General features: G+C 34.0%; 2 protein-coding genes across 2 annotated transcripts; both read right to left on the bottom strand.

Moving 5' to 3' along the window:
- Positions 1-39,115: 39,115 nt before the first annotated feature.
- LOC145097607 (Ran-binding protein in the microtubule-organising centre protein) lies at positions 39,116-44,216 on the bottom strand. Its single transcript, XM_079035202.1, has 12 exons — positions 43,725-44,216; positions 43,524-43,625; positions 42,983-43,063; positions 42,759-42,868; positions 42,555-42,690; positions 42,369-42,467; positions 42,185-42,290; positions 41,784-42,088; positions 41,267-41,446; positions 40,981-41,178; positions 40,561-40,887; positions 39,116-39,310 (listed from the first exon to the last, which is right to left on the bottom strand). Exons 1-12 carry the CDS (start codon positions 44,019-44,021, stop codon positions 39,218-39,220), a joined length of 2,034 nt encoding a protein of 677 aa, XP_078891328.1. The 5' UTR covers positions 44,022-44,216; the 3' UTR covers positions 39,116-39,217.
- Positions 44,217-47,716: 3,500 nt separating this feature from the next.
- On the bottom strand, positions 47,717-51,163 carry LOC145097606 (methionine aminopeptidase 1D, chloroplastic/mitochondrial-like). The gene is made up of 10 exons (XM_079035201.1): positions 50,966-51,163; positions 50,363-50,426; positions 50,055-50,283; positions 49,103-49,264; positions 48,976-49,017; positions 48,635-48,706; positions 48,401-48,480; positions 48,194-48,291; positions 48,061-48,108; positions 47,717-47,973 (listed from the first exon to the last, which is right to left on the bottom strand). The coding sequence occupies exons 1-10, from the start codon at positions 51,081-51,083 to the stop codon at positions 47,828-47,830; spliced, it is 1,059 nt and encodes a 352-aa protein (XP_078891327.1). The 5' UTR covers positions 51,084-51,163; the 3' UTR covers positions 47,717-47,827.
- Between the last annotated feature and the right edge of the window lie 20,926 nt (positions 51,164-72,089).

Genomic DNA, 72,089 nt, shown 5'->3' with positions numbered 1-72,089 from the left:
ACATTACAAGTTTTGTACACTACCATTCCAATGATTCAATTCCATTACAATGATAGAATATATGTGTATATATATATATATATATATATATATATATATATATATATATATATATATATATATATATATATATATAACCTTTTTCATTGAAAACATCACAAAAGCATACATAATTTAGTCATACTACATCATAATACATAATTTAAAACAACATTTTGACATACAAGAGAAACAAGAAAATTAATGCAAGTCTATGGGTAAACAATTTCCAATTGACTTTGTCAAGCTCTTGTTTATTCATGTTCTTCTCTTCTTCAATCTTCATCCTACATATCCTGATTTCATTCTCCAAGGTACAAATTTTTAAGGTAAGATTGCAGCTTTCTTCTACTTTCGTCTTGTAATGCCCTCTTCCATCTTTCCTCCCTTCATCCTCATCCAACCATTGCCAAAATTTACAGCTTGGACTTTTTCCATTCTTCAAGAAATTTATAAAAACATGTTAAATTGAATGATGAAGAAGAAGTAAAAAAAAAATATGAATTACCAGTGGGTTTTGACAAACTCTGAATTTCCTTCCAGGATTTTCTGGGCTCTTGATGTCTTCACACGAGATGGCAAGTCGCAATCACATGGATGATCCGGTTGCAATTTGTCTTGTCATTTGGAAGAAAAGGATGAGGAAGAAGATGCCATCAATCAATCTAGGGTTTTAATTAATAAGCAGTCATATCTCACCCTTCTTATAATGTAAACACTTTTCAATGCCACGTAGGTGATAAGTATTGGAGCTTACAAGCCACGTAGATGCCACATCACCCAAAACCTACAATACTCGGTAAAGTTGGTTATTTGTGAACGGCTGAAACAAGTTAGTTGGGTAATGAGTACAAAAAAACAATATTACCCATATGTGAACATTTGAAATACTTAATTACCTTAATAAGTCAAATTCCCAATGGATTGTGTTGGAATTTGTGTCTCATAGGACATGCATTCATTTCCAGGATAACACCGGGTTAGAGCCTTGTTCTTGTTGGGAATTTTAGTGTTACGGGCTCATTTTATGTAATGAGATTTATACATGTTTCACGGGAATTATATTGTAATTTTAGTATAAGGTTTGAGGTGCGGAGTGCGCATTTGTATTAATCTAGATTGATCTCGATGCGGCCAAAAAAGTGGGGGTCAAGGTGTTCGGTCAAGGGGTTAGGAAAAATGTGAAATTAATAGATGGGCCTTATAAATAATAGAAAAGGTTCAAATGTAATTTTATGTGGTTATCAACTTATAATTTCCTTATCCAAATGCAACTGAGTTTTCGAATTCTGAGAGATATAAAAATGTAGTCTTTGAAACATAAAAAAATTATCACACACCAAATTCTCTTTAGTTCTAGATCGATTTTATGTGCCTAGAACTTCAATTGTTACTTTGATGATTGTCCTAGGATGAATTACTCATAACTCATGTATATGGGAGAAATATCGATTCGGAAAGTGAACCAACACGATCTTTGAAGAATCCAAGATTATCAAATATGTTTCTACCCTATTTTTCTAATAGTTCTTCAATCTAACTCCTTGGTGTAGTAACCTTTTGGTTGATGAGAGTCCAACTTGGTTCGAAATTCATGGAGTTCTAATAAGATCATTGTGTATTAGTGTGTTCAAAAAATTCTAGAAAGTGTGGAATGGTAGTTTTATATGGATGATCTCCAAGATGGTAATCTTGTAGTAGACAAGTAAGCATAGAGGCCGACATGCATGCATCTCATTTCCAATACTCTACTAGTATTAGTCGATGAGAGTACCTTTGTGGTACCGATAAGAGTGTGTGAAACTTGTAGATGGATTCTCGCGTCTAAAGAACAAGCTATGAAGGTATCCACAATACTTTTATAATTTTCTTGACGCACTTACAAGGTCCATCTTCCACCCCAAATCTAAGCTATTTATAATACGTTTCTTATTTTATATTTGAGAAAGTGGCTTGGAGAAAGTCATTTAGTTCCCCCTCACAAAAGTACGAATTGATAAGATAAAAGATTGATTGAATAGCCTGACTGATACATGGACCGAGAGATGTTGGATTTGGTTCATATCAAATGGAAGTATACTATAAAACCAATCTCACTTGGGAGCTAGAAGAAGAGATTAAGAAACGATACCATCATCCATGTGTAGCGCCAGTCATTCCAAGGATGAAATCATCCTAGCGAGGAGATAAATGTAAAACCCATATTTTGGGGATAAATTAATTTTTTAATTAAAATAAAAAATTTAATTAATTATAAAAAATTATTTGGAAGGTTAATATTGAACATTTAGAGTTTTATGTTAGAAGTTATCTTTTCACAAATTAGAGTTGAGGTATGTAACTTTGATTAATCTTATTAACTTGTCTAGGACCTTGAATGTAAAACTAATTAATACTTTGGTTCAAATAGAAGTATGGAACCTGAATGGTTAAGAAAATCCTATATATGGTATATTTTGTAAAAATATAAGATTTAGGAACTATGTAACACCTGTGTTCCAGATTGGTTAAGTTTACTTTTATCGGGGAACAAATATGAAGTTTTGGAGGAAATTATGTGCCATATTGGCACAATGATGCCCACGACATGGCAATTGTTTAGAGGATCACGTGTGTTTTGGGGTTGCCACGGCATGGCCAAAGATAGCCATGACATGGCAGCTGTTTTGGCTCAAGTCCATGATTCTTTTAGGGTTCCCTTTGTATTTAAACCCTTCTAATTCATTTTTAGGGTTCCTTATCAGTCTCCATCACCCTCAAGTTTCAGAAACCCTAACCCTAATTTCTCCTTGTGAGTTGTGAGTCCATTTTGGTGACTTTGGTTGCTTGTGAAGAAATAACAGTCATTCGAAAGGATTGTGGTGCTTCTTGGCTGAAGTGAATATCTCTTTGGGTCTCTATGGAACTTTGTAAGTGTCCAAGTTCCTTGCTTTATGGCTTGAAGTTGTTAAATCTAGAATATTGCCCATTGTTATTCATGTTTGAGCAGGTAGGAAGAAAGGAACTGTAAAAGTTGGCAACTTTATGACTCTCTTGAGTCCTATAAGTATCATATATTTTGCATCTAGACTTTGGTTGAAATTCTTATCTTTTTGCATGATTTTTGATCATTTTTAGCTCATTTTGACCTAAAACAGATTCTATACATGTTTTAGATATGCATTAGCCCTGTCGAAAATACCCGATACCCGAATTACCCGCCCGATTTTTTCAGGTATCGGGTAATACGGGTCGGGTAAATCGGGTAAATTTTTCCGGGTAATCGGGTTACCCGAAATTTTTTTGGGTCGGGTAAAGGGTATACTTTTTGGGTTTCGGGTATACCCGAATTACCCAAATTATTTAAATTTTTTTTTAGAGCTTGTACTATATAACAGGTATTTGATCACGCTTAAACTAACTATCATTATTGTAAAACATAAATATATTTATTATGACAATACGACACTAACAATATTAAAAGTAATTTTTATATATCATCACGTTCTTTAAAATTTAACTGTTTTTTTTATTATAGTTTTTATTACAACTAACAAACTCATTATCTTGACGAAACTTTAGAACATGGCAAAACTTATGACTACATTTATCTTAAACATTTTAAACTCTTAAATTAAGATCTTTAGGTATTTGTTTCTTTTAACATCTTATTAGATTAGATTAAGTCGTTAAAAAATTACTTGATATCTCATGTATTATTGAGTAGAAAATCTCAATGTTCAAAGCTTGAGTAACTTCGTTTATGTCTCGTTTGTTTATATAAACAAGACTAATAAAGCACGACTTATTTATTTCATTAAATTTATTTTTAGGTGAAATTCAAAAAAAAAATCATATATTTCGAGTAATACCCGAATTACCCAAACCCGACCCGATACCCGAATCACCCAAACCCGAATTACCCGAATTTAGTTTGGGTAGGGTAACGGGTAATTTTTCTAACATGAAAAACCCGAATTACCCGAAACCCAAAAAAATTACCCGTTCAACACCCCTAATATGCATGTCTATAAAGCTTCCACCTTGAAAGATCTAGTATTAAAAACCCTTCTATAGTGGTTGGGTTAAGGACTTTTTGGATTCAAGGATTAATGGTTAAGATATTGTGGTCTTTTTTTATCTAGCCTAGGGTTGGAGATCTTAATCACTTTGGGTTAATGGATAAATTTGGAAAGTAACCAAAAATTAGACTAGATCTAAGCTTTGCAGCTCTTGGAATCGAGGGAAGCGGCTTAATCCAGAAAACTGTTGAAACCCAGTGCCCATAGCGTATCCATAGATAATCTCATGTATGCTTGGATGTGTGAGGACCACGACGTGGCCAAGGAAGGTCACGACGTGGAGGTTGACTAAAATCAACTTGGGCCGTTGACCTTTGGCACGGGTTGACTTTTGATTAAATTTTTATTTTTAGAAGGTAAACTTAGGGTTTTTGATTGTATGACTAAGAAGAGGAATCGAAAATTGTTATAAATTGTTCAATCATAAGATGAGTCATACTTTGTACCCAATCAAAGTTTTAGAGACCTACTCTAGTAACTATGAATCATATCTTAAAACTCATTTCAAAAACTAATAAGGAGAACAACACCTCGTAATATGTGAAGTAATAATGTTTTCTTACTCTATCACATTTGGAATTGGAGTTGTGATGTTTTCATTGATCGAGAAACAAAAGATAAACTGAGACCTATTCTATGAAGTGTTTTTTTGTCTGAAATCCACATGAGCTTTTGAATATATGTTTTAGCTCGTCAATGAATGTTTCTTGATAGAAAAAATTATATGTCAAGAAGTCAACGAGATTTATATTGATCTTGAGAGTTTAAAGAGTCAACCGACAATCAGCCTTTTACTTATCACTACCACATGACCTAAGGTTGATAACCTGTTGTGTTTATTGACACATTCTGATTTCTATGCAATTACAGTTAAGTTGGAAATGCTTATGAGTTCTATGTTTTTCATTTAACTGCAAAAGGCTAAGCACATTGGTTAGTGAAAGTACACTGATCAATATGGGCAAGTTACTAACAACATGGAAGCACTGGTGGGCTTTTGAGCTACCACAAGGCAAGAAATTTAGATTAAGCAAGGTTTAGTCCACGAAGGAGAACTAAATATGATTTTGGTTTTTCCTAAACCTTGTTTTATGAATATAGGTTGAAAATTAACGTTCTACATGGATGGGAACATGTGCACCTTCGAATCTAGATGAAAAACAATTATCAAGAACGTTCTAAGGTTTTACCGAAGAATTGTTTTCTTGTAGAAAATTGGAAGTATGACATTATTTGGAAAGGACCATAGTGACACGTTTTGGATTGAGATGATTCTTGGTCAGAATTAATGATCATATGGGAATATAAAAATGTTTCCATAATGGGAGATGTTTTTAAAATCTACATGTGAGTTTGAAACAATAATGCAAAGAAGTGTTCAAGGAGTGTAACTTGAATTTGATACTTCATAACCATGGAATTGTTTTGAGTAACAAGTTCCAATGGAACATTCTATAATGTCGAAGGCTCGGTCTCTATGACTTAAGAACCTTGACATCACAAAAAGATAATGCATGTAAAGATGAAATTCCATTAAATCTTATATGGTGATAAGAATTTCGAATCGTGAATAAAGCATCGTTGGAAGTAATTTCCAGTCGATTTGTTCATAAAGGAAGGACCATCGAGAGCAATATTATGCATGTTCATGACATGGCATGACTGATGTTACCTAATTCAAGTGGTTAGTTGATTACTTAAAACATTATACATTGAATAAATTCATAATTTTTATGGTGATTAAATATTATGGATTTATTTATGATCAATGGGTATGATACCATAGTTAATTTATTTATTATTATGTTTCACTTTGCATGTTTTACTTCCCTGAATAATTTTGATATTATTCAAAATTCCACAGTCCTTCATACTTTTGGAAGTAAGTAGTGAATTAAGATTGTCATGAATTGATTGTAGATTGTCGATTGAGGTTAGTACATTGCAATTGGAATTGCTACAATATTCATGAGTACTTTGAAAATAGAGATTTTATGTATCGGATAAACCCACACTTAGAAATTACTTCATGGATTTAATCACAAGTAATCTAAGACGATAATATCTTTTATTCTTAAAGCAGAGATATATAGTTCATAGTTTACATATCAGTTGTACATTGGTTTGCTTAAACGAATCTCGTAATTAGATGTTATAAAGGGTTATTCCATGTGTGATTTGATATGTAAATTGTAAGACTATATAGTCAACGTAATTCATTCCTTTTTCCTGAATAAGGAAAAGTGATATCTATAGGCCCCTCAGTGATTTGAGTTGATCTATGAAAAACTGGCCGCCTAGTCCGGACTAAACAGATGTGTTCGATTTTGTAGTCTAAATTTATCACAAATCTACAAATCAGGAAACGGAAAAAATGAACATGATGGTAATCATTTAATCCATGACTCAATTCATACAGTGTCTTGTAAAACAAAGGAATATTTGATCACTTATCTTAGGGACAACGTTTGAATTTAATCAGAGTTCGACAGTGGATTTGGAAAGCACTCTTTGATGTTTAGTTCAAGGTCTGTACTTGCAATTGTAGTTACAGATTTATCCAAGTGGGAGACTGTTGGATTAAGATGTCTAAGCCAATAACTAAATTGGTGTATTCTTGAACTAGAAGCAAAATCCTTTTTGGGTTGCCCTCAAAACTAGTATTTGGTTAGAATGACTTTTGGAGGAAGAGGTTGATTTGTTAATTTATGATATGATCAATAAATTAATTAGAAATTGAAATAAATGATTTATTAATATATTATATGATTAATATATTAATTGGAAATAGTAATAATAAATTTGGAATTAATCAGGAATTAATTTCGAGATTAATTATAATTAACTGGAAGTATAGAGGCTGAGCTGTAATTGTTCAATAGTTGAACAAAATAGGATTTCTAGAACCTTCTAGATGGGGTAGATTTTTTTGCTTATATTTTTAAGGGTTTTAATCCTAATAGATAATGATAAGGGTACTAGATAATTATCTTAAATTTGAAATATTATTATTTAATTCAATATTAGGGTTTTTAGGGTTATCCTATAGCCTATAAATAGGGTCCATTGAGAGTCCTATTTCGTCCATAATATACACTCTCTGAAGAGCCAAAATTCTCCTTTATCCTCCTCTCTCCTCAAGTCTTCTTGCTACTAGGGTTATGGGTATAAGCCGTTAGAGGCATTCATTCCTTTGGTGCAAGCTTTCCAAGTTCTTGAAGAAGGAATTTGCTTTGATTATTTGTGATAGTAATCAAAAGGTATGTAACCCTAATTTGATGTGAATTTCGATTTCATAGCCTCTTTCCTAGGGTTTCTTGATACTCATCATTAGTTGCTATCAATAGAGAAACCATAGATCCTTTTTAGGTTGCATGTGAACTTTAGGGTTAAGTATTTTTCCGCTCTCATGTATTTTTATAATCTAGAAAACCCATCATTATACTCACTGAGCGGGGTCAATTATGTGATTTAGGGAGAGGCTCGTTATACTCATTAGGCAAGGTATGTTGCTTGTATGTTATTTAGTATTTTGGGGAACTCAGTAAGCTTTGTGCTTACAGTTTTATGGTTATGGTTTTAGGTAGTTCTGGTTCTAAAGGGAAGGGATTGGCATGACTGCACTGCATCCCCCAACGTTTTCTGCATTGGCTATTTATGATTATTACTTTGATGTTCAAATGATATAACTTCTCTAATTAGTTTTGGAAAAACTCATTTGTATGGTTTAAGTGTTTTTAAAATGAATATTTTACTATGAATTTATGGGACGTTGCAAGTTGGTATCAGATCCTTGATTTGAGGAATTCGAGCACACTCTTGGGTGTGTCTGAAATCAAACTAAGGAATTGGTAATCTTTTTAAAAGAAAATAAATATAAAAAAGATTTTTATAAAGAAGAAGAGGGTGTGATGCGTGCAATCAGTCGACCTCAAATAAGAGATTCCCAGAATACCCATATATAATGTTATGTTATATGTTATTAGAATTGAATGTTAGATTAGGGATAAGATTCAACTTAGGATTGCATGATATAATGCTAGGAGATATGTCTTTATATGCCTGTTGTGTGAGCTTTTAGAGCTGCATGATTGTATGGATATCTGACGATTGGATAGAATGGCTTGATTAGGTGATGCAATGGGTAGATTTTCTGATGCCTGAGTGTTGCTTGCTTTATGCTTTCTAAGACTCATATTAATGTGAGTTAATTATTTCATTAATATGATAAGTTACATGTAGTAAATTTTGTATAATCTCAGAGTGATTGACTTGGCCCTATTGTGCAACTCATGTTTGATTCTAACCATTGTAGGATTGAGTCTTTTAGTCAAAGGATTATTTAATCTTTGTTGATTGTAATTGTATTCATGAATTAGTTAGCTGACATTAGTAGGAGTTCTTCAACAGTTGACGGTAGGGTAGGGTGAGGAGCTTAGGAAGTGTTTAGTGGGTTTGGATGCGCTTTTGAGCGAGTATTTAGAGTACCAGTTTGAGAAGGTGACTTAGAGGATTTGGGATGATTCTTGAAGAAAGTATGGATATGTGTGTAAGGTAGTATTGGGCTTGTACTACTGAAATTACAGGATCCATACTCGAATAAAGGAAAGTCACGAAGAATCTAGGAAGCCTGTGGGAAGAGGATTCATTGGGTATGAACTGATCTTTTGCATGGTTACATTTTTGTTTGGTGATGAGCACATGTGGAGGAGGTTCCGGTTTTGGTTCAGTCTCAGGTGTTGGTATTGAGCTGATTGATGAGTAGATACAGGATTTTATCTCGTCGGATATTACCCGAGGTATTTTGGGGAAGACTCTTTTGATATTTGGTACAGTTAGGGAGGGGATTATAGAGATTTTGGATAAGTTTCAGTGATGGTTATACTTCATTATTTAAAGTTAGTGGGTCAAGAATTCATTTTTCATCAGGGTATGTGATCTCTGCTAAGATCAGGGCTTTGATAGCAGAAATGGAAGACAGTCGTCTGCAAAAGAGGACTTCTCAGTCCTGATTAGTATCCAGGAAGTTCTGGAAGGGTTTTTGGGTGTGGCTGAGTAAGTTGTAAGGAATGATTTAGAGGAAGAAATATGATTTTAAGTGGGGAAGAGTTGTAACACCTGTGTTCTAGATTGGTTAAACTTACTTTTATCAGGGACTAAAGATGAAGTTTTTGAGGAAATTATGTGCCACGACTTGGTGCAAGGATACCTACGGTGTGGCGATTGTTTAATGTATCGCGTGTGTTTTTGGGCCACCACGGTGTGGCAACTGTTCTGGCCCAAGCCTATGATTCTTTTAGAGTTCCCTTTGTATTTAAACCCATCTAAGTCATTTTTAGGATTCCTTATTAGCCTCCATCACCCTCAAGTTTCATAAAACCTAACCCTAATTCATCCTTGTGAATTGTGAGTTCATTTTGGTGACTTTGGTTGCTTGTGAAGAAAGAAGAGTCATTGGAAAGGATTGTGGTGCTTCTTAGGTGAAGTGAAGATCTCTTTGGGCCTCTCTAGATCTTTGTAAGTATCCAAGTTCCTTCCTTTATGTCTTAAAGTTGTTAGATCTAGAATATTGTCCCATGTTATTCATGTTTGAGCAAGTTGGAAGAAAGGAACTCATAAAGTTGTCAACTTTATGACTCTCCTGAGTCCCATGAGTATCATATGTTGTGTATCTAGAATTTGGTTGGATCTCTTATCTTTGTGTATGATTTTTTGTCAGTTTTAGCTTATTTTAACCTAAAATGGATTCTAGACATGTTTTGGATATGCATTTCTATGAAGCTTCCACCTTTATCAAAAATCTGGCATTAGAAATCCTTCTTGAGTGGTTGGGTTAAGGACTTTTTTTGGATTAAGGACTTAATGGTTAAGACATTGTCATATTTAGCTTTATTTGGACCTAGGGTTGGAGATCTTGATCTCTTTTGGTGTCTTAATGGATAAAGTTGGAAACTTTATCCATTTAGACCATAAAATGGACCAGATCTAAGCTTTAGAGCTCTTCAAATCGAGGGAAGCGGCTTAATCTAGTAAGCTACTGGAAACCCAGTACCCATGGCGTGACCATAGATCGCCACAATGTGGTGACTTGGAAATTACCGTATGTTTGGATGTATGAGGTCCACAACGTGGCCAAGTAAGGCTACAAAATGGCGGTTTACTAAGTCAACTTGGGTCATTGACTTTTTACATAGGTTGACTTTTGGTTAAATTTCTATTTTTAGAAGGTAGACTTAGGACTTTCCTTGTGTGGATTGATAGAAGGTGTTTAACACCCATCTTTTAGCGGTGAGATCTGTTTATTTTGGTTGGTGCGACATTTAGCTGGGTTTTAGTTGGATTTGTGATTCAAGTGAGTCTCTTCACTATACTCGTGGGTCGAAGGCACCAATACCGGCTCACTGGATTATGTTTGTAGGATTCTAGGGTTCTATGTGATACTTGCATGTTTGGTATGTTGGTTGGGGCCCATTATACACGTTAGGCGAGACTCGTTATACTCATTAGACGGGGCCCATCATACGAGTTAGGGCGAGGCTTGTTATACTCATTGGGCAGGGCTCGTTATGCGAGTTAGGGTGAGGCCTGTTATACTCATTGAGTGGGGCCCGTTACTTTTATGTTATGTGGTATTTTGAGGAACTCACTAAGCTTTGTGCTTACAATTTTATGGTTATGATTTTAGGTACTTCTGGTTCTAAAGAGAAAAGCCCGACGTGACTGCACTGCATCCCCCAACATTTTCCGCATTGGCTATTGATGATTATTACTCTGATATTTAAATAATATAATTTCTTTGATTGGTTTTGGAACAACTCATTTGTATGGTTTAAGTGGTATTAAAATGAAAATTTTACAATGAATTTCTGGGACGTTACAAACTAATTTTGTTAAATGAGAAAACTTTAGAATACTTAGCCTAAGTTTGTGTTTTCCCTTCCATTCAAGTTCTAACATTAATTTCAAGTATTGGAGCATTTTAGGTATCTCTTGCATCTATTTACATGCTTTGTTTTAGAGCTTTAAGTTCCTGGCAATTGTGGATCATCTCATGTATATATAATTGTTGATGAAATTCATAAATCTAATGTGTTTAGAGACAGATTCTAGTGTTCTATGTGTATTTAATTCAAGTTAATCCATTTACATGGTCCAATTTGAATTATAGAGCTTAGATGGGTGTTTTGAGCATGGAATTCCTCTTGATTTATCTTAGTCCAAATTTGACCATGGAAATAGTGATCTCATATGTTTTGGATATTGATTCAAGTGTTCTATATTCAATTCATCGAATGAAATCCAATATAATGTTCATTCATAGTGTTTTGAAGCTTGAATTGGTGAAGTGGCTGTTGATTTATCTAGTTGATGTAAAAATGTCGATTAATGATAATTATGATGTAGTTACTAGTTTATGTAAATTTATATATCATTTATAATCACCATAAGTCAATGGAATCTAAAACGGAAGTGTTATAGTTAAATTGAATTAGTTTTTGAATCAATTTTCAAAGTTTTTGCTTGTAATGGATTGAGTTGGGCAAACACATGACAATGTAAATTTTATTTGTTAATTAGCATTAGTCATGCAACAAGATGTCAAGTTTCACACAATTTTCATATCTTGAGCTTAAGGCATTTTGCGGTGATTTATTGCTTCCATTGCTTTCTTATTCGTATATATTAAGTATCTAAGAGTTAAAATAAGTCAATTAAGCTTAGGAAAAACTAATTAGAAAGTTTGGAGGCTAATTACTACTTGGATTAATTATGGTTATATGTGTATGTGTAACTCTTTGTCTAAATGAACTTATTGGTGAATGTCCTACATGTTTGAGGTGAGTAAATACCATATGAGCACATGTCCCATATGATGAAAATGTATGTATATATATATATATATATATATATATATATATATATATATATATATATATATATAAGGCTTAGGGAATATGTGGCTGTCATGTACCTAAGATTATATATAGAACCCTGCAAACAATGTAGTTTTGATCCATTTATATCCAAACTAATAATGATATCTCTTTTACTATTCTTCCTTAATCATGTGACTTGCTAAATCGATCAAATTTATGTTCTTTTTCTTTATTGTGTCTCAGAACTTAAAGCATTAAAAATCGTGACCATTTAACTAACCATACTAAATTCTAAATGAAAACTAATAGAATAAAAGATAAAAGAATAACATGTGCTAACTCAATCCAACTTTTCACAAAATCATTGGATATAGTTTTTCAATTGAAAGACAAAATGCTTGAGTTATATTCGTTAAAAAATATTTGTTTTTTATTTTCTTTATAAACTTCAATAATTATTTGCAATAAAAATATATGTAATCGATCTTTTTAATTCCATAATTGACCTTAATTCAATGGTATTTTATTAAAACAAAACTAAGAGAAAATGAAATTGGATTTGTTTTGTTTAAAACTACGTCGTTTAAAAGGTTCTATTCCTAAGCTTAAGTACATAAAAACCACATATTCACTTTTCCCATATATATATATATATATATATATATATATATATATATATATATATATATATATATATATATATATAGGGTTAAGTTATTTTGTTTTTAGTAACTATTGTATGCCAGAATGCACATATCTGGACCATTGGATGGAATATAATCAAAAGTCATGATCTGAGGGTCTATGATAGTAGAATAGGATAACATGTACCATATAATCACACAAATTTGAGCATAAGGGCATTCTAGTCAATTAACCTATATTAAAAAAGGAAATTTTTGGGTTTTTAGGGATAATTAATTCCTTTATTTTTAAAAATCTAAATATTTTAAATTAATTTAAAATTAAAAATCCGATTTTTATTCTGTCAGAATGATAAAATTTTAACCATAAAGTAGTAAACATATTTTTCGATTTTATTCTGTCAGAATGACAGAATGTCAACCATAAACTAGTAAATATATTCTGAAAGAATACACAAAATCGATTATTGAACTAATAATATACCAAATAATTACATTGTACGATTGTGATTCATTGAATTATAACAAACATTCTGAAAGAATAACAAATATAATTCTTAAAAAATAACAACATTCTGTCAGAATTGTATTGCATGAGAATGATTTTATACTAGGAGCCTTTCCCGTCAGGTCTTCAAGTCAAGCCATTTCTATCACAAATTTATTGTCAAATACTTTGTAGTGATACACTTGTAACAACTGTACATTAAACATATAATTAATTAACTACAAATTCTATTAGAATAAAGCAATACTATTCTTATATAATAAACTATTCTTTCAGAATGGAAATAATATAAAAAGGTAAACAAGGTCAAAGCTATGATCAGCCCATATGTCTGTTTGCTTCAACATCATAAACAGAATGATCGACATTAAGATGCATTAAAAAAACCTAACAATCTAAATAAAAAAACTATGAAATTGAAATAGCATGATACATAGAATGATCAACATATATACTTATTTGTTGGTTAAAAAACTAATGTTTGTGTTCCAAAATCAAAATCAAAAAGCAATTTGATTAAATTTCATAGATGAGGGTTCATTTTAATTAATAAAGTTTGCAAAGTAAATGAGTTACAAATGAGGGTATACCTCCTGTGTTTGGTTTCTAAGAGAATAAAAACTATAAAAAAATATTCATATTCCATTCCAAAAGAATAGGAATTCGTGATTCCATTCTGATAGAATTGGAATTCAAGATTCAGTTACCATATGCATTCTATTGGAAAAATATTCAAGTAAAAAATGCATAAATTAATAGAACAATGGAATCAAGCATCAGTTATAACTTCAAACCTAGAGTTCTACTTAATTCAATATTGACATATTTACCCTAATAGAAATGGCATCAAGCATCAGTTATAACTTCAAACTCCTGTGGCAATATTATGTTAAACAGAAGTTAGCAAACAAATCATGTTACAGTAAATTATATACTTATTCATGCAACAATATGAAAAGGGAGATCGGGAAGTTGATCTTGACATAAGATACATGTAAGATATGCGATAAAAAATAAAAAATTTAGTAAATCTTGCAAAATTTCATTTAGTAACTACTTGTAATCTATTTGGTAAACAACTAAAGAACATTAACTTACACCTAGTACTTAAAACCCTTATCAGACATTTGTAAGCAAATACCATTTTATATGAAAATTTCCAAAGGAAAACTATTAGGCACAATCCTATGACAAACAGAAATTTAAACGAAAAAAAAGCTAAGACACACTAACAGGACCATCATCCACAAGCATCCAAAACGAACAACAACAAACGCGACTTAAAGCTGTTCTTCCATATGCAAATATGGATTTCAATCAGATAAAAATGATGAAAGGGGATTTAAAAAAATCATTTTAACCAACAATAACAAAACATATTTCTAGAAAATCACAGCGTACCTTGGTGGGCTAGTCTTTCCCTCTCTCCTAATCGATCTATCATCCACAAACGGTGATGTGGTGACCATTAAATCGACATCACCTTCAAATCGTCTAGTATTGCAGGAATCAGAGAGAGGGTAGACACAACCATTGACTGAGTGGACACGCTCTAATTACCTGCTGCTTGAAGGAGGCATCTTCGTTGTTGCTGCTTCTCTTTTCCGTCTCTGGTCGAAATCAGCGACGTGGGGCGAGAGGGATAGAGAAAGGTGAAGATCAACAGGTAAATCAAAGGCAAATCGAACCTGCCCAAAAGGAACAATCGTGAAAAAATGAGAGGTGATAGGGGGAAACTACAAAAATCGATGGAAAAATGTGTGTGAACGGCAGCAATGGGATGGCCGGCAATTTGGTTAGGGTTATGAAGATGCAAAGGTAGAATTAGAGAAAGAGAGGGAGAAAAGATAATAAAGGGAAAAAATTGATGTCCACGTTTGTAAAAGAAATATACTAGGTATTTGTTTTGTTCCCTTAATTGTAGGGATTTATTTAAATGATCTCATTAATTGCTAGTGCAAAAAACCAGAAATACCCTTTTTTATTTAATTAATTATTTAATTATTTGCAATTTTCTGGTTGGTGCATTTAGGCACACAATAGTTGTTAAAATGTTTGAACCTAGCGCTCTCTCTCTCTCTCTCTCTCTCTCTCTCTCTCTCTCTCTCTCTCTCTCTATATATATATATATATATATATATATATATATATATATATATATATATATTCTTTGCCTACTATATATTTACATTGTGTTTTATTTATGAGATAAATTGTTTTGTTAATAATTCTGCAAGTTGGGGACATTATTTAAATGAACACTATTTTTTTTAAGATAGGCGTGAGTCCATACTTTTGGTGGGATTTGAGACTAGTGTAGTTTTGACACTTCAGATATTTTGATATCCAACATTTTGCAAGCTTAATTTGTGATTGCTCACATGTTCCCTAAATTATGATAATTGTGTCCTTTAAACATATTTTGTTCTTTATATTATTCTCATGGTTATGCTTCGTGTAACCATCTTTTCCCTCGGGCTCACCTTTATAACTCCCTTAGAGACGAGGGACTTGGTTTATTGGTCATTTGTTACATATCATGCATTCTTCTTATTATATTGTTTCTTTTTAATGAGTTTAAAAAGTACGAGTTTATGGTGATATCTATAGGATACCTTTCATGATTTCAATGATTTGTCCAAAGTTGCGTTCTAATACGTTTTTATGAGTTTTTTAGGAGGCTGTGACATTTTATATGAAATTGTGTGCTATTTTATAATATTCTTATTTTATAACTCTCATTTTACTCAATAAGCTCCCCAATCCAAACATATTATTTTAACGTGTGCTTTGGGCCTAAAGATTATTCTACAAAATAATTAATTTAATAGAAGTGAAAATGAAATTTGATGATGTTGACGAGCTGTCCAATATTGTCAAGTGTTAACCTGAAAATTTCCATTTACACACCTTGGATTACCGATTGTCAACAATATGTCAAGGATAGAAGGATTGAACCCAATTATTAGGACTCTTCATTATTTTGATAAAACTGAGTTGTCTAATTGGACAATTTTGATTGGACTATTTGGTTTGGATATTCGGATTTTTGGATTGGTTTTCAACAAAACCCAATTATTATTTTGGATTTCGGATTGGTTTTGGTTTATAAAATAAGAACCGAATAGTCCAAAAAAACCGAATAAACATTTATTATTTATTTATTTATAACATATATATCTATATTATTTATTAATTTTGTAATTTATTTTTTGAAATAGGTTCAAAACGTTTCATCTGATAAAAAACATTAATATGCATTTTCTTTCAAAAAAATTTTATTTATAAAATATTTAACTATAATATATCTTCGTAGTAATTCTTTATAAATTTCAAATCACAAGTAAATAATTTGTTTTTGTTTCTTGTGTAAAGTTGATAATATTATAATTATTTGTCGTTTTAAAATGTTTCGGTTTTTCAAAACCGAATTATAAAAACTGATCCAACCGAATTGTAATTGGATTGGATCAGATCGGATTTGAATTTAGTTTGAACTATTCGGATCCATGTTTTGAAAACCGAAATCAATTTGGATTCACTTGATTGGATCGGATCAAACCGATCCATCCAAACGAACACCCCTACCAATTATCGATCGTTTTTAGTAAAATAAATAAATAAATAAAAACTTTCAAACTAGAAATTTAATAATTAACACTCTATTTGTTGGAGGAAAGGTAATTTGATTAAATCAATTTTGGTGAGTCTAAATAAATAAATAAAAACTTTCAAGGATAGAAGGATTGAACCCGATTATCGATTGTTTTGGAGGATGTCCAAAATTTATTGGTATCCTTGAGATATGAATTCTTTTGGGGTGATTGAGCAGGGGAAAAGAAGTCATGTTGGGAAGTTGAAGATCTTAACTCCAAAAATAAAAGGTAGTTTATGTATTTTTAGTCTCTATTATTTTAACCAAGCTCTCCTTTAAAAACGATGGTGAAGACTAATTTCAAAGAAATAATCCTGATAGGCCTCGATTATTCAAATTATTCATGGCTCTAGTATTGATTTCATTGTAGGTCATCAAGGAGTGAAAATTCAAGGGGTGTGGAGTAACATCTTTGTTTATATAACCATTTAAGAGCAAAATATGTTGATTGAATGTATATTTACAAAGAAGTGTCGGAAATGGTTTGTCTCATCAATTGTGGGAGGATATTTGGCTTTGAAATGTCAATTTTTATCAAAAAATATGCTAAGGAATTCTTTTTTTTTCTTGGAAAACAAAAGGGATTGCTTTTGTGGGAGATCAATTTTAAGAAGTTATTTGGGTTTTTTCTTTGTGTTTGAAGCCAGATGGTGGTTTAGAGGGAATTGTAATGGCTTGATCTTAAGACGGTTAGAGTATGTATATGCAACCCATCTTGTATGTAGCCCACATAGTTTGTATATAGTCCATTTATTGGCCTTATTGTAATCTGTATATATACATTGTAACTCTCGTTGATATGGACAGAATAGTATTTAATTGTGATCTTCCTTTATATGGTATCACAACCCACCTTCCCTAATCCCATTCTAAATGTACCCAGTCATCACATGACTACTCGATCTCGCAATAGTTTACTCAAACCCATTGACCCCTTTAATCTCCACACATCGTCTATCACCCCTGTCCCACGGTCACACTTACAGACTATTCAGGACATCCACTATTTGTTCTACCTGTCAAATTGGCAAACACAATAAACTTCCTTTTATGTCATCCAATTTTATTGTTTCTAATGTTTATGACATTATGCGTTCTGATGTTTGGACTTCTCCTATTTCTAGTGTGGGTGCAGTCATATTTCTTGATCATTTTTCTCATTACCTTCGGGTTTACCCTTTAAAACGAAAATCGGATGTATTCTCCAAATTTGTTGAATTTGTCACCTTAATCAAAAATCAGTTTGGGATTACCATTAAATCCCTTCAATGTGATAATGGGGTGAATATAATAACACATAAAGTCATGAATATTTTTCTACACACGGTATTCAATTTCGCTTTTCATGTCCTCACATTTCACCTCAAATGGTAAATCAAAACGAATGATTCGTATAATAAATAATATCATTCATACCCTTCTCTTTCAAGACCATATTTCACCCATTTTTTTGGGTAGAAGCCCTTCATACGGCTACCCATTTACTTAACATACTTCCATAAACCTCCATCAAAAACAAAACTCCACACTTCCTTCTTCTCAAACAACACCCAACCTACACTCACCTTTGTGTTTTTGGAGGCCTATGCTTCCCTCACATTCAATACCCACATAAACCCCACTCCTCACATTGCAACCTCCTTGGTTACCCCTCACATTATTGTGGGTATTGTTGCCTTGATATGTCTTCCCGCAAAATTATCATTTCTCGTCATGTCATATTTGATAAGAACACATTCCTTTTCCGATCGGTCGCCCCAACCGAATCTTATACTTATACTTTTCTTGATGATGATTGCGATCTACCTCCCTCATCTCAATTTCATTCCCACATCGAAGTTATTATATTTCCATCAACTCCATCTTAATACCCTACTCCCACCACATTGATCTCTCCTGAAACCTTTCCCACCTCCAACTCTACCACAGACTCCTCATCCATTCCATACTATAACATCCTTCATAGCTTACTCCGATGCGGACTAGGGGATGTCCTACTTCCCGACGTTCCACTTCAGGATACTTTGTATTTCTTGGAGACAACCTCATTTCATGGTCCTCCAAGCGTCAAGGTGTTGTTTCTCATTCCAGTGGAGGCGAAGTATCGTGGCGTGGCCAATGTTGTAGCCGAAACAGCTTGGCTTCGTAATCTTCTGCTAAAGCTCAGATGTCCCACCAGCAAATCAACCTTAATCTATTGTGACAATGTTAGTGTGGTATACATGTCATTTAACCTGGTTCAACACCAACGGACCAAGCATGTAGAGATCGATATTCATTTTGTTAAAGACAATGTTGCTTACGTACACATATGGGTCCTACATGTCCCTTCCACAGCTCCGTATGTAGATATTTTTACCAAGAGGCTCCCATCTACTCTATTTATTAACTTTCATTCCAGTTTAAACATTAATTCTACACCTCTCGATAAAACTAAGGGGTTAGTGTATGTATATGCAACCCATCTTGTATGCAGTCCATATAGTTTGTATATAGTATATGCAACCCATCTTGTATGCAGTCCATATAGTTTGTATATAGTATATGCAACCCATCTTGTATGTAGTCCATATAGTTTGTATATAGTCCATTTATTAGCCTTGTTGTAATTTGTATATATACCTTGTAACTCTCGTTGATATAGACGAAATAATATTCAATTGTGATCTTCCTTTATAAAGACATTCCTTCAATATTGCATACAATATATTGAGAGCCAACAATATAGATGGAAATAGGAGTCGGACTCATCAGATTTTCTTCACAGTTGCCTCAGCTATAAAGTCCATTGATGTTCGACTTTGATGGTTGGGGAATGAGTTACTAAATGGAACAAATTAGTCATCAAGCTCAATATTTTGGCTTGATAGATACTCTTTTATGTCCTATTTGTGATTCTTATCTCGAGTCCAATACACATCCCTTATTCTTTTGCCATGGTGCTTCCTCCATTGAGAGTAGTATTGGTCGATGGTGTGTTTAATGAGTGTTTTAGTGGTGGTGTTCGTGATTGTTCTTTGTTGGATGGATCATTCGGTCTTAAACTTTTAAGTTTTAATGCCGATCAACCAAACATTTTTATGAGGACATTGTAATCATGTTTGGACTATTTGGAGTTAACGAAAAATATTTAAAGTAAACAAGCCAAGCAAATATACTCTCTTTGACACGATTGTTAATTGGATTAGTTGGTTACAAAATACAATCGATCCTTGCTATTTCTTTAAAGTTGTAATTTACCAACTACTTGCTAGTTTATAATCAAATTTGTGCCGTTAAAAAAGTATATTTAAGAGGTCTTTCAATCTGTTTCACTTGTGTTATAACAAGCACTGATGTGAAAGTTTATTGAGACCCTGGACATCCGAGTCCTCTTTTCATTCTCACCTGAAGGGAAGAAATTACACGAAACCTCTAGAAAATCCTTTAACGAAATTTATAGCATCACAGTAAGCATAACATAGACCATGTTTTAACGAAGTTACTCATCCGAAACGCTCTCTATATACGTTATGTCCAAAGAAGGTTGCAGTCTTTGATAATTTTGTAACTTTAATTTCATTTAACTTTTCGGGAAAAATGACTCAAGAGGGTAACCAACTGTTGAGTTTGTTCTCAGTTGGTCTCTTTCCTTTTTTGTACTCAATATACCACCGAACTTGTTGTTTGTGTTCACCATAACCCTTTGACCGGCTATCACAGGTCAAAAGGTTATGGTGAACACAAACAACAAGTTCGATGATATATTGAATACAAAAAAAGGAAAATGACCAAATAAAAAAAAAACGCAACAGTTACTTACCCTCAAGAGTCATTTTCCATTTAAGATCACCAATTATACATATATGTGTATTGCTGTAATACAATAAAATCTACTTCTGAAGTGAGAATGTAGCATCCTCTGAAATCCCATATGATCTGGGAAAGAGAAAAAAACTGCGGAAAGTACGATTTTATAACAATTTTACGGTAAATGAAGGATTGAGTTAACTTCACCCTAAATACTTGTCGTTCAATTTGTTTATAAATAATTAGTATGTTAAATACTATTAAAAAAATATAGTATTCCCTATAATTTAATAAACCAAGAAAACCAATCATTTCATCCACCCTAAACTAAATATATAGTATACAACACATGTCATACACATACACCCCCACGTTCACCATAACTATTATGTCACAAATGAATGAAATAATGTATACCCAAATATACGACAACATAAAGTTTAATCAAATCATACAACAATATATATAATGTACAATCATACATCCATGGACACGTACATATCATGCAAATATCTGTTGGATAACCGTCTCCGTCTCCACATTTCCATTGTACTATGCTAACAAATATATGGCATCCAAAGCAAGAAACTCCTGCACCAATACAACAAAAAAAAAAAAAAAAAAAAAATTATCCAAGTGACACCGGTAACTGGTAACAGGTAAATGCTAACGGATAACCGATATCTAAGAACGGATAAATGTAGACAATAGATATTGGATAGAATTGTAGAAAATTTTGATAAATGGTAACTGTAGACGAAACTTGAGCGGGACTGTTGCTATCTTCGTGCGGATTAGAAATAGTGTCGGTCAACAGTGAGGAGTTGACTTCTTTCAAAACATCTATTCAGAAGACTGTTGAAGCGATCTTTACACATTTGAAGCAATGTTTTAAAAACCGGTTTGAACCGGTCGGTCGAACGGTTGGACCGGGAACCGGGGGAGGAAGCGGTTCAACTATCACCGGTTTTATATCGATTTCTAAACCGGATTGAACCGGCCGATTTTTAGAAAAACCCGGTTGAACCGGTTAAACCGAATAAAAAAACATGAAAAAGAACCGTTTACATAATAAACATTGGTGATTTTTTTTATATCTATTTAGTTTTTTTAAAATAAAAACATATGGTAAATGTGATAAATTTTTTTGATGTGTTTTTATTCATCCAAAACCATATTTAATTTCGGTATTATACTTTATTTTCTTTTTGACGTATATGGATTGATGTAAACACTAAAACTTATGATTATGTGTTATTTTAATGTATTTGGATTTATCTACAACTTATTTTTATATGTATTTTTAATGTTTGAACTTGTAAACATCAAATTTATGATTTATATATGTATGTATGTGTAGAAAAATAAGAAAAAACATAAAAAATATAGAAACCGGTTCATTTAGCAGTCGAACCGGTTAAACCGGTTGAACCGGAAACCGGTCACCATACCGATTCAACTAAAAAACTGGTTTTTAAAACATTGATTCGAAGCTTAAACCACTCGTTATGTGTGTGATGGGTGGCTCTCATTAATTTCGTAAGTCGTGGTTCTTCAATTTTGAACCTCTTTCCTATTTCAACCAATTTACAATAAAAAAAAATTTCATTATATTACAACACAAATCAAATAATTAAAAGAAGTGGTAAGATCATGAAAGGGAAAGCTTTCTGGAACAAACTTCTCATTGGTGTAAGCAATGCAAATAATATGCCTTTTAAGGGCTTTAAGATAGTTGGATCTTTAGTTGCTAATGGTCCTAAATGGGAACAAGCAACTTTTAGTGCACGAGCATGGTCACTTGAGTTGAACAGCTTCAAAAACTCAACCCGGAACATACAAAGGGTCAAAGGTAGTTTTGTCTTTTCACATCAAGGAAAAAATAAATAAATATATCACCTGCCCTTTTTAGTTGGAACGGAAGAATATGATTTTGTGTGAAAAAAGCAGCGTCCATGGCGTTTATTTCTTCTACAACCTCTACGGCCATTCCTTTTGTTGTCAACTGCTTCATTGCCAACATAATCTCGTATTTGTCCTCGTTATTGACATTAACATCTATTGTAGATGATATTTCAGAAACCTCAAAGTCAAAGTCAATTTCAGTAACAATTAAGGAGTCTATTACTGAATTAGAGACTCGGTTACTAATGATGGATCGGGAGTTGTTACAGTATCAGGTTGAAGCTGAACACCTGGTACCTTTGTTTCTGATAATGACAATGGTTAACTACTTGAGGGAAAGAATCGTGGAGTTCTTGTCCTCCCATCCACTTCTTATGTTTATTTCTCTCTAAAATGCCACGTCTTGTTAGAAATAGGGTAGAAAATAGAATATGATCATTGGATTCTTCAAAGATCGTGTAGTTCACTTTCCGAATTGATATTTTTCTCCTATGTCTAGGTTAAGAGAAATTCAACCTAGGATAACCCTTACAGGAACAATCTATGTTCTAGGCATAGAAGATCGATCAAAAACTAGAGAGAATTTGGTATGTATGAATTCCGTATGTTTCAATCACCATAGAGAATGTTCAGAATATCTCTTAGAATTCAAAATTCAACCGAATTTGGATAAGGATGTTATCAGTTGATAACCACATGAAACATGTATATGAAAGATCTAGTATGCTCAAGAATCATGTTAAAGTGATAATGCTAATTAACATATGATACTAAAGGGTCACACTAACAATAACTTGATATAATTGATTATTTATTAGAATCTTATTTTAATAAATATTCAATAAACTCTTATAATCAAATTGGAAATTATTTATTTCTAGGAAATAATAATTTTTCATAGCAAGTAACATCATCTTATTCATATGGTATAAATTAATAAGTCATGCATAATATTTTGGACTAGATAACTTTTTTTATCTTTTACCAAAAGTTAAAGTTTATATTTTATAAACTTTGTTTATAAAATATAAAAGGGTTTTGTCTTCTTTTGCCTTTATACGTTCAAAATATGGCTAGACAAAAGAGAGTATAGGCTCTTCATTTGTTTAATGAAAAGAACACTTCTCTAAAAAGACAAGCATGGACAATATGATTAAAATAAGGAGTGATGGTCTTTTGATTAATTTATTCAAAAGAAATATATGGCTTGAAGCATGGGGAACACATACATTTTATGGGCATGGGTTCTTAAAATGTTAAGAACTTATGGACCAAAGATTTTCTATATAAAGTGAGGCTTTCGTTCTCTTGTCTCAACCCATAAAAAAATTCGAAATTTGTTCTCTTCATCTCATTCTCTCTGGTTTTGTTAAGAACACATGAAGATTACTTGCTTCTTGATGCTCACTTTATGTTCTTATTTTGATAAGAACATAAAGCTTAAGAGTCTTAAGAGTTTTATATAAAAGAACTAGCATTCTACATCAAGTTGATATATTGTTGGTGTCTCTAAAGTTAATCATTCTCCATCAACTTCAAAGCCTCCCAAGAGGATCCAAAGAACTACAAAGGTTGTAATTTTTTCCATCTTCTTCTATGGTGCTTGTTTTTCTTTCCAAACTTTGCAAGAAGATCCTTGGTAGGTTTAAACTTGTTTATGTTATTCAAAAATGATTAAGTCTTCCGTTGCCCAAATTTTTTGTTTTTTAAAACTAGTTTTTGAATAAAACACCAACAGTATAAAATCTCATTACGTAAAATAAACCTATAACACTTTGCAGCGGGGAATTAGTCGGTGCGCGTAAGCTGGCCCGGAAACCCTCGTTTGGGAAGTTCCCTTTCCAAAAAAAATAAACCTATAACACTAAAATCACCAACATCTCTGTAACATCCACATATTCGGGCTAGTCAATTGGACTATTATAAACGTTAAAATTGACTTTTTGATAGAAGGTTATTTAGGATAAATAATCTCAATCAAAGTTATAGCATATATGACAAGGATTTAGTGCATATAAAGAACGTCTAAATCTGACTCCGCGAGAGGAAGTTATGATTTTTCTAATATTTCAGCGTAGCAGTATACGACTCAGAAACCGAAATTAAAATTGTTCGATTGTTAGGAAAAACAATCTAAACGGGAGTTGAAGATCTCGTCATTACCTATTCGTCGATATAAAGACATTTGAGAACGAGTACCATATGAGAGAGTTATGAATTTTAATGGACTTTAACAGTCTACACTTGTTAATAATATAACTTTAAAAATAAAGACAAAATTAGCCGACGGAGTCTAAATGAAAGTTGTAGATCTCGCCGATAGCTACGCGTGGATATAATACTTGTTGAAACGGGGCTCATATAAAAAAGATATGAATTTTCTAAGAAACGAAAATTCCTTGTGTGCGCCCGCACGTACAAACAGCTTGCGCGGCGTGAATTGTTACTTCACCCGGAATGCGACACGTGAATGAACGCCACATCATCATGTCCGACCCGAGGAACAGTGCGGATGAGGAATGGTGCGCGGTGCGCACCTTTTCAAACCTATATAAACCCTTGAAAATCAGCTCATTTCTCACACTTCTCACCAGAATCTCTCTGGAACTCTTTCTAGCTTTTAGCCCTTTTACTCTCGAGTTTCCAGCCACTTCTGTGAAGCTCTGCAATGTCAGATAGTCGGTGAATAAAATCTCCTAGATCAGACTTCTGCATGTATAATATTCGGTTTTCATCAGAAAGCTTTATAAGTTAAGATAAACTTATTTTATTCAAGTGTAACTTTTAATTATAGTTGTAATCGTTATTTTGAACTTATAATTAAGATTTACTAGTGATTCCAAGTCATTATTATGATTGATCTACTTATGTATAGGCTGGATTTAGTGATGTGATTAAAGTGGGTCTGTATAGCAAATGGACCCTACCTCTGATATGATCCTCCATGGTTGTTGCTTACTTGATAGATCTTGATGTAGATATTGAAATTAGTAAGGAATCTAGACTATTATTAGTCGCCGGGAATGTAACACTAAGACTTAATGACATTCGTATCTAGGTCACGTCAGCAGAAAATTCAAGGAGTTTGGCAGAGCGCTACTGATTTCTCTAGTCACCCACCTAAGTCAGGTGAGTGCATAGTTACTTTCATCTTACATATAAATAAATAAAAGTATTTAGATAATTAAGTGTTATATGTGTCTATTATCTGTAATTAGAACCTTCTGTGTTAGAAGAAATTATATGAGCCAGTTACATTTAACCATATATGTATTTTATATACTTATAATATATGGGGTAGTAAAGGGTAAAGAGAAATGAAAATAATGAAGAGAGGTCGAGACTTTTATAGTACTACCGAACTAGTAATGTAGTTACCTAGTAAGGTATTTATGATGACCACAAACTATTCTAGACAATTCAGGTCAAAAGATAGGCAGGCACACAACCTGTAGATGTTTATAAGCAATACACGAGTAGGTTTACCACCTGTAAGTGTTAGTATATCATACACAGGCAGGTTTACAACATGTAGGTGTTAATAAATCATTATGCGGGTAGGTCTACGACCTGTATGCATTGATGAATCGTATTCAAACTGGTCTACGACCAGTAGATGTTACTAAACTATACATAAGCATGTCCTCGACCTATAGATGTTAAGGAATTTCATACGGACATGATTTACGAACTTTAGGTACGAATGAATTATTCATGTGAGTATTTTGTTCACTCCATGATCATTTTATTAGCACATCTCACTAAGGAATCCCCAAGGTAGTATTATTCACTTAAATATCCTTTAGGATAGATCTTTTGAGATTATCAGTTAGGATTAGGGAGTGAAAATAACAGGAATAGGTAGTCGGGTTAATTGTTTGATACGAAGCATATGATTATAACAAATTAAATATTATGGGTTGAAAACGTATATGTACTCCTTAGGTTTGCCAACCTGACCCACTCATTTTATTTGAATCACATGTAATTAAATAAAGATACATGGATAATGATGTACGTATCTGCTGAGATATTTGAGGAGATGTGTATCATTAGTATGTTGAGACTTTGTAAGTCTCCATATATGCTTATGTTTCTTGTATCAGTTATGGCATCCCCAACCTTAATATATCAGTGGAAACATTTCTTCGGAAATACTTTTACAGGACCAAATTCCGCATTAATGAATAAACTTTGTATTAAATAAGCATAAATAAAAAGTTCTAAATAACCTTGAAAATGGGGATGTCACAATGTGTATTGTTTCTTTGAAGGACTTTAGAAGCTTTATGTTTATAGATTCCACTTATACTACAGCCTTCATGGTGGCTCAGTATCCCACATGAGTATCATTCTTCAGTTCCAAGTGAATCCATGTCAGCATCAACAAGCTTACTTCCGACTTCAAGAGAAAAGTTTGTAGATAAAGTGGATTTTGATGGTTCTTGTACTATCTTTATTTCTTGAGTTGAATCAAAAATATTGATTGAAAGTAAGCAATACAAGAAAAAGAGAGACAAAATGAGACAAAAAGGAACGGAATGTCATTCCAACAGGGTGAGGTGTTTTTTATCATTTGTTGAAGGTATCTATAACTCTTTGTTTGAATGATATTGTTGGAGAATTTCCTACACATTTGAGGGGATTAAATAGCATATGAGTGTATGTTCCATGTGATGACAATGTACTTTGAAGTTTTCCTTGTGTGAAGTGTTATATGTATATCTTTATTTTCTAGTATATTTACTTTGTGTTTCATTCATGCAATAAATTGTTTTCACAATAAGTTTTCAAGATATGAACGTCATTTAAATGTTCAACAATGTATTTTTAAGATATTTTTGCTTTACATCATTATCATTTGTTGTTGAAATTCGGAGTTGATATTTAAACAATCTGATAATTATTATTATGAACTAATAACGAATTATTTAACAATGCCAAAAGAACGAATGGATAGATAATATATGACTAAATATCCAAAACGTTTTGAGCAAACGGCCAATGATTAATATTAAGAATTAAATGTTGAGAATTTGCTAATAATAAATTCAATTCTTATTACTAATATTGTTACCGAGTTTCATCCAGAAATCAGAATGATCTTTCACGATCAGATCTGAATATAATAAATGAGTAGAAACAGACTGTCTTATCATTGGAAGAATTTAAATGTGAAACAATGAAGTAAAACTAACTTGTTTGTAGTTGATCTCAATTGTAGAAACTTTGCAAGGATCTTACTCTTACCCTTAAAGGTTTTTACTTCGCTTCTATCGGATGTAACCAATAGAGTAAAACCTCAGGCTTTAATGCACCATTATCATTTTTCCAACAACTATGGAAACAATAAACGCACAGTGAATACTCATAAATCGGAAGAAAGCTGCAATTACTTGAGAGATGCGAGATTTTCATGTGTTGTAAATGCACCTGGGATGTCCTATTTATAGTGGACGAAAAACCATACAGGGCCCCAAAAAATTAGACCTGATGACTAAGTCTGACCTCTCACAGGCAGACATGTGGCAGTTTGAATTTCGAATCTGATATCGATATCCGCTCTTGTCTAAATTCAAACATAAAGTCTATATGATCTTTCCAGATGATTCTAAAAGGTTTTGTGTCCTCGTCCACGAAGTCGTCAACTCTTTGACGGGTTCGATCATACCAACTTGACCTGAACTCATCAAAAATAAAAGTTCATCAGCTCCTAGCAACTGATGTGTCATGCCAAGTGTGTCTGTCGCACGTCATCGGCTAGGCTAGGCGCACATGTATGTAGGTTGTTGGTGATTTGTTTCACTAATGTGATTTAAGTGTAATGGGATTACTTTTGTTGACAAAAAGTGATCTTGATAAATATTAAACAAGTAAGGAAGGTGTGGGAGTGCACACTTGTTTAAGTTTATTCAATATTAAAAGTAGACTGTCATTTAGGGGCGAAGCCCCTGAACGAACGGGGGTCCGGGGGCAGCGCCCCTGGAAGCGGGGTCCAAGGGGCGGCAGCCCCTGGTGGGGTCCAAGGGGCAAAGCCCCTGGCTGGGATCGCGAAAATTTTTTATTTGGGTTATATTGCTGTATTGAAAAAGCATCAGAAATCCAAATTTAGAATATTTGACCCGTTTTTGACTTGGTATTAATTCTTATAGAAAACCCAGATTTATGACAGTTTGTTAACTGTTGCCAAACTGTTTTATGACAGTTTTGACAGTTTTCAGACAAAGAAGGTATTTAACTGATTTTGGTCAGTTTTTTCTGGTACTTACGAAAATTCATATACTCATTCTCTGTTCTTTTCTCTTCTGATTCTTATCCAATCAAAGATTAGGGAGTACCACCCAATACTTTGATTTGATAGTGAAATCACAATTCTCAGAATTTCCAAGGCTATTTTATCCTTATTATCTTACAAAAATCAAAGTATTATGTGATCATGGCAAGTGGTGATTCTGTGAAGGAAATGACAAGTATGTTTGAAAAACTGAACAAGTTTGAAGGGTAAGATTTTCGTAGATGGCAGAAGAAGATGAAGTTTCTCCTTACCACTCTGAAAGTGGTGTATGTTCTGAGTACACCCATGCCAGTCTTACCAGAATCTGTTGAAGATGAACCTTTGGAGGCAACAAGAAGAAGATCAAAGTGGGAAAATGATGACTATATATGTCGTGGTCATATTCTCAATGGTATGTCTGACTCTCTTTTTGATATTTATCAAAATTTCGAATCTGCAAAAGAACTGTGGGATTCTCTTGAATCCAAGTACATGGCTGAAGATGCTTCTAGTAAGAAGTTTCTTGTTAGTAACTTTATGGGTTACAAGATGATTGACTCCAGGCCTGTTATGGAACAATTCCATGAAATGTTGAGGATTCTGGGACAGTTTGTTCAACACAATTTAAAAATGGATGAAGCCATTGTTGTAGCTGTGATAATTGACAAACTGCCCCCTTCCTGGAAGGATTTTAAACACAATCTGAAACATAACAAAGAGGAATTGACTTTGACTCAACTTGGAAGCCATTTAAGGATTGAAGAGTCCATAAGGACTCAAGAACTTGATAACAATCCTAAAGGCAAAAACCAAGTTGGTTCCTCTTCTATGAACATGGTGGAAGGAGAAGTTCAAAGAATCCCAAGAAGTCTAAGGGAAAAAGAAAGTTTAAAGGAAAGGATGACCAGTCTTCCAACAAGAAGGCTAAGTTGGTTTGTTGGAATTGTAACAAACCTGGTCACTTCAAGAAAGATTGTCGTCTTCGCAAAGTGAACAAGGATGGTGATGGACCAAGTGGATCCAATGATCCAGAAAAGCAACAAGGTCAGATTTCTGTGATTTCTGAAGCATTTTATGTGTTGGATGATAAAGTTGCATGGTGGGTTGATTCGGGAGCAACAAGTCATGTTTGCAAAGATCTATATTGGTTCAAGAACTTTCAACCAATTGAAGATGGATTTGTTGTGAAGATGGGAAATGTTGCAACTGAACCAATCAAGGGCATAGGATCTGTTTTACTTACTTTTACTTCTGAGAAATGTTTGTGTTTGAACAATGTTTTATATGTTCCAGGGATTCGTAAGAATCTCGTGTCTGAAATTGTATTAAATAATTGTGGTTACAAACAAGTGTTAGAAAGTGACAAGTATATCTTGTCAAGACATGGTTCTTTTATGGGATTTGGATATATATATATGTAATGGAATGATTAGGCTTAATATTAATTATCCTTCTAGTGATAATTCTATTTGCATGGCTTCTAGTAGTAGTAACAATAATTTTCATAAATCTGAATTATGGCATGCTAGATTAGGACACATTCATTACAAGAGATTAAAAGACATGTCTAAAATGAGTTTAATTCCTGCTTTTGATATACAAAATAATAAAAAATGTAAAACATGCATGCTAACTAAAATCACTAGACAACCTTTCAAAGATGTTGTTAGGGAAAGCAAGGTGTTGGATCTTATACATAGTGATTTATGTGATTTCCATGCAACACCTTTCCTTGGAAACAAGAAGTATGTTGTTACTTTTATTGATGATGCATCTAGATATTGTTATATCTATTTGCTACATTCTAAGGATGAAGCACTTGATAAATTTAAAATTTATAAACAACAAGTTGAGCTTCATAAAAATGAATTAATAAAAGTATTGCGTACTGATAGAGGTGGTGAGTATTATGATCCAAATTATTTTGAATCAACTGGAATAATACATCAAACCACAGCTCCATATACACCACAACAAAATGATGTAGCTGAAAGGAAGAATAGGACTTTGAAAGAAATGGTTAATTCCATGTTTTCATATTCTGGTTTAAGTGAAGGGTTTTGGGGTGAGGCAATGTTAACTGCATGTTACATCTTGAATAGAACTCCAAATAAAAGGAGTAAGAATACTCCTTATGAACTTTGGTGTAAAAAGGTACCAAATTTGAGTTATCTCAAAGTTTGGGGTTGTAGAGCAGTTGTAAGGCTCACTGAACCCAAAAGGAAAACATTGGGTGAGAGAGGTATAGATTGTATCTTTATTGGATATATTGAGCATTCCAAAGCATATAGATTCTATGTTTTAGAATCTAATGACTATGTGTCTGTAAACACAGTGATAGAGTCAAGAGATGCTATCTTTGATGAAGAAAGATTTACATCTATACCTAGACCAAGGGATATGATTCATCAATCTTCCAGCAAGAGTACTACTCAAGCTGAAGATGTTTCTGGTGGTGCAAGTTCTATACCTGAACCTAGGAAAAGCACCAGAGCTAGAAAAGCTAAGTATTTTGGATCTGATTTTCAACTATATTTAGTTGAAGGAACAAGGAATGAGACTATTTCTCAACATCAATATTGTTTTAATATTGAAGAGGATCCAAATACTTTCAGTGAAGCTATGGCTTCTATGGATGTTCATTTCTGGAAAGAGGCAATTCATGATGAGATTGATTCTATCATGCATAACAATACTTGGGTTTTGGCTGATTTACCTCCTGGTTGCAAGGCATTAGGATGTAAATGGATCCTCAAAAGAAAAATGAAGGTGGACGGCACAATTGATAAGTACAAAGCCAGATTAGTTATCCAAGGCTTTAGACAAAAGGAAGGAATTGATTTCTTTGATACTTATGCTCCTGTTGCCAGGATTTCTACTATTAGATTATTATTAGCTCTTGCAGCTATACATAATCTTGTGATTCACCAAATGAATGTGAAAACTGCATTCTTGAATGGTGACTTGGATGAGGAAATATACATGAAACAACCTGAAGGGTTTGTGATGCCTGGAAATGAACACAAAGTGTGCAAGTTGAAGAAATCATTATATGGTTTGAAACAAGCACCAAAACAATGGCATCAAAAGTTTGATGATGTTGTCTTGTCTAATGGTTTTGCATTAAACCAAGCTGACAAGTGTGTATATATCAAATTTGATACTTCTGGTAAAGGAGTCATGATTTGTTTATATGTAGATGATATGTTGATTTTTGGTACTGATTTAGAAGAAGTTGATAAAACCAAGAAATTCTTATCATCTAGTTTTGATATGAAAGACATGGGGGAGGCTGAGGTAATTCTTGGTATAAGAATTAGAAAAGGAAACAATGGGATTTCAATTTCTCAATCACATTATATTGAGAAGATATTGAAAAAGTTTAACTTTGAGAATTGTTCTCCTGTTAGCACTCCTATAGATCCTAGTCTTAAGCTTCTACCTAATAAAGGATCTCCGGTGTCTCAACTTGAATACTCAAGGGCTATTGGTTGTCTAATGTATGCCATGATTAGTACTAGGCCTGATATAGCGTATGCTGTGGGAAGGCTTAGTAGATATACTAGTAATCCTAGTTCACATCATTGGCAAGCTGTGAGTAGAGTGTTCAAGTACTTGAAAGGGACCATGAATTATGGTTTAACTTATAGTGGATATCCTTTTATTTTGGAAGGTTATTCAGATGCCAGGTGGATTAACAACTTAGAGGATCACTCCTCTACAAGTGGTTGGGTGTTTCTTCTTGGAGGAGGTGCCATTTCTTGGGCATCTAAGAAACAGACTTGTATTACTAACTCAACCATGGAGTCTGAGTTTGTTGCATTGTCTGCTGCTGGTAAAGAAGCTGAGTGGCTAAGGAATTTGATTTATGAAATTCCATTATGTCCCAAACCAATATCTACAATTTCTATCAGATGTGATAGTGCTGCAACCTTGGCTAAGGCTTATAGTCAAGTGTATAATGGAAAGTCTAGACATTTAGGTGTTAGACATAGCATGATTTGTGATCTCATCATGACTGGTTTGATATCTGTGGAGTTTGTAAGAACTCAATTGAATTTAGGCGATCATCTAACCAAAGGGTTAGCAAGAGATCTTGTGCACAAGGCGGCTGTAGGAATGGGTTTGAAGTCCACTTAAATCTTTTATATTAAGATACCCAATTCCCATCTAATGCAATATTAGATGTTGAATTCAATGTGGAAAGCTTGATATTTGAAGATGGGAACACATTTTATTATCGTCCCAAGGTATGTGTTCAGTACTGCAAGTTAAGGAGGTTGAAGTTTTATTTCTTAATAGTTCTTTGAAAAATTACATTTGCAGGTGCAAGAACAAAAGAACTACCTATATAAGCATGAAGTTTAGCTGCTTCAAGAAGTTGGGACTTGACTTTGATATGCTTATTGAAGGATGGGACACAAGCTAGTAAAATATAGTGTCAAGCTAGAACTTAGAGAATGTAAACTGTTGTGTATATTATCTTCATGTATTCACTTTGAATAGAAAGGGTTCAATCCTTAGTGACACCCTGATATTCAAATATTTGGAATGTATAATATATTAATGTGAAATTCAATCGTCACGATATTTCATTTATGCATCAGTTTGTTGTTATGTTTTTTGTTTTAAATTAATCAAGATTACACTTAAATGGGGGGGGGGGGGGGGGGGGAGGTTTGTTGGTGATTTGTTTCACTAATGTGATTTAAGTGTAATGGGATTACTTTTGTTGACCAAAAGTGATCTTGATAAATATTAAACAAGTAAGGAAGGTGCGGAGTGCACACTTATTTAAGTTTATTCAAGATTAAAAGTAGACTGTCATTTAGGGGCGAAGCCCCTGAAAGAACGGGGATCCGGGGGCAGCGCCCCTGGAAGCGGGGTCCAAGGGGCAGAGCCCCTGGCTGGGATCGCGAAATTTTTTTATTTGGGTTATATTGTTGTATTGAAAATGCATCAGAAATCCAAATTTAGAATATTTGACCCGTTTTTGACTTGGTATTAATTCTTATAGAAAACCCAGATTTATGACAGTTTGTTGACTGTTGCCAAACTGTTTTATGACAGTTTTGACAGTTTTCAGACAAAGAAGGTATTTAACCGATTTTGGTCAGTTTTTTCTGGTACTTACGAATATTCATATACCCATTCTCTGTTCTTTTCTCTTCTGAGTCTTATCCAATCAAAGATTAGGGAGTACCACCCAATACTTTGATTTGATAGTGAAATCACAATTCTCAAAATTTCCAAGGCTATTTTATCCTTATTATCTTACATGGGCTTGACTCATCTCTTGATCCACTTAAAGCCTTTAGAGGCCTATCAAAAAAAAATAAATAAATAAAATAAAATAAAATAAAATAAAAAAACTAACTAACAAAGTTTCTTCCCCCACCAATATGGGGTAAAGAAAAATAGTCACATGCTATTATGCCACAATAATTTCCAACATATGCATCCTTGATGGGATTTGAGACCAGTGTAGTTTTGACACTTCTAGATATTTTGATATCTATCATTTTACAAGCTTAATTTGTGATTGTGTCCTTTAAACATATGTTGTTCTTTGTGCTATTCTCATGTTTATTATCTTTTCGCTCGGGCTTACCCTTATAACCCCCTTAGAGACAAGTGAGATGGTTTTTTTATCATTTGATCCATATCATGCATTCTTCTTATTGTAACGTTTCTTTTTAATGATTATGGGTTTATTACTTTATTGTGAAATCAATAGGATACTTTTCATGATTTCAATGATTTTCCCAAAGATGCTTTAATGAGATTTTTTAGGAGGTTATGACATTCTATATGAATTGTGTGTCTTTTTATAATATTTCTATTTTACAACTCTCAATAGGCTCCCCAAAGCTAACATATTATTTTAACATGCGCTTCAGGCCTAAAGATTAATCTACAAAATAATTAACTTAATGGGAGCGAGGAGGAAGTTTGATGATGTTACGAGCCACCCAATATTGTAGGTCTTACCCTCAAAATTTCCATTTACACACCTTGGATTACTGATAGGCAATAATATGTTGAGGATGGAAGAATGGAATCCAATTATCGATCTTTTTTACAGAAAAAAAAAATCAAACTAGAAGGTTAATACTCTTTTTGTTCGAGGAAAGGTGCTTTGATTAAATCATTTTTGGTGAGTCTTGTCATTTACTATATATCAATGTCTGGAGATTTGGAAGGTGTTCTTAATTTGTTGGGATCCTTGATATCTCGATTCTTTTCGGGTGGTCGAGTAGGGAAAAGAAGTTATGTTGGGTGAAGTTGAAGATCTTAACTCCAAAAACAGACAGGTAGGTTAGCTATTGATACTCTATATTATTTTAACTAGACTCTTCTTTACAAATGGTGGTGAACACTAATTTCAAAGCCTCAATCCTTCTAGGCATCCGTTATTCAAATTATTGATGGCTCTAGTATTGATTTCATATAGGTCATCAACGAGTAAAAATTCAAGGGGTGTGGAGTAACATCTTCGAATCTATAATCATTTAAGAGCGAAAGGTGTTCATTTGAATTTGTATTTACAAAGAAGTGTGAGAAATTTAGCTTAGAGATGCCATTTTTTATCAAATATTCTAAGGGATGTTTTTTCTTTTGAAAACGAAAGTGATTTATTTTGTGGTAGATCGATTTCAAGAAGGTTATTGGGTTTTTCTTTGTGTTGGCAGCCCATTGGTGGTTATTGTTATTTACTAGCTACTTAATTACTAGTTTATAACAAAATTTATGTTGTTGAAAAAGCATATTCATGATGTCTTTCAAACACTTTTATTTTTTATTTTACAAATTTTGTTAGTTTACTTATCCATCTTGTCAACATAATCTTTACCATATGAATATATTGTCCTTTTCTTGAAAATTATTTACTATATGAATATATTGTCTTTTTCTTGAAAATTAATAGGTTCAATAGGTATTACCTCATCTACAACAATGCTTAATCACATCATATATGTATTACACGGTATATCTTATCTCCGATGTTACCCTAATCTCATCTACAGACAACAGCCACCATCAAACCACTACTCACTGCCACCACATGGCTACAACCTCCTAAAGACGTCACCTCCATTTCTTCATGTTCTTGACTAGGGATGCTCCATATTCGAATTGACGAGGCCTGTTGTTTCTCTGGGTTTAGGATTTCCAAGATTTATGTACAATTTACCCAAATTTTGTTAATCTCTCCTCCGATCGAGCCCCACCGTATATAATATACACCGACTGAAAGTCGGCCATGGGCCCGGGTATAACGAGCAGTAACCGCGTCGCCGATGGAGATGCGGGTGGAGGAAGTATTTGCACTGAGAAAATGGCATCGGTGAGTTTGTTCCAAAACCCTTGAACCGATTTCCTTCCAAAACCCTTCAAATTAGTGATTTTAAACTTTATTATTGAAGTTTTGAAGCACAAGAGTTCGATTCAGGCCTTGTCGAGACGATTCTTTCTTCAAAGCTTTTGTATATTGTATAGATTTATTATCTCATGATGTAAGTAAAAAAAACCGTAAATTTTTTTATTTGAAAGGGTTGGTGTTTTTGCGTCTTGCCTCGTTGCAAGAATGTAAAGTTTTGTTATGAAAATGTTCGTTTGACTATCGTGGTCGGTCATAGCATTTGTTGAATTTATTGGTAATGTGTGTTTTACAAATTAAACACTTACATGCTACAAATTTATTCAAGTTCCAAAAAGTTGCAATAAATCCATGTATATTTTCACAAAGAAATTATACTTTGGTCTAAAACGTCAAACCGTGTTACAACAATCAATCATTATTTAACAGTCGTATCGACTACCAAGAAACCCTCATTTAGTCTCACTACAAGATGCTCACTAGCCTCGCTATAAACCGACCCATGGCTCGTGCTAGGGGGCTCGCCGCTACCATGAACTTGCTACCTGCTTAGCGAGAAGTGAGAGAGATGAAGACTCTTACTTGATTGGTTGTTGGAATTTTTGACCACCATTAACCTTTTGATTTATGCTAGAGGTGCTACCACTCCTATCAAATGCTAAGGAAAATGTGCTAGCTAGATGGCAGGCAAAAAAATGACATAGCAGTCAAAAAAACGATGTGGCAATGTGCTACGAGTGCTACCATTCCCTCCAACCTAAGCAAAAGTCGTTGAAGTTTACCATGAAATTACAACAATTAAATAATTGGTCAACCACAAAATGGAAACCAACTTTTCTAAATCATTATGAAAGTTATCGTTATTTGATTTTCAATGACCACTAACTAACTTAATATATTATAATCGACAAATCTTATCAATTAAATTCAATGCTCTAACAGATACCAAGTAATCAAATGTTTAATAAATATCAAACATAAGATTTCTAAAAATGAAAATAGTTTGTTAAAACTAAACATATTACAAACCGAAATGTTTTTGAAGAGCTTGGTTAGTCAAAAATATCAACACTAATTTTACAATAAAAGAAATGTTAGAGGTTATGCCATAAAAAAAAATTCAATGTTATTCTTGCATTTTGGTTTACTAAGAGGGTGTTTGGATAAGCTTAAAAAAGACTTTTTTTTTAACTTATTATCGGTTCCATACTTGTATAATTTAAATGAGTGTTTGGATAGACTGTTTTTTTAAAACAACTTATAGCGGTGTGAAATCGGGGATAAGTCATTTTTGATAAGATACTAACCCGAACTTATAAAAACTCCTTATAACTGATAACTGTCCAACATCTCAAAGAATCATTTTTTTGGTCATTTTGCCAAACATTAAAATAGCTTATCAACTTAGAGCATTTTGCTAATCCAAACACTTTTTTAAGAACTCTGTTTTGACAATAAACTATAAGTTAAAAAGTGTTTATCATTTTAAATAATCTCAGCAAAACACCCTCTAAATATAACTAGAAACATAATTCCAATCGTGTATCATGTGACAATATAAATATATTAGTGAATCTTGAAAAAAAAGTTTTAACAATGACAAAGTTTATATCTCAAATATGATGTATAAAGAAGTGTTGCACGATTAATTATGGACAGTTAACCATTAGTCATAGCATGTACGTTATGATAATTAGACGATTAAAATCACACAAAGTTGTTATTGAAAATCTTAATAAGTTTTCGTCTTCGATTATCAAGTTGCGGTTAATTATAAGTATGAGAGCATTAACTGATCCATGGTTCTCAGACTTTCTATTACGTGTCGGTGTTGGAGTTGAAGAAACGGTACACATAAACTTTATTCACATCCCCGATGATATGGTAATTCCCTTCACTGAAAAAGAAAAGCCATTGCATCCCGGAAATAGCTGTTGGTCAAAATACTGGAAAGAGGGTATTTTTTCCAAGGATTCCTCTAAATCCGTCTGAAGATGACACGTTCCCGTTCAAGCTGAAGAGAAAACAATTTTCAGTTCGATTATGTTTTGCAATGACAATTAATAAAGTTCAGGGACAAACAATTCCAAATGTAGGAATTTATCTTCCAGAATCGGTTTTCTCGCATGGCCAACTTTATGTGGCATTATCCAGAGAGATATCACATGCCACTACAAAAGTATTGGTGAATCCATGATGAACAATTCAACGGCAGTGAAGTCTTATACGTCAAATGTCGTGTATAAAGAAGTGTTGCACGATCAATAACGATCAGCCAATCATTTGTTCATATGCATTTATAAAGAATCCCAACTTTTCATTTTTAATTATTTCTGATTTCGTTTCTGTTAGCATGACTCTTATTGATAATTGTTTATGTGTAGTAGACTATTTGCGCAAAAACACTAATCCTATATACGAACTAATTTCTGAAAAAGAAAATCGCACCCGACGCTTGGCGCGGTAGACGACTAGTATATAAATTAATTATATTATTATTATAACTCGATTTGGTTATTGAGATCTGGACATCCGAGTCCTCTTTTCACTCTCACTCGAAGTGCGGAAACTACACAAGCCTCCACAAAATCCTACAGAAATCTAAAATACTACGTATTCTGCTTTATTATATACAATCAAATTATTTGCAAAATAAATAAATAAATAATACAATATCAAACAAAGGAACATGTACTTTTGTTCAATGCAATCAACATACAAATACGTATTTCTACAAGACAATAAACTATACGTGTGGAGAGTGTAGCATCCTCTAAAATCCCATAGGATTTGGGAAATGAAAAACAACTATGGACAACACCAAATACACAATATCAAATGAAGTGAGAGTGTAAGTTAACCCGAAGCACTTGTCGTGTATTTATTGAAGTAGCAATCATTTCATCCACCCTAAACTAAACATGTTTTATACAACAATACATGTCATGTATATGCATTGAAGACTTAAAGTACACATACATATTAGGTCACAAATGAATGAAATAATGTATACCAAATATACGACAACATAAAGTTTAATCAAATCATACAACAATATATATAATGTACAATCATACATACATATCACGCAAATATCTGTTGGATTACCGTCTCCGCGTTTCCATTGTACTGCGCTAGCAAGTGTATTGCGTCCGCCCTCGGCAACGCAAGAAACTCCTGCACCAATCAACAAAAAAAAAAAAATCATTGTTTATCCCACTAGCAACTGGTAACTGATAACTGGTAAATATAGACAATACACGGTAGAAAAAACTGATAATTGATAACGGGTAAATGTCAGTAGACAAGGGAAAGCAAGTGGAAAGCAAACAGAAGACAGTGAACAGTAAACAGAACTGATCATTGATAATTAATAATCGGTAAATGTCAGTAGACAGTACAATAGACAGTACACAAGACGGTAGACAGTGGACAGTAGACAGTACAATAAACAGTAGACAATAGATGGTGGATAGTGGATAATGGAGAAATTACGGTAGACAGTGAATAGTGGACAATAGACGGTAGACAATAGACTGTACAATAGACAAGTCCAATAGATGGTGGACAGTGGATAATAGACAATACACAGTGGACATATCTGATATTGATAAATGTCAGTGGACAATAGATGGTAGACAGTGAATATAACTGATAACTGATCACTGGTAAATGTTTAGTACACAGTACAATAGGCAGTAGATAATAGACGGTACACAGTAGACAGTTGACAATAGACGGTAGATAGTAGATAATAGATGGTAGACAGTGGATAATAGAGAAATTACGATAGACGGTGAATAGTGGACAATAGACAGTACAATAGATGGTGGACAGTGGACAATAGATAATACACAGTGGACAGAACTGATAATTGATAAATGTCAGTGGACAATAGACGGTAGACAGTGAACATAACTGATAACTGATAATTGGTAAATGTCAGTACATAGTACATAGTACATAGTACATACTAGCACACAGTACAATAGGCAGTAGATAATAGACGGTAAACAGTAGACAGTTGACAATAGACGGTAGATAGTAGACAGTAGATAATAGATGGTGGACAGTGGATAGTGGACAATTGACGATAGACAGTGGACAATAAACGGTAGACAGTGGCCAGAACTGATAATTGATAATCGGTAAATGTCAGTAGACAATACAATAGACAGTAGACAATAGACGGTAGACAACAATAGACGGTAGACAGGACAATAGACAGTAGACAATAGACGATAGACGGTGGATAGTGGACAATAGATAGTAGACAATAGATGGCAGACAGTGGATAGTGGACAATAAACAGTAGGCAGTGGACAGAACTGATAATTGATAACTGATAACCAGTAAATATCAGTATAGTAGTAGACAGTAGACAATAGAGAGTGGACAGTGAACAGTAGACAGTTGATAAAACTGACCATGACTTTGAGAATTGCAGTTTCATCATTAGCGACGTCGCCAGTGGACGAAACTTGAGCAGGACTGCTTCCATCTTCGTGCATTCTACTACTGGAAGTTGCGGTTCCTTGAGAAGAGCTATTATTACAAATATCGGTACTGGATTTAGATATAGTATCGGTCAACAGAGGGGAGTTGACTTCTTTCAAAACATCGATTTTCAGAAGACCCTCGAAGCGATCTTTACACATTTGAAGCTTAAACCACTCAGTATGTGTGTGAAGTGTAGCTCTCATTATTTTCATAAGTTGTGGTTCTTCAATCCCAAGCCTCCTTCCTATTTCAACCTATTTAGTATTTACAATTAAAAAAAAACATTTTCCATTATATTACTACAACACAAATTAAATAATTAAAAGAAAAATGAAAAAAATAATGACCTGTAGTGAAGTTGAAAGGGCATGAAAGGGCAAGCTTTGTGGAACAAACTTCTCATTGGGTGTAAGCAATGTCAATAATGTCTCTTTTAAGGGCTTTAAGAGAGCTGGATCTTTAGTTGCTAAAGGCCCCAAATGAGAACAAGCAACTTTTAGTGCACGAGAATGGTCTCCCGAGTTGACCAGCTTCAAAAACTCAATCTGGAACATACAAAGGGTCAAGGTTAGTTTTGTCTTTTCACAACATGGAATAAAAAAAATACATAAATAAATAAATGAAATCACTCACCCTTTTTAGCTGGAACAAAAGAATATGATTTTGTGTGAAAAAAGCAGAGTCCATGTCGTTTATTTCTTCTACAACTTCTGCAGCCATTCCTTTTGTTGTCAACTCCTTTATTGCCAACATAATCTCATAGTTTTCCTCTTTATTCACATTAACATCTACTGTAGATGACATTCCAGAACCCTAAAAGTCAAAGTCAAAGTCAATTCCAGTAACAATTGAGAAGTATGTCATTCAGTTAATTCAAACTGAATGACAAACTCAGTTACTAATGATTGAACCAGGAGTTCAATGTCAACTTCAGGTTGAAACTGAACTCCTTGTCCCTATGTCGGTACTGATTGTACTGCAATCAGTACCGGCAATGGTAACAATTGAGGAGTATGTTATTCAAATTGAATGACAGACTCGGTTACTAATGATGGACCAGGAGTTCAGTTTCAACCTGAAACTGAACTGAAACTGAACTCCTGGTCAGTACTGATTGTGGTACAATCAGTACTGGCAATGGTGATAATACCTGTTGGTTGAGGACTTGAGGGAAAGAATCTTGGAGATCTTGTCTTCCCTTCCACCTCTTACGTTTATTTCTCTCCAGAATGCCACGTGTCTTGTTTCTTTGAAGGACTTTAGAAGCTTTATGTTTATAAATTCCACTTGTACTACAATCTTCATGGTTGTTGCTCATGGTCCCACATGGGTATCGTTCTTCAGTGCCAGGTGAATCCATGTCAGCATCAGCAAGCTTATTGGATCCACTTCTGGCTTCAACAGATAAAGTGGATTCCGATTCCGATGGTTCATGTCCTATCTTCATTCCTTCACCTAAGCCACAAAAAAAAAAAAAAAAAAAAAAAAAAAAAGATTAATTGATTCCATTCCATGATTCCCATCATACCAAACAGAGTCTTATATACTTACATGAAGGGTTTGGAGCACCAGAGCTGACAATGCCCCTATAGACACAATACTCATGAATAAGTTCATCAAGCATTGTGATGTCTAATCTCATCCGACACACTTCATTCTGTTAACAACCAGGGTTAAAAACGTCATTTCACAGAATGAGTAGCAATTCTAATTGACCATAATAATGTAAGCTTACCTGAAATGCTTGGAATAGATCACCCTTTGCAAATTTTAAGCTATCAACTGCCCCTTGTCTTGTAAGCTCAACAGCATGTGCAAGTGCTTGTATATCCACCTGATATCAGATATAATAAAAAAAGCTATTATATAAATAACTTATTGTGTCTGCTATTATATAAATAACCTTAAATAAATATGGTACCTCATCAAATGGAGGTGCTTCTAAAAAAGCCTCTTGTGGAGTAGCTGGAAGATCACGTTCTTCAAGCAGCAACCTTTCAGTAAGATCTGTTATTGGTGAAGAAATCCCTTGGCGAAAGCAGAATCCCTTGTGTATGCTGCAAGATTGGTATGGAAACTTGAGAGAGAGAGAGAGAGAATTATAAAATATGAACAATGAAAAGACCTGATTAGATATCTTATTGCCATTGAGAACAAGGGATCATATGCATGTAAGTGAGCTCTCAATACAGAAGTCATCAATCCAGCAAGTTCAAACAGCCTCCTTTCGGACCACTGAGAAATCATCAAAGATACTTTGTTACACACTCAGATGCAAGAAATGTGATAATGATGAATGTGAATATGATGTAATACAGTGTTGTTTGTAGAGAAGTAGAGAACTCCTACCTCATTCACCACAGGGGAAGTTTGATCATCTTTATCGTATATAAATGCAAGCAGAACATGCTTGAATTCTTCATATGCTTCCTTAGAATCAAGAACAGAGTCATGTCACAACCAAAACAAGGAGAATATATATAGATAAAGAAAAAGACATGGTTATGGGATTAGTTCAGATATTAAAATCAGGAGAGTTATTAGTTACAATGATAGCAAAAAGACAAATGCTAATGCAGAAGACAATCACAAATTAACAGGAAAGAAAAAACACAAAGACCTCAATCTTTACACTCATCAAGTTGAAAAATATTGACTTTCTTTAACCAGAAATAGAATGGAATCCAGTGTTCGTTTTTGGATTTGTGGTTTATAAGTAATAGATCATGTACTGCTTCTAACTACCTCAAGTCGCTCAACCAAAATAGCACAAAAGAAACTTTCCAAATGCAGGTTTGACTTTAAAAAATCCCACAATGCAAAATGAATGGCAAGAATATTCAGGATCAATTAATGTTTTACAGAAAACAAGAAGAATATCGGAACATACAGGATAGGCGTCGAGAGCGCTAGGAGCGAGTGCAGTCCGCAAGCAATTGATTGCAGAATTACGATCCTCTTCAGTTCCTTTCCTCAAAAGCTCAATAAATTTCTTCACAATCAAAATACAACCAAACTCTTAGCATTTCACCCCAAATTATAATTCAATCTTTTTGAATCAACATTCAAATCGAAAAAGTACATCCTTTACCTGCTTCTGTAGACGGAAAAGAAGGCGGTGATCATCGAGAACGGAAGGAGCGTGGAGATGCAAGAGATCAATGGCGGAATCGATATCACCGAATTGCAATAAACGTCTGATTTGGAGAATCAGCACACGATACTGATAAGAAGAAGAAGAACATGAAGATGGAGATGACGAAGAAGGAGAAGCAGGAGGAGATGAATCTTCGATTAAGTTCTCCGATTTGGCGAATTCGATGATCAGAGAATCTAGGGCTTCCCAATTTACCGGTGACGGTGACGGTGATGATGGCGACGTATCCATCGATATATAAAAAGGGAAAATTTGTATGGAGATTTGTTTGTATATTGAGTGAGATGAATTTCGGAAGTAACGACGATAAACTGAGGATGAGGCTGCGTTGATCGGAAAGTTATGTTTATGAGTGGCGGCCACCGATGATGGTCTGATCAAAAATATCCTTCCTCCGTCCCAATTTTCCAATTCTTTCCTAATATGTAAATTTATAAAATATATAAAAAGTAAAAAGCTTTTTATAAATTTCAGAGACAATAATATAAATATGTTTTCAAAGTCCATCTACAAAATGAGCTTTTTGGAAAGAAAAAATTAAATTATAATTGATGTAACTTTTTTAAATTGGTTAACCAATTGTACGGTAATAAATTTTATTTTATGTATATATTTATTTATTTATAGTTTTATTAACATGTAACTAATATACTTGTTTAACATATTTATAAAATACAACTATTTTGACTAACCCACTTGAATATGGGAGTCTCCAAGCATCTTCGGGTAAACTTCTCGTCCACAGCCCATTTCCAAGCATCTTCGGGCAAATTTTTCGTCCGTAGTCCATTTTTCAGGATTGGTCTTGAGGAATTAAATATAATTAAAAGCCCAGGATGAGCCCAAGAAAATGGGTCTTATCATTATTATAAATTTTTGTTTTTAAAAAAATATATAATAAAAAAATTGGGCTCTGTGCAGTTATGCACTTTGCCCCCCCCCCCCCTCCCCTCAACGCCCCCATGTCGTTTTTTATGGAGCCTCCAAACATTTCCGGACAAACTTCACATCCATCATCCATATACCCGATGCTCACCTGTTTTTCATGGAGTATCAGTAAACTTATACAAAAACTTTACATTATATCTCTTATACCCCAATCTTATCTTTAAGCGATTAGGAATCATGATCGACAAAAAGTTATGCATGTTGAACATGTTGCTCTTATTAAGATCGAACCTTGGACTCTTGTTCTCTTATCCTAGGGAACCAATGTGGCCCGTTGCATGTGGCTCTTTTCAAACATAAATTCCATGCATATGGTTCTTTTAGTTGCTATAAAGCGTAACTTGTAGCTATCAAGAAAAGCCAACAACAGGTACGAAGAAACTTTTGTCAAACCGACAGCTATTTATATAGTTCTTGGTCTTGCGTTTTCACGACATTAGTTGTCAAAATCAGTTAGATGTGAATAACAAGTTCCTCTTGGGCACACTTTTTGAGACGGTCTACAAGCACTAATTTGAAACACCCAAACAACATGTGTCTATCTCGAAAAATCATTATACGGGTAGCAATAGGTCCCTCGATCCTTGGTTCCACGATTTTGCTGGTTATGCCACCTATGTTGGTTTTCAATACAGAAAAACGACACCTTAGTATTTATCGGTTGCGGCTTCAAGACAGTCAAAGTTCTCATTTACGTGGATATCATCATAATTGTCGCATCATACGCAGACCTTCTAGCTCCTTCATCATTGCCTTCCTACTATAAAGTGAGTTATCAATGACAAATTTTTGCTAAGGGACTACTTCCATACGATCTTGGTCACCTGCTCATCTATGAGGGTATTTGTTTCACAAACAAAAAACGCCATTGGATTCTTGAGTGGGAAAACATGCTCTTTTACAACCCTTCCAAGACATTGGTTTATACAAATTTCAAAGTCGACAAAATTGGTGCACACATCGTGGATCCCACCCTCTACCGTGTTGGTTTAACTACTTTAACAAATGACTCAACGATTCCACACACAGAGTAGTAATGCAAATTAAAAAAAAAACAAAGAACATAATATTTAACGTGGTTTACACGATCATAATGATCGGCTACATTTAGAGGCGAACACGAGAAAGAGATTTTATTGATATTGTCGAATTACAATTCTACTATGTTAGGTTAGACGAAATCAATAAATCTATTTATACGAGCCCAATGACCTAAAATCTGCCAATAAGGTCACATGGTGAATTAGGCTTTACAACTAAACAATCGTCTTACAGGTCATTACAATATTTAACTTTCACCCTCCTGAACATTACATACTCGATTCAACAATCATCTCTAATAAATGAATGTTTTTTTTGCCACCTGTCACACTCTCATGCATTATGCCACATGTCATTTTGTCATAATTTTGAGATATTTATTTTCCACTTGTCATTTACTTCATTTATTATTATTGAATATATACCATTAATTTAGTTTCTATAAATTAAACATACCATAATAACTATATTAATTTCAAATTTTAAATTTTAAATTTCAAACTTCAATTTCAATTTTAAATAAATTTACAATTGAAACCTTCGTATTTAAAATTTTGTTATAATTAACACATTTAATATACGGGTCTGACAACTAAACACATAATTTTAATTTAATTATTTTATTTTTTTTTAATTTATACTTATTTCAAATTTCAAATTTAAATAAAACTTCCTGTTTAATCTTTTGTATTTACAATTTTGTTTTAATCAACTCGTATATTATACGGGTATCACAACTAGTGCGTTTATATATGCATGACCATCAAGAATAACACCTTAATGCACTAAAACAAATCATGTGATAATAGCCGGTCCTAGGGAATCAAATGTCATCAAAGGCCCAGGACGAGTCAGAAAAAATGGGCCCTTATCATTATTATAAGTTTTTATTTTTAAATAAAAACATATAATTAAAAAAATTGGGCCTCGTGCGGCTGCCCACTTCCCCCCCCCCCCCCCCCCCACCCCACCCCACCCCACCCCGGTGCAGCTGCCCATTTGTAGTACTTTCGATCATCAACTCCAACTTTACGCCTCTTCATCTTCTCATGTTATTGCATATACTTTGACCAGTTAGGAGAGATGGCCAATGATATGTCACTCGAGTTTGGATTATTGTGTGTTATTCGACATCAATTTGGTCTCATCATCCTCCAAGCGCAAACACAATGTGTGTATCCGGTGCAAACGAGTCGAGCATGGTCAGGCTTTGGCTCGTGCTCATTTAAGTTATACTTTGGCTCGTGCTCGTTCGGCTCAATTCGAGCTTCATTGTACCGAGTTCGGCTCGATCTCATAAAGAATTATACAAACTCGGCTCAGGCTCGGGCTCAACTTATTTTTTGTCTAACGTGCCTAAATAAGCTTAAGCCCGGTTCAAACTCGTTAATAAGCTCATTTACTAATACCTTAAATCCCTAATTCTTCAAATATGTTTTTATTTTATTATATAAAAATAATAATAAATTGTGTTATATATAGGCCCTGTTTAGGCTAGCGCGCCTAATCAAGTTTTGTGACAGACTCTATTTCCCAATCTGGTGTCCAAAGCGAAATATTCCATATTGCATGGTTGCAAATGACTTAGTCGAAACATCGTGGATCTATAACTTCCTACATGAGCTTCACATTGGCGTCTTTACAAAAGATTTATCATCAGCAAGTTGATTTTGCGGCAATCACCTAGTCTTTATTGAACATTAGGCGCAATATCCTTGGTATGCTTATATTTAGCATGTGTTGTAGGGTAAAACCCATGTATTGTACTCTTGTCTATAATCAACTTACTTAATGTGGAATGAGGATAACCATCCTTGATCAAAAAATAGCCTGATTTCAAAACGATGTAAATTCTACTAATATTGTTGGATTAAAAACTACTTAAAATTTTTTTTAAGAGGTTACTAGTCAGTAAAAGATTTAATGCAATCATATGATTTAGGCATAAATTCTAAATTTTCAATTTTATCAGTTTGTGTCATAAAAAATACAACAAGTATCTGTTTATGTCATTACACTAATCCAATTTATAAACCCAAAAGCTAACATTAACATTGGGTTAATATCTCAACACCATTTTCCGTTATCAAAAGTGTGTGCTCAAATTGCGCCGACAAACTTCCATCTTCAGTCACCACCGTCCAATCATCATCCCATATTATCGGGTGTATACTTCCCATTGTCAACATCGGTTCTGTCAAAAACAACATTAATCTCCACAAACTTAAAACATTTTATTTTTTTATTTTTTTTCAAAAAGTGCTTATTACTTTTAACTTACCGATGGTAAACGTCTGGTTCAATATCATGTGTCCCCTTTCATTGTTCCCTAAACATTTTTTTTACCAAATTTAACATGTATAAAAAATAAAAAATAAATAATTAAAGAAATTGAAAGCATATAAAAGAATTACTGTAGTGTAGAATAACTGGATCACTGTGAAAAAGACGCCCCACACCATGCCCAACAAAAGATTGCACCACACCATACCGATGTTTATCAGCATGTGCACTGAATTTAAATTAAAAAAAAAACAAATATTAGTTTTGATTCTTGATTATATAACATAAAAAATAGTTTGATAATTAAATAATAATAATAAAAAAAAACAGCATCTTACTTTATAACTTTGCCAATTTTGTTATACTCAACTCCTGGTGCACATAGTGATATTGCCTTGTCTAAGCTTTCTTTAGTTACCTAAAACATATAAAAATTATTAAATATGATTAAATATACTCCTTTATAAAATATATATATATATATATATATATATATATATATATATATATATATATATATATATATATATATATATATATATATATATATACCAAAATCTTTATTGATTTACCTTTACAAGATTTTTAGCCTTGTCATCCACTTCTCCACAAAAATAAGTTGCTGATGTGTCACCATGGTAACCCTGTCCAAGTAATCAACATGACATTCATGCATCAACCCAATACCTTGGCCTATTTTCGATGATAAAGACAAGGGTATTTTCGTCTTTTGTACAAATGAGAGGTTGAGAGCAAAAGTCCATGTCCCACCTTTTTGGGTGACAAAAAAATTGCAATTTTTGTCCCAATTACATTAGAAAACACTCTACAAGCTCTGTTATTGTTATTGTTATTGTTATTGTTATTGTTATTGTTATTGTTATTGTGAATGTAGAATGAGAAAATAACTTACATTGAGATAAACGGTAACATCTATGTTGATAATATCACCATCCTATAGAGAGTGAAAAGTAAGATATATGAAAAAAAAAAGGATGAAATGCTAAAAAATGTAATTAAGGGTTTTTAATGAGGCAAACCTCAAGTTGACATGAATCAGGGATTCCATGACAAATGCATTCGTTTACAGAAGTACACACACTTTTTGGAAATCCACCATAGCCAAGAGGTGAAGGATAAGCTCCATTGTCAATGATCATCTGATGAACTTGTTGATCAATTTCATCCGTTGTAACACCTGGCTGTCAAATCATTTGCAAGTTTAGGCTACAGCTAGCTTATTTTTCGAGTTTTTTTAAGTTGTTACTAATTATAAAAGGAAAAAAAAAAATCATATCTTCTACATGCCCTTTTATATTATTTTACATATTTCAGCTAGTTTTACCAAACATCACTTTTTATCAGCTATGTTTGGCACGCCACAACTATTTGATAAATTGGCTTATTTTTGGAGTTTTTTTAAATTGTCATATTTGGCAAGCCAAAAAGTAGCTTATAAGCTAACTTTTTGAAAAACTACTTAGACTATACCCCTTAACTATTTTTTGAGTTTTCAGTAGCTTTTTAAAAATTTTCCAACTATACCCCTTAACTAATTATAAAAAACTCAATATCCTAAATTTAGGATATTGAGTTTTCTATAATTAATTAAGGTTATATTTGGAATATTTTCAAAAAGCTCCCAAAAAGCTAGTCTAGGCTATGTTTAGCATACTAGTTGAAAAGCTAGCTGATAAAATCTGACATTTGGTAAAACTAGTTGAAAGATATTAATTGACATAAAGGACATTTAAAAGAATATGTTTTCTATAATTAATTAAGGCGTATATTTGGAAAAATTTTAAAAAGCTTTTGAAAAGCTAGTCTAAGTAACTTTTTACCAAACGCCATTTTTTATCAGCTAGCTTTTCAGTTACCAGCTAGCTTTTCAGCTAACAACTAACAGCTAGTACGCCAAACATAACCTTAGATAAAAGGTTAATTAATAAGGTTAAATTTTGTTTTTTATATATTTTTGGAAATATCAATCACCTTAACTAATGTTCCGGCATATTGAAGAACTTGTGCTGCAAGTCTTCCGGAAGCTCTCATGTACTCTATACCCTTTTCATCATGGACTTCGGGCCCACTTGCAATGCCAGGTGGCTTCTTGGAACCAACATAAGGAGGTTTTAGTATGTGATCAGGGACAAGGCGACGTGGCGATAATTTACCAGGCTTCAAACGCTTACGTGTCCCATTTTGTAGTTCTTCTATATTTCTACTAGTTTCATTAAAATTAGACAAAATGAAGAAAATAAAATATTGTTTTTTGGATCTAACTTTTTCAGTTTTCTTACCTTTTGTTAAATAGAAGACTTGTTGTGTATGATCTTGATGGTTGCAATGAAAAAGGTTTTCGACCTGCATAGCAATATAGCATAATCTCACTATAACAATACTTAAATAACTTTAAAACCAAATTGACATTAAATTTGCATAATCTTTGAGGCAAAATAGATCCAAGAATGTGAAGCAACTTGTTTACAGGCTTTTAAAATTTCTCTTTAGCGATTTCAAAATTGTGCCCCTTTTATAGCCTAATCGCTTTAGCAATTTCTATTTTAAAATTAGGGATTTAGCAATGCACATATATGAGTAGTAATTCGATTATTTTGTATGAATATTTGTCTAACGAATGGGGAAAAACAATATATATAGATTCATGAAAAGGTAGCAAAAAAATCACATGCAAGTTGAATTGCACATCAACAAGAAGGAAAACAAAGGAATAAAACCTAAAAACTAATTTGCACAATAAATTAGGGATTCATTTCAGCCTAACCTATAGTGTACATATATACATGGGCAACTACTAATAAAATGATCACGAAATTAGATCCTCTACCCATCTGAAATACGCAACACCGAAAACAGACGAAGCTTGTAGAAAGTGAACGAACCTGGGTTATAGCGAAAGAAGCGATGAAGGGGTAATGTTGACTGGATATAGCAGCAGTTTCCGGAAATCGATGACAGGATATGAGGTCGGAGTGTAACACTCGCCGTCGCCATCGCCATCGTCGACGCGCTAACCAGTTTCTCGGTTTTATCCGGCCACTTCTCTCCCGCCAATGCCTCTTATCGGCAGAGACCCAATTTTTGCTCAAAGTTTGAAAAATTACCATTTTGAAGCCCTCGACAATAATAAAGTGTACAATTCGATCTTTTTTTTTTTTTTTTTTTTTGTTAAAAATTTCAAAAGTAGCTTTAAACTCTATATAGTTCAAAGGGATAATCATTATCATTATATACTTATAAAGCTAGCATTTTTTCTTGAACCACATTCATTTGAAACTCTCGTGCATTTTTTTCTTTCACCACATTCATTTGAAACTCCCATGACTTTTCAATTTTTTTTAATAACTATTATAAGTTGGTTAATAAGGTTAAATAAATATCAAACCTAAAGTGTAATCATATATAAACTAAATTTCAATATTAAAAAAATATATTTTCTTCTACTTATAAAGTTTGTTTTTAACTTTTAACATATTATATTTAATTTATTAGCTCTAATATGTTGTATGTAAACCATTATCAATTTAAAGCTACAACTTTTGATTAGTTTGTATAAAATACTTAAATTGTTAATTTAAATATAATCTTATATGTTCAACTTAAATATAAAATTTAGTTCGACTTAAACAACCTAAAGAATATTTTATAAATAGTTAAAAGTGATAAATTATAGTGTCTTTCTAATAATGATATTATAAATTGGTTAATAAGGATAAATAAGTATCAAACCTAAAGCTAACATTTTCTCTTGAACCACATTCATTTGAAACTCCCATGCATTTTTCCTTTCACCACATTCATTTGAAACTCTCATGACTTTTCAATTTCTTTCTAATAATTATTATAAGTTGGTTAATAAGGTTAAATAAATATCAAATCTAAAGTGTAATCATATATAAACTAAATTTCAATATTAAAAAATATATATTTTCTTCTACTTATAAAGTTTGTTTTTAACTTTTAACATATTATACTTAATTTATTAGGTCTAATATGTTGTATGTAAACCATTATCAATTTACAGCTACAACTTTTGATCAGTTTGTATACAATACTTAAATTGTTAATTTAAATATAACCTTACATGATCAACTTAAATATAAAATTTAGTTCAACTTAAACAACCCATAGAATATTTTATTAATAGTTAAAAATGATAAATTGTAGTGTCTTTCTAATAATAATATTATAAATTGGTTAATAAGGATAAATAAGTATCAAACCTAAAGTGTAATAAAAAATAAACTTAATTTTAATATTAAAATAATATTTTTACTTCTACTTATAAAGTTATGTCTTTAACTTTTAACATATTATACTTAATTTATTAGATTTATGTTGTTGTATGTAAACCATTATCAGTTTAAAGGTACAACTTTTGAACTGTATGGACAAAATACTTAAATTGTTAATTTAAATATAACATTACAGGGTCAACTTTAATATAAATTTCAGTTCCACTTAAAAAACCCAAAAAATATTTTGTGAATAGTGAAAATTGATAAATTGTAGTGCTAAATGCAAAATCTAAATTGTAATATCAATTCACTAAAATATTTCCTAAATATATTTTTATAATCGATAAAAGTTTTAAAATAAGTAGTTTAAAATAACTTACAATAACAGTAGTTAAAAACAACTCTATATAAATGATTATATTGCTACCTTTAAATTAAAAAAAAATGTTTGATGTTTTAAATAATTACACTGATAGAAATTAAAACGTTAAGCAAATAAATTTTAAAAATGAATTAACAATAACAACAACTATAAATAATATTAAACCATATATTATATTTAATTTTATTCATGAGTAACCCGCAGGTAGAGGTCATTTAAAAGATTGAGATTATGCAATTTTAATAGATGTGTATATTATCATCTAATTCAAAATAATCAATATTATATCAACTTAATATACGAATTATCATATCAAATTTAACAACGATATTATTGTTATATTTAAAAAAAACATATATTTGTAAAGATTTCAGCTATATAGATGCTTCTGCGCAACGCGCGGACATTCGCCTAGTGTCATTATAAACCCAACAAGGTTTTACCAAAAAAATTTAAAATATACTGCCTTTTGTGTGTTGTAAGGGTACGAACTTAATAATGAGTCTTTAAGGGAGGAAGGTTCTGGAACCTCTTATTCAACTATTGAACAATTATAGTTAGACTTTTGTACTTTTAATTAATTCAATTAATCCCAAATTAATTTTTATTAACTTTTGATTAATTATTAATTAAATAATATTATTTCTAACTAATGTATTATTTTCATAACATATTAATAAATTTATTTATTGATATTTATTAATTATATAATAAATCAATAAATCAGTCTTTCTTTCTCTAAAAGTCGTCATATTCAATTAGTAGATATGAGGGTAACACAAAAGGACTTTGGTAATAATTCAAGTATATACTAATTCAGTTATTAGCTTAGACACATAACCCAACAATCTCCCACTTGGATAGGTCTATAACTTAAATTACCAATATAACTGCTAAATTAAACAAAAAAGAGTGTTTCCATAACAACTGTCGAGCTCTGAACTGACCAAACATTAGCCCTAAGATAAGTGATCCAATATTCCTCCGTTCTTCAACATATTGTACGGACATGAGACATGGACTAGAATCAATCTCATTGTCCAAGTTTTGTTTCCTGATTTCTGATTTATGATGACATCATAAGACTTCTAATTGAACATATCAATTTAGTCTTGGCAGGGCCCAACACTATAAGTCAACACCAAATCATCGAGAGACCCAAAGATATCGCTTTTCTTGATAGGACAAAAGGAAAAAGTAAACTTGACTTATATGTTTTTATCCTTTACTCACCAAAGCATACATTACACTGCGTTTTATAACATCATGTTACTAATGCATTTTCGCAACACCAATGCATAACTGACTTGTAAATTACAACTCACATATCTCCATTTTAAGAATATAAGATATTATCGTCTCATAATTACTCGTCTATAATCCATAAGTAATTCTTTGAGCGTGGGTTTATCCAATACTTAAATCTTCATTTCTAAGTAGTCATGAATGTTATAGCAATATAATTGCTATGTCTAACTCCCTTAGACAATCTACAATCCAATTCATGAAAGTCTTAAGTCACTACTTACTTCCAAAAGCATGAGTGACTGTGGAATTTGAATAAGTAAATTATTCGGGAAGTAAAACATGCAAAACGAAACACAAGAATAAGCAATTTACAAAGGCAGTAAACAAACTCATAAATAATCTCTATTATTTAATCACCAAAATTCAATTACATTTATTTTGCTACAAGTTTCAAACTTATCATCTAACTACTAAAACTAATATCATCTCTCAAACTAATGCTTCTAGCATGTTGATTATGCTTAACCCTACTTAGATTCTTCGTCAAAGGATCTGCAAGATTCTCTTCTGATGATACCCTCTTTACAAAGAGGTGACCTTCTACTCTATGTCTGATGTAATGATACTTCTTGTCGATATGTCTTGACTTGTCATGGTCTCTCGGTTCTTTAGTCATAGCAACCACAATTTCATTATCGCAGAAAAGTTTCATTGGCTCTTAAATGGTTGTAACTACTCCAAGATCTTCGATAAAGTTCTTCAGCCAAGTCGCTTCCTTTGATGCTTCACTTGTCGCTATGTACTCTGATTAGCATGTAGAATCAACCATTGTGTCTTGTTTGGAACTTTTCCAAGTAACTGCTCCACCATTTAATAGAAACACCAAACCCAAATGAGAATGAAAGTTTTCACTGTCTGTCTGGAAGTTGGCGTCACTATACTCATTTACTCCCAATGTATCACTGCCACCAAAGACTAGAATCATATCCTTTATCCTTCGTAAATACTTGAGAATGTTCTTTACTAATATCTAATGAGCCCTGCCAGGATTTCCCTGATAGCGACTGACCATGTTTAAAGCAAAGGACACATTAGGGTGAGTACATGTCTCAGTGTACATGATCGATCCTACAGTCGAAGCATAAGGGACTCAACTCATATGCCACACCCCAAAACCGGAACGGCAGAAACGTTCTGGGGTGGATGACGTCATGTCAAGTATCACAACATATGCAGTATAGTAATCAAAGTACAACAACCATTGCATTAATAGTAATAGTTTTACATAAGTTACATTTCATAGCAATATCAAAGTAATACAAGTAATAATATAGGTGCAGCTTGGTATGTCTTCACCAAAAGCTCCTGGGATGTACCTGTTTATTGCTGGCCTGAGAATACAAGTTATTTTGAAAGCGAGTATCAGCATTTTTATAAATGCTGGTGAGTTCATAAGCATTTAGTGTCATTTGCGTAAGCAAGCATTTTATCCAAAATAACTTTATAAAAAGTAGTAGTTTAGAGTCTACGGTGTATTAGAGTCCTTTCCAGAAAATCCTATATTTCCTAAATAAAAGAAGTCTTCTACCAAGACTCGACAAAGTTATATTTTAAAGAGTAATTTTCCCTGAAATACTATCATTACCAAAATACGGTATTTGATTTTAAAGGAAGTAGGAGAATATCACTAGTAAAGACATTAGCGAAAATAACATATGCCTCAGCAGAAAATACTGCTGACTAAGGCAAAAGAAATCATAGAATCCAGGAGAGTATCGAATGAATGATACGCCTGGATCAGTCTAACATAAGGGAACACAGACCCCAGACGGTATCAAATGTACGATACAGCTAGCAAGGTCTAAAACAAAGAAACACAGACCCCAGACAGTATCAAATGAAAGATACAGTTAGCAAGGTCTAAAATAAAGAAACATAGACCCCAGACAGTATCAAATGAAAGATACAGCTAGCAAGGTCTAAAATAAAGAAACACATACCCCAGACAGTATCAAATGAAAGATACAGCTAGCAAGGTCTAAGACTAAGGAACACAGACCCCAGACAGTATCAAATGAAAGATACAGCTAGCAAGGTCTAAAACAAAGAGTAATCCTAAGAGTGTTGTTTCCATAATACAGTGTTAATTCTCGTTACCTTAAGGCCATGAATTATAAGGTAAACATGGAGATACTCATAACCATACTGATTGACACTAGAGTACTTGACGCCCTGCAAGCGTCAGAATAAATATGACATTTGTCATCCCTTGGCTTGGTAGGCCGTGGACTGTAGCTAGCAGTCAGGGTGCAGGAGTGTTAGTCCCATATAGATCTATACACACAATGCCCGCTCTCCCTACAGGAGACTCTAGTTACCAACTCGACGACGGGGAGATCCGTGTCTTGAAGATGCATCTCGAAATCTGAATTCTATTAGGGGCGCTGGAGAAATGATATAGACTCGCGTATGAACTGACTCCTGTGGAATTCTCGTACTAGAAAGAGTGAATAGAGCTTCCTAACTATTCCTATAATAGTTACTAGTGTCCCTGATCTATGAGTGACGAGTGGGAGGATGCTCTTGCTACCCAAGGAACATGAATTGGCCGATGTAAACCTTTATGTCTATACATGTATACATGATATATAATTAATGATTAAAAGACCTTCGGACGGATATCCGATACCCACCAAACCACATCCAAACGAGGAAAAGGAAATAGGGCGAACTAGCCTTCCTAAGTCCTTTAAACATTATTTATATAACTATACAAGTACAGACATGCATTTAACGACGAAGTAGAAGCATAACGAAGTAGAAGCACTTAACGAAGTAGTAGCATCTAACGAAGTAGAAGCATTGAACGAAGTAGAAGTATAGAAGCATAGAAGAAAACTTTGACGAAAACTTTGGAAAAACCTTTACACTTAAGAAAATTGTGACTTGTTATCCTTTTGTAAAATAAGCTTGAAAACCTTTGGAAATCCTTTGAAAACCTTTCATAAACACGTTTGAATGTAGTTTTGATAAAACAATATAAGTAAAGAAAAACCTTTTTTTAAAATACTATTGTAACTGGTTTTGAAGTAAAACATACAACGCGAGAGACAATTTGAGAAAAGATTTAAACAAGTAAAGACGTTTTGGAAACCATTTATAGTATCATCCTTGGTAAAACAGCTGAAAGTGTAATAAATCCTTGTGCATGCGGGTTATCAATCACATATGATTGATTTGATAACTGGCATGTTTTAACTTGTATTCCCCCCCCCCCTATAAAAGCATGTAAAAACATATAAAAGGTTAATTCAGGGGTATGAACTCACCTGACGTTGGCGTTTCGGATGAATAGACGGTATAGGATGCTAAGTGTCAAGTGAGGACTTGACCACACACGCGAATCCTATTTAACATGTAATGATACATTTAAGTATCTAATTAGTCATTTAATAACTAATTAAGCAAGTAATGATGTCTTATTATATAAAAACACTTTACTACAAGTTCTAGAAGTATCAAGGGTTGCATAGAAGGTGTGTATGGACTCACATTGGAGTTTACTCTTCAAATGAAGGCCCTTATGGGTGTTTACGGTTTCAAGACCACTTCCCCCATGAGTTTATGGCCGTAAACTCATGGTAACGGTGTCATGGGATGTTTAAAGGTCTTATCTCACTCATAGAATCATGCTAGAGTCGAATCAAGGGCTATGGAAGTGATTGGGGCTCAAAATGGACACAATAGGGAGTTTACGGTCCATTGACCACTCCTTGAGGAGTTTACGACCGTAAACACATGAGTTTACGTAGTAAACTCATGTTAGTCCATTTCTTTTGTTGTTTGGTGGTTCTAACTCATGCACGCAAGGTTCTAGTCACTTATATGAGCATAGGAAGGTGTTAAAGGCACTTAAACACCTTGGAAAGGTGTTTACGGTCTATGAAGATGTTATTGGGGAGTTTACTACCTTAAACACATGAGTTTACGGCAGTAAACTCATGTTATTCCATGAATCATGTGTTTTGGTGGGTGTAGGTTAAGCATACGAAGTTCTAGGTCCAATTCCAAGCCCTACAAAGTGTTAAGGGCACTTTAACACCCATTGGGGGTGTTTATGGTCTAAAAAAGGGTGTTTTGGTCCAAGAACATTCTTGGGCCGTAAACTCAAGTGTGACATATTTGTGTATGCTTTGGTGCATATCAAGAAGGAATATAAGGTTCTATGCACTCAAGAAAGTTCATAGAAGCTCTTGGAGGTGTTTAAGGGGTAGTTTAACACCTTAAAAGGTGTTTATGGTCCTTGAAGATGGGTTTATGGTCTAAGAATGTTCTTAGACCGTAAACTCATGTTTACTCCCCATTTGTTACGATTTTGGTGTTCTAAGTCCTTTCATGTAAGCCTCTAAGTCATTGTTAAGCATTACAAGTGGTTTGGAAGGGTTTTTGGGCATCAAAACCCTCTTCCAAGGGGTTTACGGTTTTGGGATGCTCCCAAGACCGTAAACTCTTGTTCTTGGGGGGTTTTGGATGATTAAGCCACGAATTTGCAAGCTAGGTAAGATAAACAACAAGCTAGGAAGGTTAACTTACCGATTTGAAGCTCGAAGGGGCGATTTTTTTACCAAAACCCGTTTTGTAGAGAGAGAAAGTAGAGAGAGAGTGTGTCTAAGGTGGGAATGAAACCCACTCAACCCTTATATAGGGTGGAGTTTATGGCTTGGTTGGGGTTCTCCTGACACCAACCGCGAACGGTGTTTTTCACGACTATCTTAATCACGACAAATTTTAAAATTATACCCCCTTAATTTTGGTTCGCTTGATGAATATTATTTAAAATATTCCAATAGGTTTAAATCCGGTCAAAAATATTTTCGGGATAAATTTGGCTAATTTTTGACGTAATTAATTTCGACGTTAAAACAAATGGAAATTTTTGGGTTGCCACATCATATCACTATCTCTTTATCCGGACTTGGGATTTGAGTCTTACTCAACTTTGAATTGCTTTGAATAGGTAGTTCTCTTTTCTTTGAACTTTCCGAACTAAACAGTTTTAGTACCTTGTCCAAGTATATACTTTAACTAAGTCCAGTTAGTCTTTTCTTTCTATCTCTCAAAATTCTTATCCCGAAAATACAAGCTACCTCTCCTAGACCCTTCATAGCGAAACACTTTCAGTCAAGATTTCACTTCATGAAATGTTGGAACGTCATTTCCTATAAGTATTATGTCATCAACTTACAATACTAGAAAAGTTACTATACTCCTATTAGCCTTGACATACACACATGACTCATCCTCACTTCTATAAAAACCAAACTCTTTGACTTTCTCATGGAAACAAAGATACCAACTGCGAGATGCTTGTTTCAATCCATAAATGGAATTTTCAAGCTTACACACTCTATTGAGAAACTTTATATCTACAAAACCCTCTAGTTGACTTATATAAACATCTTCAGCCCACTTCCCATTAAGGAACGTGGTTTTGACATCCATCTGCCAAATATCATAATAATGAGAGGCAGCTATGGGGAGCATTATCCTAATAGACTTTATATTGGCTACTGGTGAGAAGGTTTCATCATAGTCAATCCATGGGGTTTGAGTAAAGCCCTACGCAACCATTTGTGCCTTGAATGTGTACACATTTCCATTCATGTCAATCTTTGTCACACCCCAAAACCAAGAACGACGGAAACGTTCTGGGGCGGAGGGCGTCATGTAATGTATCACAACAATGTAAAGTAGTAAACAAGCAACAACATCATCCATTGCATTAATAGTATAATTTTAATTATAAGTGTGTTCTTTCATAGAATAAAACAATATAATGAATATTCAAAATAAAAGACGAGTCTTGACTGCTCCGTCTTCACAAAACCTGGTCATCGTACTTGTCTATTGGTGACCTGAGAATACAAGTTATTTTGAAAGCGAGTATCAACATAAAGCTGGTGAATTCATAAGTATTTAATGTCATTATTTGTAAATAAAACTTGTAATAAAAGACTTGTAATTGTTTTGAGGAAAAGTTTGTATAAGTATGAAAACCCTAAAAAATCTCATATTTCCTACTAGTATAAAAAGTAGTCCTCTACCAAGACCCAAATGAAAGTAAGTAAATAGTCTTCTAATGAGACTCACTGAAAGTAAGTAAGTAGTCTTCTCACGAGACTCGTTGTAAGTAAGTAAGTAGTCTTCTCACGAGACCCACTGTAAGTAAGTAGTCTTCTCACGAGATGCGCTGTAAGTAAGTAGTCTTCTCACGAGACCCGCTGAAAGTAATTAATAATGTGATTGATAGTCCCCATACTAAAAGTTCTCCTTAGAAGAGATTCTGGGAAACTAAAGGTGACTTCCGCAACGAATCGCTAGGTCGAAATCCACATTTATGTTATGTAATCATATATATATATATATATATATATATATATATATATATATATATATATATATATATATACCCAAAACTATACCTATAATAGTTTAATAGAAATATATGAACGTATACCTTTGCTACCCAAAGGTACTAAACTGACTGATTACAACTTTTATATCTACATATGTATACATAATATATAAGTAAGATTTAGACGACATTCAGACAACTAACTGATACCTTAAGTACACATCCCAATGAGGAAAAGGAAACAAGGCGAGTTAGCAGTTCTAAGTCCTTCAAACATTATTTATATAACTATAAATATATAGACATGCTTTTAACAATTGTACTAGGAATAGTAAATAGTATCTCCTAACTATACTTATTATAGTTACTAGTAATGTATGTAAATAACCGCAAGTATGCCTTTGCTACCCAAAGGTACTGAATTGACTGATAGAACTTTTATGTCCCTATATGTATAAATAATATATAACTAATATTTAGACGACATTCGAACAACTAACCGATACCTTAAGTACACATCCCAACGAGGAAAAGGAAACAAGGCGAGTTAGCAGTTCTAAGTCCTTCAAACATTATTTATATAACTATACATATATAGACATGCAATTGACAATATAAAAGTATAAAAGAAGTTTTGGTAAAACCTTTGAAAAGTTTAATAAATAAGAGTTCATGATTTGATGTCAGTTTATAAAACGATTTGAAAGTAGTTTGTTTGATAAGACAGTTTTAAGTATAAGGAAAACCTTTGTTTGAAACACAATTATAATAGAGTTTGAAAGGAAACATACAGTATATAAGACAGTTTGATAAAGAGTTTTATCATGTAAAAACGTTTGAGAAAGTCATTTGAAGTAATATGTTTGGTAAAACAGCTAAAAGTGTAGTAAATCCATTTGTATGCTAGTTATTAATCACATGTGATTAATATAATAACTAGCATGATTCAACTTGTATTCCCCCATAAAAGCATTTATAAACATTTAAAAACATTTAAAAGGTTAATTAAGGGGTATGAACTCACCTGTTGTGAGTGGATTGAACGGAAGTGTTGGACAAGGTGCTAGGTGTCAAGTGGAGACTTGAACATACACAATGGTCCTAGTTAACATATAATGAAACATATATGTATCCAATTAGTCATTTAACAACTAATTAACCAAGTTAAGACACCCTAAGACATGCAAACACTTTGATTCAAGTGTTATAGGTACCGAAGGGTTGCATCTAAGGGTTGTATGGCATAACATTGGAGTTTATGGCCCAAGGACCACTCCTTATGGAGTTTATGGTCCATGGTCATTTCCCCATGAGTTTATGGTCATAAACTCATGGTACTAAGTGTCATTTGGTGTTTTGAGGTCTTATAAGTCATGATTGAGCATCCGATGATCAAGTCCAAGCCTTAGCAAAGCATTAGGGACACAATAAGACTACTTTGTAGAGTTTACGGCCTAAGGACCATATCCTTATGTGTTTACGGATGTAAAATCTTATGGGGACTTGTTTTGATTGTTGTTTAAGGTCTTAAACACTTCTAGGAAGTATCAAGGTTAGTATTCAAGGCTTAGGAAGGGACTAGGGTCCATTTAACCACCTTAAGAAGGGTTTACGACCCAAGAACATCCTTGGCCGTAAAATCCTTTGTTCTTATGATTCTTGATGATTTTCAAGTGTAAAAAAGTTCATATTAAGCACACAAGAAGCTAGGGAAAGTGTACTTACAAGATAGAAGCTTGATTTGGTGTTTAAGGTCCAAGAACACTAGTGTGTGTTCTTGGTGTTCTTGGTGTTTTGAAAAACACTTGAAGATCTAATTGAAAAGCAATAATTAATGGATGAAATGATGTATAACAACTAGATGTTAGGTTATAACAACAAATCAAGTCGAGAAATACTTACGTTTTCGGAAGATCGGGTGAAGAACGGGATGCTAGTTGAGAGAGAAAGGGGAGTGTTCTTGAGGGTGGAAGTGAGAAATGAAGAGAATGGGGAGTAAACTCATGCCTAAGGCATGAGTTCACGGCCACATGGGAGTTTACAGCCCAAAATCTAAAAGTTTGGCCGTGAACTCGTTATTAGGGTGTTAATGGTGGGTTTGTTACTCCAAGACCCGAGAAGGTACTTACTTTCATTCGTTCGTTTGAAGAATAAATTCTAAAAACACTCAAACGGACTTTAAACTGGCTAACAATTATCAGAAAGGTAATTGACTTTTAATTGAAGTGCTTGACTTTAGGGTTTGTACGAATGAAAATTCCAGGTTGTCACAATCTTCTTCTTGAAGATCTATTTGTACCCAAATGTCTTTCGACCAGGTACATGATCAACCAAATTCCAAACTTGGTTATCATACATGGACATGATCTCGCTATCCATCACCTCTTTCCACTTCGAGGCATCAGGGCCCGCCATTACTTCCTTGCAGTTAGCTAGTTCTTTCAAATTTACCAACATATGAACACTAATAAACGTATTATAACATTTGCATTTCAGGTATTTTTTTCCCTTTTTTCTTTAACATAAAAATTCTTGCACTTTGGTCCCTAGGCGGTACGCTAGGTGTACACTAGGAGTACGTTGTGTGTACTGGGTCGATAGCTTAGTACCAGAAGGTATCCATGTATGTTGGGTGTACATGGAGTATGCAGGGTGTATGGCCTCCTGGGACAAACCCTGATTTTTAGAGTTTGAGCCCCATTTAAACACCTTAAGTTGCTCTTGGACCTTCTTATGACCAGTGTTGTAAAACTTGCCGAGTTAACCGATTACTCCTCCGAGTACTTGCTACTTAGCCCCTTACCGAGGCGAGTTACAGAATCCCGAGTACTCCTTGATCGGCCCTTTACTGAACTGAGCAGTGTTGTAAAATTCGGTCAACTCGGTGATTAATATGTATAGTATACTTAATGATTTATTATTTAACACACACATGTGATTATTACTACATATATCTTAAATTTTCAGTAATTATTCACGAAATGAGACCATTATGTGTTTTTTCAGTTATTGTGTATTCACATGTATCTAATTTTGTTATATATTTCAATCAATTTATGATTTTAACTTATGATGTTGACATATATAATTTCCCTAAAAATATTTATACATGAATTATCAAATCCATGTACTCCCCGAGTACTCCTGAGTACTCACTACTCGGTAGTCGGCCGAACAGGTACCGAGTAACGAGTTCTACAACCTTGCTTATGACCAGCCTCTACCTCTCCTAACCCTGAGAACAAAACCCTAATTGTCATCTGAGTGTTTTAAGCTTGAAAGTGATATGTGAGAGTGTTTTTGGTGATCTTGAAGGAAGAAGAGCTCTTGGAAGTTGCATTGGTGTGGTTGGAGATTGTAGACCCAAAATCATCATCAACTTGGGAAGCTTTTGTTGGTATAAAGCTCTTAAATTGATGGTTCATTATGTTAGATCTTGTCAGGGCTTGTTTTTGTGCATTTTATGGTCCTTTAAGTCATGATTGATAGTATGAGCTACTCCAGAAGCTATGGATGGTAGATCTTAGCATTTTTTAGGTTCCTTGTGCATAAAAATGCAATCATGATGTGTTTTATTGGACCATTCATGAGTTAAGGCTCTTATTATTGGTTTTATTGGTAAAAAAACAAGTGTTGGGTCCCACTAAGACATGCAAAGGAGTAAAGTTTCCAACTTTACATGTTAAGACATCATTTAGGATCAGATCTGAGAAGTGGACTTAGTGGCTTAACCAATTAAGCACTTAATGATGAGTTTGTACTGATGTGGAGTACGACGTGCATACCCAGCTCGTATGCAGCGTGTACTGGCCAAAGGTGGCATACGTCGGGCTAAGTCTGAGTACATCCACTGTTGATTTTCATTGACTTTTGTGATTTGGGCCATATTTGGACTATTAGGGTTTTGGGGCTTGTTGAGTCACTAGTCTTTCTGACTTTGGGCTATTGTTAGACTTTGGACCTTCTTAGATTTGGGCCTATAATTGGATTTGGGTATCATTTATGAATTTGGACCATATTGGGCTTTAGGTGCCATTGGGTTAGGCCTCGGTTATTGGGCCAAGTGAGGAAAGGGTAAAATGGTCTTTTATCCTAGGTGTTGGACAAATTAACTAGACTCGTAGTTATGGTTTATGGACCAATTATTATTTGGGGTTTTATTTGATTGATTAGTGTAGGGAGTTTCTGGTTCAACAACCCGATCATTTGTTTGACTGACAGCAAATTGAGGTTAGTTTGCTCACTATACTGTAGGAAACTAGGATATGTTATGTGCTTGTAGTCTTTATGACTCATGCTATATGGGTTATATGCCTATGTGCCTATTTTCTATATGTATGTAGGGTGAAATAGACTCGGTACAGCCTTGTGCTAACACTTGAGTTGAAATAGACTCGGGGGTAAAATAGACTCGGTACGACCATGGGCTGACACATGAGTTGAAATAGACTTAGGAGTGAAATAGACCCGGGGGTGAAATACCCAGCACAACCTTGAGCAAGAAGATATTTATGGTATGTAGTATTTTGGGGAACTCACTAAGCTTCGTGCTTACGATTTTCAATTTATGTTTCAGGTACTTATGGATCGAAGGGGAAGAGCTCGTGATGATCACATCACACACACCACGATTTCCATTTTATTTGACTTTGATGTATTGAGATGATTGATTGACATGCTCTGATTTTCAATTTATGTTTCAAGTACTTCCGAATCGAATGGGAAGAGCTTGGGATGATCACGTCACACACACCATAATTTTTATTTTATTTCGACTCTGATGTATTGAGATGATTGATTGACCTAATCTGATTTTCCTTTATGGATTTATGAACATGTTTTGGTTGATGGTTTTATTATTATGAAAACAAAACTTTTGGTTTAAAATTTTGGGACGTTATTTAGAGTGTAAGGTCCAAATAACGGATCTTACCAGAGATCAAAAGCAAAGACAATCACACAAAGCAATAATAAACACAGAAGAAGAACAAACCAAGCTTGCGCATGTTTTATAGCAATAAACGTCTGGTACAACTTGATGGAAGCCGTAAACTCTAAAGGCATCAACAACCATAAAACGTCTGACTAACCCACTATTTATACACCACATGATCGAGAAGAGTTTACAGCCGTAAGGTGTTTATGACCGTAAACTCATTACAACCGTAAACAATTACAAAACAAGCTACCAATACACCCCCTACTATTACATTGTAAAGCCTAGACCAAACCACTAAATTGAGCCCTTTAATCTCCCCCTTGGTTTGGACTAGCTCGAAGTTAACCTTTGGTAACCACCATGACATCCGCTTGCCCCATCGCCCCATTCCACATTCGTTTGTTGAGAATCTCTGCAACCATCATTGTGTACACCTTCGCACCATCCTCAAAAATATCTTCTGCAACCAAGATCTGAAAATTGCTAAGATGATGAATGTCCCACTTTCGAAACTGCAAGAAATCTCTTCGATCGTAGAGTCGAATGCATCCATTCTTGAGCTTGATGACCGCACCAGAAGTGATCTCATCAAAGACCCAACACTCCATTGATCCGAGAGATCCGTCTTGATAGGTCTGAAGCACTGGGAATTATTTGACCTGCTTGGTTGCAGGTCACATCACCACCTGCAAAGGCTTATCAGTTGTGTGATCGACAACATATGGATTCTCAAATATCACGGACTCAACTGTTTGCATTGTAGGAAACCCCCTTCTAACTTGATCTTCAAGAAAAAGCTTGAACTGGGTCACTTGCGGATTGTTTGTAAGATTTGAAAAGGGAGCTCGAGACAATTCCGTCAAATCAACCCTAGTCAATGAACTGAAATCGTGACTATCTCTGTAGAGTTCAGAGTTACCACTTTTCCGCAACACTATCCACATCTTGAGGGGATCATGAAATCCCCAAGAAACAATTCCTGACCGATCACCAAAAGTATCCCTGAAACGAACGACTTCAAGGTCAGTCATTGTAATTGAGGGTTCATCCCAAGAGGCATTTTGATTAGTGTTCCTTTTAAACAATAATTGTCCTTTCTTAACTGCTTCCTACTGAGCATTACGAATGGTTGCTGACACATGAGGGGCTTGAGGAGGCTCATTATCAACATGACTAACAGCTCCAGATAATTGACCAGTAGGCACAACAACTGGAAAGGCTTGGACATGAAGATTGATCTTGTACTCTTTAGCAGATGTTTGGTATTTATCTCCAAGGTCTTCCTCAAGATTCTTTTTCAATTCAAAATAACTTGAAGTCAGCAAATTAAAATGATCTTGAAGATCAGAAATCTGTTTGGACTTCAGCTCTTTATCCTTTGTAAGATCAGCTACTTGCACACCAAGGCTCGACTTGTCAGACTGAAGTTCAGACACTTGAATACTAAGCTTTGCATTTTCAGCTCGAAGTTCTGACACTTGGATATCTAGCTCAATATTTTTCTGACTCGGTACCGATATTTCCTTCTGGAGTCTGGAAATAGTTAGGTTATCTCCTCTAGAGCCATCACCTCCTATAGAAACACCTTTACCACGAGAGGCAGGCGTCAAAAGTTGCTCTTCAACCATATGTAGGTCTAATCTTTCAGAAGCATCATCACGATTAAACCGAGGAGTAGAAAAACCTGGTGGAACAGAGGGACTACCAACATCAAAAGCAGTACCCGAACCCGTAGCAAACATCTTTGTTGTGGTGAGATTGGTAGTAGTGGTAGTAGTAGGTGGTACTGGGAAGCTGCTAACAAGTCTTGCAATTACTTTACCATGCCTCGGATCCATTCTTTGCCTTTTTGATGGGGTTGATCAGATCGTGTCGTAGCAAAATCACTTACAAACGGCTCTGTGGTAGGAGAAACAGAAACAGGAGGGGAACATCCCATAGCCATCTCCATAGGAATGGAAAGACTTGCCATTTGACCTGACGTAGGGATTGTATCTCAAAAACTTCATTTGTCTCCCTTGTCTCAGTTGTCGGAATAACAACATCATCGACATTGTTGAAAATTGTGTCAAGATTCTCATTTGACACCAAGTTAACACTACTGGCTAAAGAAGCAGCAATATCATCGTGATCAAATCCGGTGAGGTCAAGATCACTAAAAGAATCATTCTTATCTCCCCCAATATTCTCCCCAATCTCTACATTCATTCCTAGATCATCATCTTGAGCACGATCAAACACTTTATCATGTTCTGCAGCCACATGGGCATCAGGAGTAGGGGTATCTTCATTTTCAGTACTTTCATCTTCAGAAACATCAATGACAATGTTATTTGGAGATGACTTCTCAGTAGATGTTGGCTCAGAAGAAGCTTGATCAGATGAACCATAAGATTCTGTAGGTTCATCCAGCTCAGTGAACTTTCCAAATTTTTCAAGAGGGTACAATCCTCGAAAAACAACTTTTCCTCTTCGATTTTGCTTGATGAGTCCTACTGTGTGAGGACCCAAAGACTTCATATCTAGAGTTTCACCATCCTTTCTCACTTCTGGAAATTGAGTGTTGATAAACAACTGAATAAATCTAGGATATAGCAGGAAAGTATCTCGAGTTGAAGCCCTGATGTTTATGACAAACTCATCCAGGATGAATCTTGAGAAATTGAATCTCACCCCTGTAGCAAGAGAAACAAGTGCACTAGTAGTTCGCTGAGAAATTTTGTCTGCTCCTGATCTTCTACCTGAAACACAGCTTATGAACATATGCGCTAAAAACCTCCAATATGGATGCAAAAGCTTCTTTCAGGTCGGAGGTGAAGTGCCTTCGTAGCTCATCCTTCTGAGAATTCTTTGTGTGTCTTTAATCCCAATCTCCGTAGGGAAAATAGGTTGATCGTCAATTAGCAGCGTGTTTCTGATGGAGCTTTCATTGATCACAATTTCACGACCCTGAACCATAGCTTTTACCGTGAAATGACCGTCATTATCCATACTCGCGTTGCCAGTTGCCCAAAATTCTCTGATTAAATTTTGATACACAACAGGGTTTACCGTGATAGCGGACGCCAGACAACACTCCCGTAGCCTGTGAATCATTGATCGTAAGTCTGAATGAACAACTGGAGGATCTGCAAGCACAATAGCAAGATTGTGCATATCCGCGAATTTCAAGTTTGCCATTTTCCTGCACTCAACCACAATGAGTAAGAAAAAAATATGCCAAATGAACATCCAAAATATTAATTATTTATTTTGATCCCGAAAATAAAATTATTTTGTTTAGAAAATTTGATCAAAACAAAAATTATTTAAGTAAAAATCAGTGTTCACGGTCAAATACCAAACCCAAATAGTTCACTGCCCAAGAACAAGATCTGTGGCCGTGAACTCCGAGTTTACGGCCGAAGAACACCAGTTTACGGCCGATGAACACCAAACTTGAAAAACATGCATTTAATTAAGAGAATATAGTCACAAAACAACACAATAATCAATAAATGCTTGCGGTCGTAATTCATTCACGGTTAAAATATGTTTACGGCCGAAGAACAGAGTTTACGGCCCAAGCTTGCGGTCGTAAGCTCCGTCGGACCATTTTCTTCGATTTCTGCTCAAACGACACGGTGAAGCACGCAATAAAACATATATTCATGATCTAGAACTCATTACCTACAAGATTGTTGAATCAGATTTGCGAAATTTGACGAAATTTATTTTGAAGGGAGAGAGAGTGACAGAAGTTGTTTGCGGCCAGAATCTCGTGAATGAAGAGATTCCGGCAGTAAACCCCTATATTTACCTTTTTTACCATTTACCTGATAACTACACAGTATTGAGCAAATTCCAACACAGTTAAATTTTGAAAAAAAACTTTCTGAGGGTTATTTTTACAAAAGAAAAAATAAAAATAAAAATAAATAAAATAAAAACTTAATTTTGTACAATGAAAGTAAAAATAAAAATTAAAGTTTAAGAAAAAACTTTAAAAAATTTAATTGCTAAAAATAATAATAATAAATAAAAATAAAAATAAAAATAAAATAATTTAACTTCAACTAAAACATAATCACAAAAATTTAACTACTGTGACTAAGTTTGTGACGCTGGGATCAAAGTTGTTGGACAATCTTATTCCACTTGTCGGTACCCTTATCTTCACATCTACGTCTGACCGATCACCAGTTTTGTGGTCCACTTAAACATGAAAAATTTGTGACAGATTTGGACAGTTTACCAATGACATGACATATGCTTATATCTAATTGTAACTTTATTATCATGATTGGCCCTAATTCTTAAATAAATTTTTCTTAAGACCATTTAACTGACTACAACCAGGGATATTGTTGTCCACCTAAATCGAGCAGCGAGATCTACAAACAATCTGTATGTGTTCAATTTTAAGTGTACTAGAACATGTTTCCCGCTTCCTGATATGCCCCAACCATCAAGAACTTCCAGAGAGATTCAGAATTCTATTACTTATTGTTTCAGAGGGGTTGAGAAGTAGAAGGTTGCATATGCTGTGTACCAGGTCGGATTACAAGTCACGCAAAGGAGACATCATATGGCTAACAGATAAGAGGAATTCATATATACATTCATATATATATATATATATATATATATATATATATATATATATATATATATATATATATATATATATATATATATATATATAACATGTAGAGAAATAGAGTTGCATATGTTGTGTACCAGGTCGGATGGGAAGTCACGCAAAGGAGACAACATATGACTAACAGACGGAAAGAAAGAAAATGATATTCTACAGACCTAATTTATCGGAATTTACCAGTCGCCCCATCCAACCGGAATTAAGGACAGAATCCACACATCGAGGAAAAGTGAATCCACAGTTCTAGATACGGGTTATTTAATGTGACCGGTAGATTCCCATGTATATCTCCCTGCTCAACCTATCCGAGCGTCGTGACATCAGGTTAAACGGATCTAACTAGGTCAAAGTTTGTCAAGTCCTTAAATTCATTAGGTTCAACTTTCCCTAGTTAAGTCCATTTAAAATCTTTCGTGCCTACCAGCGCATCGAACACATAGCATAGACGATTCAACTTAGGTACGTTATGTCGATTCAGATTGTCCGTTATCACTTCATTTCCCATCACAACACCTACAAACGAAACTGTCAGCAATATTTTTTTAAATTTTCTGTTTTTTTTTTATTGTTTTTGGATTTTTGATTTTTTTTGATTATTTCTCCCCCTAAATTTGTGCATCGGTGAGAATAAAAAGAGAATAAAACAAAATGCGCAAATTTAATCTATCTTAATGAAACAAGAAACAAAAAATTAAAAATGAAATGGAGTTAAAAATAAAAAAAATTAAAAACAAGAAAAATAAAATTGAAAATTGAGTTGAAGAAAAAAAATAAAATAAAAAAATTTAATCCTCAAAACGTATCATTTTCAGAAATCCTACAAGCACATCGAAGCAAGTTTTGTTAAATGGCTTTGTGAATAAGTCCGCCACATTATTATCAGTGTGGACTTGTTCCAGCCGGATTAGCAAACGTTCATAACAGTCTCTGATGAAATGAATTTTAATGTCGATGTGCTTGGTTTTAGAGTGGTGGACTGGGTTTTTGGCAATTTGAATGACAACTTCATTATCACAATAAATGGGGGTTTCAAAATAATTCAAACCGTAGTCCAATAGTTGATGTTGGATCCAGATAACTTGAGAGCAGCAAGCCGATGCAACAACGTATTCCGTCTCCGCTGTGGAAGTTGAGACAGTGTGTTGCTTCTTGCATTGCCAAAAACTAGTCTGTCACCTAGGTACTGACATCCTCTTGAGGTTGATTTCCTGTCAAGCTCACAGCCTCCATAATTACTGTCAGTAAAAGCATAAAGATCAAATTCAGAATTCTTCGGATACCAAAGACCCAAGTTTGGGCTCCCTTTGATATACCAAAAAATTCTTTTGACAACAATAAGATGTGATAGTTTAGGATTAGCCTGATAACGTGCACATCGACAAACTGCAAACATGATGTCAGGTCGGCTTGCAATAAGATACATCAACGATCCGATCATCGATCGATAGTGAGTCCGATCTACGGATTCGCCTTCAGGATCTAGAGTCAATAGAGGTTTTTCAGCCATTGGTGTTGCGGCAGACTTAGCATCGCGAAACTCAAACTTCTCAAGAATATCCTCCACATACTTGGCTTGATGTAGCAGGATTCCGGTTGAATTCTGTTTAACCTGAAGCCCCAAAACATGGTCATTTCTCCCAACGAACTCATTTCGAACCGTTTCTTCATTACACCTTCGAATTCTTTGTAGAGCTGCGGACTGGTTGATCCAAAGATGATATCGTCAACATAGATTTGCACATGAATTTGATCATCTCCAACATGCTTGATAAACAAAGTCTGATCAATGGTGCCACGTGAATAACCATGCTCGAGCAAATGCTTTGTTAGAGTTGTGTACCACACTCGAGGAGCCTGATGTAACCCATACAATGCATTGTCCAACTTGTAGACATGATTAGGAAATTTTGAATCAACGAACCCAGGAGGTTGATCAACGTAGATTTCTTCCTTCACCTTGCCATACAAGAAGGAAGTCTTGACGTCCATTTGATAAACGGTAAAGTTCATGTAGGAAGCATATGCAAGGAAGATATGAATAGCCTCCAAGCGAGCTACTGGAGCATAAACTTCAGTGTAATCAAGACCCTCGACCTGTCGAAACCCACGAACCACTAATCAAGCTTTATTTCATACAATAACCCC

This window comes from Lactuca serriola, chromosome 4 (assembly GCF_051521515.1).
Source record: "Lactuca serriola cultivar US96UC23 chromosome 4, Lser_US96UC23_V15, whole genome shotgun sequence".
Taxonomy (NCBI): Eukaryota; Viridiplantae; Streptophyta; class Magnoliopsida; order Asterales; family Asteraceae; genus Lactuca; species Lactuca serriola.
Note: the sequence above shows the minus strand (reverse complement) of the source record. Positions and strands in the feature narration are given on the sequence as shown.

Bases quoted from the DNA above. Each gene is read 5' to 3' on its own strand.
- LOC145097607 (XM_079035202.1), bottom strand. From the start codon at position 44,021: ATGGATACGTCGCCATCATCACCGTCACCGTCACCGGTAAATTGGGAA. The intron at 43,626-43,724 runs GTAAAGGATGTA...TTGATTGTGAAG, and splicing joins TTTTCCGTCTACAGAAGCAG to AAATTTATTGAGCTTTTGAG. The intron at 42,869-42,982 runs GTAGGAGTTCTC...ATGATTTCTCAG, and splicing joins CTTCCCCTGTGGTGAATGAG to TGGTCCGAAAGGAGGCTGTT.
- LOC145097606 (XM_079035201.1), bottom strand. From the start codon at position 51,083: ATGGCGATGGCGACGGCGAGTGTTACACTCCGACCTCATATCCTGTCA. The intron at 50,284-50,362 runs GTAAGAAAACTG...TGAAACTAGTAG, and splicing joins AGTCTTCTATTTAACAAAAG to AAATATAGAAGAACTACAAA. The intron at 47,974-48,060 runs GTAAGTTAAAAG...TGTTTTTGACAG, and splicing joins GAACCAGACGTTTACCATCG to AACCGATGTTGACAATGGGA.